We start from the raw sequence: 69,771 nt of genomic DNA on the forward strand, positions 1-69,771 counted from the left end.
TTTGGCCTGGTTGCAGTAAGAGATGTCGAACCAGGGTTACTGGGCTTACAGGGCTTACATTTAAAAAAAATAACAATTATTTTTATTCATGAAATCTATTCTAAAATTTAGGTTCAGGGGAGAAAGGGAAAACATTTTCTCTGCACCTCACAGCTTCAGCAAAGATATGCCCAGAAGTTTAAGTTAGTGATAAAAATGGATTAACAGAGAGTAGTGATAAGGAGATGAATTATATGAAAAAAAATAGTTTATTGCTTCCCACATTTTTTCTCCTATCAGAAATGTCATAGTGAGAAATTTCCCAAGCAATCTTTTCCCTCTTATCTCACATACCTATTTATTTTTTATTTTTTCTTTCCTAGTCGCACCTGTGTGACTTCAGTAGCCAAGAGACGTGCTTTGGCAAAGAGAAATGCTGTATTTCCATTATTCCAGTAGCATGATCAAAGCAAACTTGGCTTATTTATTTATTTATTTATTTATTTATTTATTTATTTTTAATAAAAGCCTACAGATCATTAGTTTACTAGCTGTTTACTCACTATATTCTACTGTAAATTTGGGAAATATCCTCACAACGTATATTTCTCCCATTCCTTTAATTTCTCCTAATTCACTTTCATTTTAAGGTAATCTTCAAGATGAGTAGATTCTTGTTTGATTTATGAAATTACCTTTTTCTCTTCAGCATCCAGTACTGTACTGTTTGTTAGTACATGAGTGACCTCCAGTGGCGTAACAGCAAAAAGAGCATCCTTTATAGAATACAGTCGAGGACAGCTAAGAACATCTGGAAGCCTCTCTGTGTTAGAAAGTGCTCCAGTGGTTTACTCCTTTTGGAAACCACTGGTGCTTTTGTAGGAGGAGACAATTCATTTTGCTTTAACTTACAGAGACACCCTAAGGATAGTTTGTAAATCAGTGAACAGTAGTTCCTTCATAACTGTCTTGGAAAGGGAGGAATCTCCCCAAAAAGCTGTTGCACTGAGGTGTGCAAGCCCCTCTCATCCATCCATCTCCCTCTTCACTTTCCAGTAATGAAGGAAGTCAATTTTAGATAGCATCAGAATAGTCATATTTGAAACCTCTTCCTGAATAATGAAAAAAAGTGCTAAATGCAAGGATATGACACTGGACTTAAGGCTTTGAAGTTTTCCCTTCAGCTTTTTGTCCTTAGATTACCATTGTAGTGTCTGAACAACTTTCTCCAAAGGTGGCACAAGGGTTCTTTAAAAATATTAGGCCATTTTAACCTATGCCTCTAATGTTGGTTTAGATGCCCAAATTTTGCCTTTAAATCAATGGCAAGTTAGCCAATGTGAGTTTTAGGTTAAAAGTCAGTAATGCTCTCGCAAATCCAAAACTGTTTATGAAAAAAATGGTGCTTAGAATATCTGTGCTCCACGTATCTTAGAAAAAAACATCAGAAAACCCTTTTGTATTTGCCTTTCAAAGCTACATCTTCCGTAGAGATGGGACTCTTTCCTCAGTGAGCAAAGGATGGTCAAGACAGTTCATTGCAACTAAAGGAGACACCTGGGGTTCTCAAGTTCTTTCTAAATCCATGCATACCTACTTCCACCCAAAAGTGCAAATATTTTAAAACCACACAGAGAGATGTCTGTTTTACATTTACAAATGATAAGGGGAAAAGAACCTGTTTGAGCTGTTGCGTTTTTCTTCTTTCATCCACATCATCCTCAGGGAATTTAAGCCATTTTCCAGAGCGCTATGCATGCAAGTTGTAGGAAACATCCCTGTTGCCTGATTTTATGAATCCTTGCTTTCTTTATGTCTGTGAGGCTGCAGGAAGAAAACCTTGCACTATATAGCTCTTTTCTCTCTTAAAAAGCCTTAACATGCAGTGGAACCCAAGTGCACATCTTTTCTCTTTTTCTAGTAGGTCTTTTTTTTCCCTTCCATTTTGAAGGCAAATATTTTTATTTATTTATTTATTTATTAACTGGCTGTGTACTTTTCAAACATGTTCGGCCTGGAGACTTTTACCAAATGAGAAATAATGTCAGAAATCAAACGTTAGGGATCTTTCTTATAAGCCCCCTTTTAAGTATTGAAAGGCTGCAACAACTTCCCTACGTATACATCCCAAAAGGCCCCGTACTCTTGAAAGGGTGTTTGGAAACCTGCCTTGTTCAGAGAGTAGGCTCAGCAAGGAGTTTATCTGTAACATGTTTCCCTAAGAGATGGAGAAGGACATGGCTAGTCTCTGTAAAGGAATGCAGTGCACACATTGCTCTTATATTCACCAAAGTGCTCTTATATTCACTAAGCACAGCCCAGTGCTTTGCAGGTAACAGCTAAGGATCACAAAGTTGTAGCCATGTTAGCACACTGCTGTGCCTGAGCTAATTAACACCATTATTAACTAAGGTCAAAAATATCAGCGTTGTTCTAAGCTGACAATGCCTCTCCATGTGTGGCATGGATATAAAGATCTCTGCACGAATCACTGCTGAGCCATGAGGGCAAGTGAAGACTGAAACTACAGCAAGGAACGAGGTGTTTTGCATTTCAGCACAGATGACTGCGGAGTCTAAAATTTTATTGTGTATATAAACTGGGAAGCAAAGCTGTAAAAGAGATTTGCAGGCCCATTCCTTATTCTCCCATCCGGCATACACAGTGTGGCTCCATTCACGAAGGAGAGCAATTGCTTGCAATTCATTTGCCAGCCCACACAATCACGGAGATTTTCACTGGCAGAGGTGTTTCCACAAATGACTCTTCAGAGGTTTCTAAAATAACAGCTACTCTCATACACTGAACAGTTTCTGCACCATCCTCATGTAAGGTAGTGTACCAAATGATGTTCAGCTGAACACCACAGCTTAGAGTAAATTGACAACTTCTGGCAAAAGTTCTGTGGGACTGTAAAACCCCATTTCTTAAATACATCCAGCTTGCTATTATTTTTTTTTTTTTGGAAAGACTGATGCTTGGGCAAGCTTATTATGAACAAGTTAGTACTTGATAATCATTTATATTGCATGTAGTTTCCATTCTGCATATTCTTTATTTGGCTTTCAAGCCCACCAGTGGCAAGAGAAACCTGACAGAACAGCTGGGAAATGATGTCTTAGCATCAAACAAATTTAAGTTCAAATGAGCTTTGAAAGACAGAAATAATGTCCTTGTATTTTAAATGTGTTCTGTCAAAACCGAATTAGTGAATTTGCATAAACAGATTTGCAGCAGAAATCCCTGCTGTGAATTAGAAAACATACGTATATTGGTAGCATCTCTATTTGCTTTTCCCCTCCAGCGGTATCTGAACACCAAAGTGCTACAGATTTAAGCCTGTGTTTTCCAAACACCTAATTACGCAAGTATAGTTCCATTAAGGAGGCACCTTCAGGAGGGTTGGGCTGGATGTTTTCAGCATCATGCTCTTGTTTTTATTCTCTGTGTCCTTAGAGGTAGGAGATGCTGTGTCCCAAGTTTCCCCACCAAAAGGAAAGCAAAGGAAGCTCGGGAAGATGCCATCTGGAGGTTTTGCACAGTTTTTCTCTGAAGGAGTAGGCAGAGGCCATGTCTGCACAGGTACACAGCACTACTGACTTCACGTTACGGGAGATTGCTAAGCACCAGGGTGTTATGATCTATTCATAGCTTTTAAGAGTCTTCAATTTGTCATCTTCACTGTTCTGCTCCTGCTTAGCTGGGGACACAGATTTGAGAGTTAGTGTTAAAAAGCAGACCAGCCAACCTGTTAAATGCAGACAATGATATTGATGGTTGATCCCCCTTCGGTCAAAACAGAGGCTTAAGTAAAGGGTCAGAATATTGAAAACAGATTGGCAGGATCACAAGCAGATATGAGAACATCTGTTTCAGCAGACATGACCTTACAGATGGGTTACTAGTTTGTAGTGTCCTAATTGCAGAAATGGATGAGAACAAGGGAATGGAAAATTTTTGCAGCCACAAGAAGCTGAAGCCACTTTTGAACATAGCAGGCCGCTGGGAATTTGCTTTCCAAATAGACTCTGTGGGAGCCTGGGATTAGGCAGAGGAGGAGGCTGCAAGACCCACCGGGAGGGTAAGGTGCAAGAAGTGGGGGAAACAGCAAAAGCTGTGAATCCAAGACTAATCACAAAGTTTCTCAAGCTTCACAGAGAAATTGTTTCGGCATTGTGATTATAGACAGGGAAATTGCTGAATGGTCCTAAACATGGTGTAAAAATCAAAAGGCCGGAGTGTTCTCTGAATCTTTCATAAGAAGTATCAGATTTCCCCAAAAAGCTGGACTGTAAAATGCAATGATTTACTAACTCCTTCTTATGCACCACAGTACAATCTTCTGCTTGTTTAAATATTTCATGCTGTTCTCAAATTCAAAGAAGCGTGAACATTTTAATTTTTAATCATCCATTAAAGAAAGCGCTATAGATTAAGACCCCATCAAGCAATAACCACTGTTCTGAGCCAGCAGATTTACACATTTGCCTTGTACTATTGTCAATGCTGGCACAAGGCTTTGGAAAAATCAGGAGCAAAAGAGTTACAGATTTGTTTTTTCTCTGACTTTTCAGAAGAACTGGACTCAAGTGTCTCTTCATGTTGTTCTGCTTAAAAGTAGTCACAAACTTGCTAAATGACAAATTTCTGTGTTATTGTCCTATCAAGGAGTATGGGAGGAGTGACAAACTGAGTGTTAAAAATCAGAAAATACGTCCCCCACATCCTTCAATCACACCTGAAGATCATATTAGGCAAGTAAGTTTGAGTTTTTGTTTTCCCACAAGGTGTCACCATAGATTAACTTCACTACAGGTCTTTATCGAAAGAATTTACATTTTCAGTTTTTAAGACATAAGTGAAACATTCAAATTCTCTAAGTAGTACTAAGAGTATCTATTAAAGTACATAACTTCGTAATGAAACAGAACCAACTAAAGAAAATTACACTGGAGTAAAATAATATCTAATTTTGAAGCTGCATACATGTCAAAAAAAATGAAAAGGAATTTCCCATTTCTTTTGCTTACTTCAGAAATAACTTCCAAGCTTCCAAGGACATTTTCTTCATTTTACCTGTGTTCAGCAATTTAATTCATATTATGTACACATCCCATCAGGAATTCTCTCTCCCTGCTAAGTTTTTGCAACTAAGAATCCTCATATGTTAAAGGTATAATTTCAGCTCTGATCCTACTGAGATACAGTTTTAATTGCTTGCTATTTCTGTTCAGCTAATTTGGATGGTAGAAAAAGAAGTTTTCACAAGTTAAAGAGTATTTTGTGACAAAGTATTTCTCCTCACCTGCTCAGCACTGCAGTGTGTGCATTAGAAACCACCACAAGGGAAATATTTAAGTACCCAAACCCTCTTTCCCACATATGCTGAGGTTTAATTCATTGCATTCATTGGAGTTGGATTCATTGGAATTGAAAATTCATTGGAGTGCATGTCTAGTGGGAAAAAAAATGACAAAAACATTGTGGGATTTTGGTTTAAGTGTCTTAGCAATCTTCTTAGCAAGCCTGTTTAGTTTGCAAAGGGTAGTGGTGGTGCTCTGGGGGCCCTTTGATTGCATACCAGGACTGGGTAAGGTGGTTGAATCCTTCCTCTTTATCCCCAACTGTAACTGTAAGAAAGGTCCTGTCAAGCAGCCTTCACATACTTATTTTGGATAGGAGCTTAATATCAAGAAGCCTAGAGTGCGAGGATAAACTATCTTTCAGGAACAATATTTCTGCAGGTGGGTAGGAGTAAAAACACAAAGTGATGTGTTTGCTTGTGATGCTGCACACAGAGGCTGCAGAGTAGGAAAGCTGTTCAAAGCAACAAGAAGACACTGGTTTTGCAGGTCACTGATCACAATGGAACCACACTGGAAATGCATCTGATGCTCTTGGATGAAGGGAGAGGTGTTCTGTGTTTTATTTTATCGTTTTGAAGGAAGACACAGATTCTTAACGAGAATGGCATCTGCAGTTCAGTTGAGGATTAATGTCTGAGGTATTACACACACACACACACACACACACACACACACACACAAAAAAAAAAAGCAAAAAAAAAAGCTTATTTCTAAGAAGAAAGGGAAAGTTTCTCATGCCATTGTGTACCCAGCAAGCAGGCACATCGTGTCCAAGGGTGCAGCTCTCACCCGCCTCTCTGATCTGCTGTTCCTGGCTCTGTCCCTGGGTGGGCAGCATGCCATCATGCCCTGCTCTCACCAGGTGTCATTTCAGCAGCAAGGCTTCTCCCTTGCCATGAGAACTGAGAGCTCCGCTGTCAGTCCTGCCTGTCCCTATCCTCACCCGGGCTCTTATTTGGCTCTGACCAGCAATGGTGGCCAGGCCACCAAGTGCAAGGCCTCTCCCCTTACACAATGCACAGGCACGTGTCCCATGGGAGAAGAAAGACACTGCCTGTGATCTACTTGCATTTCTTCTTCCGCAGGGAGGAGGGATTGTCCCAGGGTTAGAGCAGCTGGAAAGGCCAAAAGCAAACAGGTTTAAGCCTGAGATACAGGATACAGCCCTTCAGTTATCTCTTTGGGGACAAAAGCAAACTTGTCAGAGGTGAGGGATGACAGTAGCATGAACTATAAAATGTGCAGCCGCTCCCATCTGTTCAAACAGAGCCAGGTCCCCACCCAGAGGCTGTATTTCTAGCAAAAGCTTGACCCAGAAACCTACACTAATGCCCTCACACACCTGGTGCCACATGTGCCCCAGTCAGAGTTCCAGGACCCATCCCTCATGTTGGGGCTTCAGTCTGTGGCAGTAGCTCTGGTCTTGCACCTCCTCCAGTGGCATTTGTCCTATGACTTGCAACCACTTGGTGAAATCAGAGCAAGTCACACCAAAAGCAGCAATTAGTTACAGAGAGGAAGGCCCCAAGGGAGCACTGCAAGGTGGGAGCTGACGCCTCAGTTGAAATAGAGCTGGAAGCTCCAGGGAGCGACATGCCCAGGGCCAGGTCCTTGCTCTGTGCCACCCCCGCTCCCCTGTCATACCCCCAGCTGTTAGAAAAGCAGGAGTCCAAGCCTCCTTGCCAGATCTGGGAAGTGAAAACAGAACATTTCAGGTGCAGGACTGAGACAGGAGATAAAGGTGCTTGTTAGACACCCCACAGCCTACATGCCGGGTGGGCTTTGCTGCATGCCCTCAGGCTAAAGGCACACAGGCAAAGAGGTGTCAAGAAAGTGCAGGGAGAAAAAGAATGATAATTAGACTGGTTTTTTTTTGGTCATGCTAAGAGAGAAAGTGAAACCTCCATTTTTCTCCTCCCTTTGAAAGAAACATTTGTGCTTTCCCAGAGGTAGTTACCCAAAACGATCATGTAGAAAGGAAACCTGACTCTGTGGCAAGACATGTTCCTGTTTGTGCATAAATTTTTGGGGCTACACTTCCTTAAGCAAACCAACATCCAAGAGAAGAGCTACAGAGACCTGTCAGACGACCGGTTTGGCAGCTGTGTCACCATTTATATATTTTGGCACAGAACAGCACAAAGCAAAGCTCTTGTCCTGCAAGTGCCGTCTCAGGAAGCGTACAGAAGTTAGAGTTGCTCACGTCAAGGTTTTGTCACCAGTACAGTAATGCAGGGCATCCTTCTTTGCCCCAGCAACGGTAAAGCAATCAGTTCAGTTTTCTCCACAGGAAATCTTGTAGTCCCATTTGCAGTATGGATCACTGTGGAATCACTGAGTAGGGGAGCTGTTGTGGAAGAAAATGAACCTCCTTTGTAGAAGAGATAAATAAATTGTCACTATGGTATGTCCCCTCCTTCTGTGCTCTTGCAGAACTGGAGGAGTCAACAGGAAATGAAGCGGCTTTAGGTAGAGATGATCTCCTCTTTGGGTAGGAGATGGCTTTTATTTGGTCCCAATTTCTCTGCTTGTCTGAAAATATCCAAGTAACAAAAGCAATTCTTACTGGCTGTATTTTGGTCTCAGAAAATGCAACAATGTCTACTTTAGTGCCTTTACCAATAGATTTTATAACCAGGTAGTTCTGTATGTATTAAATGTTGCACATGGTACCTTCAAAAAAGGCTAAAAAGTAATTTCTTCACCACCAGAAGAATCATTGCTCTCTTGTATGCCAGTTCTGTGGTTCCTTTTCTCAGTCACAGAAGCAAAAGCAAAATTTAGGCACCAAACTCAGATATGTTTTCTGTGCTTTGACTACTTAGAGAGGGCAATTTCCACCCATTGTAACTTTTCTGGATGAACTGACAGACTGTGCTGAACCAGAAGCTGTCTCCACCTCATTTTTGACAGCTGCTACGACAGAGCTGGCTTTCTAGTCTTCCACGATACCATTTCTCCAGTTGAATGCTGCATTTGCTCCATGAGTTAATGTCTTCACTGGGGGGTTAACCATCTGCCATTTGTTCCCCTCTTTGAGCTCTTCACAGAAACACATGCCCAGTGAAGGGATCTAGGAAAGGACACAAGCAGGAGTTACCGGCATGGCCATTGCTTTGGCACGAAGAAGTCATTGTAGAAGAACAGAAGAGCAGATCCTGAGACCATTCTGGGAACAGAGAATGGGACATTTTGCTGCTTCTGAAGCAAACTGAAAACAGACTGAAGGCCTGTGGTGCAATAGCTGAGCCTGTGTCAACACCCTACACTCATGCTTGGATTTGAAGATCAAGATGTGTTCACTCCTTATGCTTTGACAGCGGGTGGTAAAAATATATCTAACAACTGAATTCTCCTGTTGGTAATACCAAGGCAGATGGTAAAGAAAATGGGGGTGTAAAAATCTGCCACTGGTGCTAATGCACAAATAAAACAAACAAAAAACCTCTGTGACAGAGTCTCAAGTCCAGGCCTCACTTGTGAAGCTGGCAGAAAACCCTCCTCCACTTCATTCTGTAGCTGAGCACTTAAGCTGTGAACTTGCAGTGACCCAAAAAACATACAGCTTAGAGTGAGTCACTGAATATAGCTGCAGTTCACACTCACAACACCACAGGGAGAAGAAAGGCTCTTAGCCCTGCTTCTATATCAAGGAGGCTTGTGCCAGAGGGAAAAGTTTCCACATGTGCCTCTCATGTGGAGGTGTTACCTGGCACTGACTTCCCATGGGAGTTGGATGAAAATCTCCTCTGAAGAGTTAGCCTCTAGGTACATGCTGTTCAACAGGACAAAGTGCTTCTCTTATCCATCAGTGCTATGCTAGAACTACATGAGATTCCCTTTGTACTGAGAAAGCTAATGTTACTGGTATTGGCATGCAGTTATACACATGCCTCGCTGCTTAAGAAATCTCCATATTAAAAGCACAGCAACACAAAGAGAAAGCTTCAAGCTGAATGAAAAGGCTTCTTACCTTTCGGACCACCTGGGCAAAGTCGCTGCTGTCCTTGGCAGGGAGCCCTATCAGAGGCCGGGTGAAAGATGCCAAGGAGGAGCCATGGCCCACGATGAGGATGACACCTGGTACACCACAGTAAGCAAAGAGAAGCAGAAAGGGGGTTGCAGCACTGTCAGGTTGCCATGCTGATGGTATAAGGTTGTTTAGGGGCTGTTTGACTTTCCAGACATCTTTGGCAATGTGGCAGGGTGAACTGTGCTGCTCAGAAAAAATCAAACTTGTTGTAAACCTGCCAGCTAGTGAGAAAACACGTTTCTTAACAGCTCTCCAGAAAAAATAGATTATCTTATGCTGAGCTGCAACCTGATGTAGAATGACCATGCGAAGTACAAACTCTTGCAATTTAGCAGTCTTCTGTTTAATTTTGCCTTTTTTTTTTTTTTTTTTTCCCTATCCCATAAATTGAATATATTTTGATTTAGTATAGATGAGGCCAAGAACTACAAGTCTGCCTTGAACTCTGTGCAATACAAACTACCCATGATAAATGTGTTTCTGTTGGCAAATCTCTGCCTGTTCCTGGTATTGAAAGTGTCTAATAGAATATACAAAGATCTGAAACCTTTACCTTTGTTGGGGCAAGCAGTGACGATCTGTTTTATAGCTGCAGAACTTCTGCTTACATAGTCTTCATAACTTTCTGATGGTACCAGAGAAGAGAGTGGCATGTTGCTTCTGACAATAAAATCACAAATATATGTTAATCTAGATGAATACTTGGGCACTGTTAGCACTATTGAATGAGTATACCAGAGAAGAAAGACTTTGTTAAAAGAATCTTGGATAATCCACTGACTTAGCTGGCATGCTGATATCTCAGCTTGCATTAGCTTCCCCCACAATAACTTACATTAAATCTTATGACTACACTTTGTAGTGCATAAAGCACCAGATGCAGGGAAAACTGTGCTTTAATTAAACCTGTAGTTTACAGTGAATGCTGTTAAAAATTTAATTCCTAAGAAAAGCTTGTGCTTTGAGCAGTTCTGTTGGTAATGACCACCGTCCTTGTGTGGCTGCAGGCACATGGAGTGTTCCAGCTCCAGCCATCCTGACCGGGTTCAAACCAAGACGCTGATGACATGAATGCTTTCAAGAGATAGTCCCTCAGTATAAACCTCCTTAGTAAGCAAATCAAATCAAATCAAATCAAATTCAACAATGGACAAGGCATGCCAATATCAGCTGGACAAATGCATAGGAAAGGCTCTCACTGCTAGATTTAAAAAAATAGTGTGTTTCCAAGGATGTAAACCAAAATGCACCATCCCTAAGCAAAACACCATGTCAGAAACCTGATAAACACCATGTATCCTGCCCAGACACATCACAAGGCTTCTCAGCAGCTTCCATGACCCCAGCTGCATCTGTCCTTGGGAGGCAGAGGAATAGCCTGCGGTGCCCTGATGCGTGGTGGCCAGTGGTGCCAAGGGTAGGCAGCTGGGAAGGCCAAATTACTGGTGGTGAGAGGCCCTGCTGGCCTCCCAGGGTGTTAATTTCTTTCTACAAACAACTGCCCCACCAATTTGATAGTCTCCTTATTCGGTGAATAGGCAGGAATGAGATTAGATTAACATATTGTCGTAGGGCTTGGTATCATAGTGTACTTTTACAGGTGAGTCCTCAGTACGTTCCGTCAGCACGAACTGCAGAACTAGAAAATAAGTGGTAAAACCAGGTGGCAGGCTCCTACTATATTGTTAATCATAACTAATATTAATTCTGGCCAGGTTAAGTCCACTGACAGGGAACAGCCCGGGACTGGACCCAACTGATTGCTGTCCCTTGCAGTGGGTGAGTATGGTAAAGCCACCCCCTGAAACCCAAGGATTTTGAACCCTGCACGTGACAGGAAGAAAGCAGAATAATGCGTGCAATTTTACAGCTCATCTGCTCTGTTTTTGCCTGGACCTGAGTGAGCTGCAAGGGGGCTGAAAGCTGCAGTTAGCGCTGCTTCAGAGCTTTCCTCTGCACTTTCTACTGCTCTACAGTTGCACCCTTTCCTCTGTGGAAGTTTGAGGCAAATTATTCTGTATTGAAATAAACAGGGAAAACAGTCTGTTGGTGGTAAAACACACCAGCATGTACAATGACCCAAGAAAATTAAGAATTTTATTCCATTATGCAATTTCAAATGAAGATGCTTGCTTAATTGCAAGATATACATTAAGAGCCTAGAAGTTTCCTTTCTTATACTTGTGAGAAACCCCAGACACAAACTTTTATTAGCTGAGCAATTTCCTGGAGCAGGCTGTGCGCTGCACGTACGGAGCAGCCTGAGTGAGAGCAGGGCGAGGAGCTGGGCTGAACTGGAGGCTGATCATTTCCTGCTCCACTGTGGTTTGTGAGCACTCAGAGGTGGCATCACCCCCCTCCCCCAGCTGTGGGGCCTCCCCCAAAATCCTTTCTGAGCAGTGTTTCTCTTTGAGCAAGTCAAAACATAACACCCCCTTCCCCAACAGAATGGGGCATGAACACTCCTTGTAGTGAAGTGCTGTTATCCTGCCTGCCCCCAAAACCAGGAGGACAGCTGGCTTGTGTTGGAGTCACCTCTCTCAACCCCGTGGTAGAATTAAAGGTGACATCAGAGAAGGGCTGATCCCATACACAAGCATCAGATGTGTGCCTGTGAGCCTGCTTGCTATATGTGTGCACATGCTACCTGCCTGTGTGACTCCACATTAGAGCAGCGAAGTTGACTCTTGCCACAAGACCCCAAACAGCATATCTTTCTTTGAGAACAGATCATGCAGGCTTGAAATTGATCAGCATGACCCATTTTTTGCAACGTTCATAATGGTTTACAATATATGAAGAGGTGAGGAGGTACTTCAGGAGAAAAAGAACCAGGTTTATCAGCTAGACACAGAGCAATTACCTGTAACTTGTATCTATTTTGTAGGAGGCCTCTGTCAGTTCTGTTAGAGTCATGAAGTTGGGAATTGCTTTGTTTGCTTCCCACTTGGTCCATTCAAATAGTCCTGGTTCCACCCTGATTTTGACTTTTTGGTCTAATTTAAGCCCTGAAAAATAAAAAAAGGAAGTGTTCCTTAAAAAGAGAAAGGCACACACAAAGTGTTACATTTGGGCAGCACATTCTGCCTTGTTTGCTGTAATATTTTCATTACTAAAATGAATTACTTATTGTTGAACAAAAGAGATCGTGTTGTTCAAGTGAAGTCAACATATTCTTGTCTGACAGATGCTAAGGCACCAAAAATTCTTACATTGTTGTTATTCCCTGAGCTCTATTGTAAGTATCTCCAAGGTACAGAAGAGAACAGAAGAAAAGATCTCAACAATGCTGCAATCTGAATAAACTTTATAAAAGATTTTTAAAACCTTTTTTATATAGCATTTTGCTCAGTGACCCTCTTTGCAGCAATAAATCATCCTACAGTGTCAAAAATTGAATTCTCATGTAAAAAGATACATTCTTTTATTCATCATTCTCAAGAGAATTTACTGAGTGGCATGAGATCTCAGAAGAAATGCACACTCTTACTAATATTGATGTATAGATGGTAAACTGTGAACCTTTAACAGACCTGTTGGAGGGGAGAGGTGAGGAAAAGGGAAAAGGAGAGAAGCAGAGGGGATGGGAGAGGAGGAAGGACAGAAGTTCTAAAATATGAAGTATCATAGAATCATTTAGGGTGGAAAAGACCTCTAAGATGGTCAAGTCCAGCCATTAACCTAGCACTGCCAAGTCTACACTAAACCATGTCCCTAAATAAGTAAAATCATTTGGCTCGAAAAGGCAAACTTTTTGAGGAGAATGCCATGTTCCTTGATTCAAACAGGTATCCTTCAGAGCACTGGGAACATTTGTGTTTTGGCTCAGGAAGTTTCCTGAAAGAGCTGCCAGTGGTAATTTGATTTGTGGCTCCTAGTGCTGACTTCAACCTGTTGTGAAATGCCTCCATTTCAAGTGACATCAGAGTCCATTTATGTGAAATGCCTCCATTTCACATAACATCAGTTTAAAGAGAGAGGGTTAGAGTTAATAGGATAGAGCTCTTCAGATCATACACCCAGCAAAAGATTTATTGCTGCCTATATTACCAGCCAGACAAAAACACCTTGTCTTCCCTGATTAAAAACGACAATAAATAAACACAGAGTTGTACATCTTCTTAATTGCTCATCTCAGAGACTTCAAAGAAGTTTGACAAAGACTTTCTCACAGTGGTGAAAGCACGCGATCAGTTTTTCTGCCTTACCCTGAAGCACAAGATGGGCTGTCTGTACACAGCGGAGGGCAGGTGACGAGTAGACGTAGCTGACTGCCACCTCCTGGTCCAGCAGAGCTTCCCCTGGTAGGAACAGCAATGTGAGGTGCTCTTTTACAAATCATCATGGATGAGAAACTGATGCAAAATGTTTTCTGCCAAAAAACAGCTGCGACCAAGCGTTGGAAGGGTAATTACAGCAGATGCACTCCAAACATGCAAGTAGCAGTTAGGTATTTGGCGGTCTCCTTATGCCTGAACCATCAGAGATAAGCACTTGCACCAGATTTCTATGTCAAAGTCAGGCATGCAAGCTCAGGGAGCAGAAACAACTTTGTCTGGTGAGTGAATCGAGTCAGACTAACCCATATCACCCATCCGGCAGTTATCTGTGATGAGGTGACCACAATCTGCTGACCATGAAGCTGCATCCTCCAGCCAGCCCCTTCACTTAGTGACAACTGAGTAAGGCGTTAGTCCCTTGCAGACTTGAAGCAGGACACAGCTAGTACTGCAGTTTCTTTCTTTTGAATTTATTTGCCAGTAACTAGCAGTCTGAATCTTCAAGATGAGCAACCAGCCTTGTTCTCTATTTTACTATTCAACAAGAACTTGCAGTGGTTGCCCATCAAGAAGATGGCAAAACTGAAGATGTTACCAAAAAGAGTGCTGCTAGGAAGTATTTCTGCTACAAAGCCAATGTGAGCTTTGGCAGATGATAAAAGCCTGCTTCCCAAAACCTTAGATTTACTTTAAGATATTATCCACCTTACCTATAAGTCTTGACTGGAAAATACCACAGCAAGATAAAGGAGGATCTTGCTCAAAATGCTTCATGCTGTCTTTCCGTTTTGGTAGGGTGGGAGGAAAGTTGAGGTCTGCTCTGTAGTATTTTCCTGAAACGAGGTGGAACATTTTGCTGTGGTATGAGGGAGGCAGCAGCCATACATACAGTCTGCATTTTGTTGTAATGGCTCCATTTCTTTTGAATTCTCAGCCCAGAGTTACACCTCTGCTGGCAAATAGAACAGGCCAGGGGCCCTTCTCTGCTCACGAGGGCAAAAGATGCAGCAGGGCACCTGCATGAAGAGCTAATCTCCCTTCCCTCTACCTCCTACACCCACACTGAACACTGAGGATAGGTCCTGGTCTTTGCTCTCTCCAAAACTTGCCGAGAAACTGGGGGTGAGGGGGAGCTGCCATCAACCAAGACCATGCTGAGGAGAGAGCTAATAGCCAAGTGGAGTGGGGGATCATGGGTCAGGGCCTGAATAATGCATACAGGATCAGTTCAGCAGTATGGACATAGCATCTCACTGATGAAAACCCACAGTGACTACCATTACCTTAAAGGGAACATGTTTTAAGGTCACAACACTGACTTGGGAAATCACCTGTCCTAACAAAAGAACACCTCTTATGCAAGCTCTGAAGGAGATAAAGAAGGGGGTAGAGATAAAAGAGGACAAAAAGTCATGAGAATTTGGCCTTGTGGGACTCAAATGAAACAAAAATCCCCTATCAATATTCTTTTGCCATTGCCAAAAACATTTCCATTGAAGAAAAATGAAACTAATGAATTGATTATGAAGCTGGAAGGTACTGGCCTCATTATCTAGTATGAATTTCACAAATATAAGAGATCTCCAGCATAATGAAGGAGACTGTCAACACAAAGCTTCCTTCTGAACACCCCCTCCTTCTTGTTCCCCTTCTTCCTCCCAATACACACTTCCCTACTCTAGGTTTGCTGTCTCCACCACAAATATTTTTTTGACAGAGACAGAGAGAGAGCCAGGAAATTCAACGTTTCATTTAGTTCTGTGTTTATGTGTCGTTTCCACCATGGTTTGCTCTTGCTCTTCCTCTGCAAGTCTGGCTAGGGATGTGCTGTATCAACAGATCATTGACACTGAGTTGAGCACAGAAATGTGAAGGGACCTGACAAACACCACCTGGGTCAGCTGAGTAACTAGTGGTAGAGATTTCATTTTCTGTGCATCTCCCACTGAGACATATGAATAGTACCACTATTGTATTTTTTTTTTTGGCCTGTGGTGTTTATCCAACATAAACTTGAAGGACAGTAGGACATTATGAAGTACTGGTTACGTGAAGGTCAAAGCTGTGTTGTGCCTGACTGTACAATGTTAGTCACTCTTTTGTGTCAGCATTTACATCTACACCTAGGAGACTGAAATTTTTTACCCATTGCTATGTAAATTTGGTTCAGATTTGCTAAGATCCTCACATTATCTTACTCACCATCTGCAGTTAAGCACTGTTGAAGCCAAGATTTCCCAAAGACCTGATCAACTCTTTCCCCGTGGCGCATCACCAGCACAGCTCTTCGCAGAGTAGCATTCTGAGAAAGCTGTATAAAAATTGTTTTCCATTACAACATTATATATATAACCTGCATGAAAAGTTTGGGTTCCTGGATGCTGCCCAACAGAGCAAGGAACAGCAGTGCTGTCCCAAGAGGTTTATAACAAGCACAGAAAGGGGAAAGAAAGGAATTGATAAAACATATTTTTTATGAAAATAGTAACCCTGACTGGCTCTCTGTTGAAGGCAAGTGAAGAATATCCCTGATCTTCATGTTAGGTTTTAACTCTGTTTACACTAGTGAAAGGTAGTGCTGCTAAATCTTTTAATTCCAGTGTGGTAAGGGGTTATAATTCTAGTTTATATCTTGTAGTTGGTATAAACAAAAGAGAGAAATTAGCTAAGTGGTTTAAGTGTTTCTTTTCCTACTGAAAATACTAGTTTCACACTTTTCTGACGGTGTGTGGTCAAGTTAGCAGTGAACCCAGATCTCCTGTAAGGCCACATTTTTCCTCAGTCCGCATGGAACTACAATTACATTCTAAATGTTTTGGGGTTAGTTTACAATGAACATAGATAGAGATGAAAAGATAAAGAGGAACTGCTCAAAGGCTTAAAATCCTTTTCAACAGCAACCCCTCGCAGCATTACTGCTGCAACGCTGAGGTTAGTGATGTGTATCTTCATTAGCATTGAAGGGAATTCTTATGAAGTGGTATGAGATATATGTATTTTGCTAAACACTACTGCATTTCTGCCATACGGCACTAATCAACCGCCATGAGGTCAGAGTTTAAAACTAAGGTTTTGTGGTCTTGCTTTTCTGTTTGGGGGGAGCTCAGAGGCTGGGGAAGCTCCTAGACTGAAGACGTGCACATCTGCAAAAAGTGTTCCTCAGGCCAAGCTGTGCCTCTGCCACAGATCTGAGATAGATAAGGGGGCCAAGAGCACTCAAGAGCTGGTGAGAGGATGTAACTCTTGCAGAAGTGTCTGTCTTACAGCTCTATGCACAGTTGTCCTGTGGGGCCCCAGGATGGAAGTTCCCTCAGGGTGCTCTCAAGTTTCTCTGACATTAATACAAAGGAACCCGGGCTTATCCCCCAGCATGGGGAGAAGACTCTCTGCAGGACCACCAAGACCAAAGGGGTCTCTGCAGCATGTCAGGAAAGGCCTGAGATGTAAAATACAGTTTTGACCACCTTGACAGTCAGAGCTAATAAGGCAGTATAGGAGCAAACATGCTGTAGGGAAAAGCCAGAGTCCCTCTCTATTTTACTCTTCCTACTAGAAGTTCTTTGGGAAACCTAGGAAAAATTGGTAAATTGGCTTTGAAACTCAACAAAAATGTAATCCCAGTGGTGCTAACCTGTCCAAGTAGCCGTTGTTTCTATAGGTCTGTGCAGTTATTTGCATTAGCTATGTACCTAAAACATTAAAGAAGATGAAACATTTACATGTGCTAAGATCCATGAGTACATAACCTCCCAACGTGTCATTTGTAGAATTTGGGCATAAAAGTAACAATGAACAATGACGCTGATACTGCTCTAGTTACTCTGCTATGAAACCATTTGAAAGACGGGAAGATGTGCCTGCACCTTACTTGTCAGTCTTGTCACCATACCTCTGCACAGCCTGTGCTGTGCATCTGTGCACAGAGAATTCGTGTGCTGGGCTACTATGGGAGCAACAGAGTTTTATGAAAGAAGGCAAGGGTAATACCACATTGTATATACTACAAAATGTATATGAGACATTATAATGTGCAGTGTGAGTGTATGCATATTTAATTTAATATTTAATTTTAAATATGCAATGTTATATATATATATATATATATATTACAACATGATATGAAAATATTAAGGAGAACCAGGAAGAAACTATTAAATTTTATAAATGGTTTTACTTAATAGCATATCTGCACAACTATGTGGGAAAGATAAGAAATAAAAAAAAAAACAACTACCTGAAGTGAAAGAATATTGGTTACACTCTTTGATGTAACAGGATTATGGACTTCTCCATTCAGCTTTACATTAGGTTCATTTGCTGATTGGGTGACAAATTTTGAACCTGGTATGAAAGCATATTCCCTGCAAAAAAGGCAAAAGCAACACACACAAATACACACATAAAAAAACATATGGGTGTACACAAAAAAAAAGAAGGGATTTTTAAGTCACAATTTTGTCCACAGGCATGACAGACACAATGCATATTCCACTCAATATTTTTCACAGACATGCATTCTAGTTTACCACTTTACTCTTGAGTTATGGTCTGTCTGGTAAAAATGAGGCTAAAATAAAATGAAGCGATGGCATGTATTGGGTGTAACCCTTCTAAGTGTGAGCTTCAAGCAGGAAACACTACCTGTTCGCCTCCTCTCTGCCTCTGAGAGCTCAGCAAGGACCGCACCTACACCTCCTGCTCCGAAAAGCTATCTCTAATCTACAAGTAGCATCAGCCACGCTGTCAGCTGCAGAGCAAAGTGCAGGAAGCCAGGCAGATGCCTGCTGATACAGGTTGAATTGACAAGGCAAGGGTGGGCGCATGGTGGTAGAGTAACATTCGCGTGGTTTCATTTCAAGTTAGCTTTGCAACCTCTTGAAAAGATGTGAAAGAAGAAAGAAAAAAAAAAAAAAGAAAAGAAAAGAAAGCTGGAAGCCATGCTGAAGGCCCAGTCTACTCTAAAGAATGTGGACTTTTAAAATTCCTTAGGATGTTCAGGTTATTCGAGAGCAGAGAGAGGCCATCCTTTGAGAAGATGGACTCTGGATTTCCATGGGTGCGTGTCCTTTTCCTTTCCACTCAGAAATCTCATCTTCCCAACCAGACCCTGAGGACCCCCTCTGTCCTCCACATCCCACCCCAACTCCAGCTCTCTCCTGGCAGCCCACAGCTGGCAGCAAGGAGGAGAACCAGTTGCATAAAACAAGAAGCACCCACAAAGCCCCAGCACGTGTGGAGAGGACTGTGACCAACCTGTGCTTAACCCACGTGTCTGACTCATTGGCTCTCTCTGTGTAGTTTTCGGGAAGAAAACCCCTGCAGCCGGTCCGGTGCGAGGTCCCAATGACCCAGCCTTCACTGACATCGGACTGCTGTGTTGGGTCGACGTAGATGAAGTCCCCGGCGTTTATCATGAGCTCGTCGATGTTCTGGGGCTTGTACTGGAAGAGGGCCCTCAGTGTCTGGGGAAGGACAGAGCTTGGTCAGGATGGAGCTGGCTGTTGCAGGGGGTGGCAGCAAATGGGGGACATGCGCTCAACCCTGCACTGGACACTGCCACCACCACCATTTCCTGTGCTGCAGCTTGCTCTTTCGTGGCAATTCAGCAGATACATAACAATGCATATGAAGTGCGTGTGAAAATAGGCACTTGGTATTCATAAAATTGCTTTTCCTGTAACTAGTACAAATTTATTTGAAAGCAAACATAACAAAATCTTTATCAGCTATTTTGGGGATTATTTGCAGCTCTCCTGAGTGTGACCAAAACCCAATATGAGACTTGAAATAAAACGAAACACTGATCTGATTGAAAAATACCAACGGCTTATCATTCCGTAGTTTAAATTTGGAAATGAAAACCAGAAAAATATTGACTATTTTTAACTGGGAGTCTGTTAAGCTGAAGATCATCAGGGACAACTGTGCCCTGCTCACTGGTGCATCATGGTTCAACAACCAAGAAAACTAATTCTGTCGAAAAAAATTTTACTGCAGAGCTGTGATCTGACAAGTCCTAGCAAATGTTCAAAGGTCATCACTTCCAGTATTTTGTTTTCTCCTAGCTAATTGTAAGATGAGTTCTTCTGATGGAGTTTGGAATTAGATCTTTTTGACGTGCAGGTCAAGCAGGTAACCATAAACTTATCTCCTACAGACTCAAGAGCACAGTTTTTCAGCCCAAAGAGGTACTTGAAACAACCATGCATTTTGAAGGACTGTACTGTGCATGCACTGATTTCTTCATGGAAAAAAAGAAAAAAAAAAGCAAAATAAGTGTAGGAAATATTCTAACCACAGACTCAGAAAATTAAATGAATCTGATGACAGTACCTGGTAATGCACAAAACGCATGTCTCTTGAATAGAGAGCTGCTACCCACTGGCAGGTCTCCCCCGGGTTAATGCATTTGGCTAGTTGCTCCAAAGTCTTCTGGTGGTGAGGACAGAACTTGTGAGCCAAGGTAAGGTGGAGCTGCTTTAGGCAGGGCTTCACATGGCAATCTAGGAATAAAGCAATCAGCTTCACATCACAACATAGAAGTGAAGGTCATTTAAAGCTCCTCTTCTTGTTTTATCCTACATGCTTTGCATGATACAAGAAATATCTTAGTGATTAGTAGTAGAGTAGACCATAGTTTTACTGAATCATTGTTTTGTTGCATGTCATGGCTTTAATAATACCAAAATAAATCAGAAATCTGGACTGGATTTGCCCCTTAGCTTCAGCAGTGAGAAAAAAGAAAAACAAAACAAAAAATGTTTGATTTCCTTTCCCAGTCTAAGATATATCAAACTCTCTTCTCCCAGACCTAGCTATTCTGGGGCAGCACCCCTTCAGTCTCCACTGAAGATGGTTTCTCGGTGTTGTTTGGAAAATATCTACAGTGCTCATTGCACCAGTGTCTGGAAGTATGTGTCTGCTCCTAGGGCTTTACTTCTTTTCTTTAGGTCTCCCTTCTTTAGTGCTGCAGGCCTGATTTTAAATATATTTTTCTATTTCCTTATTTAATTTGTTACCTTGACAACTGCTAGCGTACAAGGCACTTCACCAACTGGTGATATGAGTTTAAAATATTTGTTTGCCCTTGCTGTGCTTCGGATGAAAAAATCCGGGGGTGCGGGAGATCCCCAGCTGGCACATAACCACTGAAAGGAGATGGGTGACTCAGTTTCAGGAGGAGAAGGACTTATGCGAGCACTAGGGAAAACCCAGGCCTGCCAGGCTGCATTTCTTTGCTTTTTCGTTTCTGCCTTCCTTCTCAGCCTGGCTACAGGGAGTTGAACATCCCCAAGTCAGTCTGCTGTCTTCCCAAAGCTGCATGTCAGATGGAGAAGTAAGCATAATTAGGATTTGGCCTGTTTCCTCCAGACACATTTTTTCTCTTTTTCTTCTGTCCCCTCGCAATCATGACACTGGTCGGTGGTGAAGAAAAGGTGGGTATTGAAGGTCTGGAGATAGGGAGGATTAAATCCCTGCTTGTCTTGGATATCCCGATCAATGTCCTCTCCAGTTACACAGCCAAACACTTCAGCGTGTAGATCAAGAAAATAAAGGTAAACCAAAACAAAACCATGTAAAACCTTTCACTAGATTTCTTAAAGAAGAAGAAATTTATAAAAGCTTTTAGTATTTTTCTTTTTTCTTGCTCATTGAGTTCAGCTAAAACGAAACCTTCTAGTGAAAAGCATTGTATCTTCGGAGTCTACAACAATCTCCCCATGCCAAGTTATTTTTGACTCTGTAGGAGGAAACTTGCAGTAAAACATCTGCTAGGTTGCTGCGGAGACACAGGAGTTGGTTTCAGTGTCATGTCTAAGCATTTGTGTGATGAGCCACCCATTTTCCCTCCGATGTTGATCCTACCTGCCAGGGCTGAAGCCTCTGAAGAGAAGGCCACAGCAATCTCTTTGAGGATATTTGCATGGCTGTCGCTGATAAAGAAACCAAGGTAGCTGGTGGATGAATGTAGTGATAGGGAAATAGTTTGTGGAAATTTTTGTGAAAAGTTGTTGACGATTTGCTTTAAGATGTCGTACAGTAACTCCACTTTCTGGTCTTCGCACTGAAAGAAAACAGAGGAGGAGCATCCTTCACCCACCAGACCAACAGCTGCTCTGGTAGCCTGTCTCATACAGTAACACCAGAAAACAGGATAGGCATTTTTTCCCGAGAAAGACAACACACTTACAAACTTGCCTGAAATTTCTGGTATTAAAATCGTTAGTATCAGGCAGCTTGGGCAGCACAGTAACCTGGTGCTATAGTAGGAGATGATCTTTTACCTTTACTTGTATCTAGGCAGGGTAGAAAAGAGCCAAAAGATTTTACCAGCTGACATGTGTGCACTAACCAATCTGAAATGAGGCAAGGAACATGATTTCCCTTTTCAATTCTAAGAAGGAATTTGTATTACTACGGGAATTTGTATTACTACTATTACTGCAATTTGTATCCTACAGTCCTTAGCTGGAATCACTCTGGTTAAAACTTTAACATCTCAGATGCTGAGCAACAGACACGGGAAAGTTAATAAGGAATCTTTGTAATTGTGATCTTTAATGCTCTAATCACAGCAAATTAAAGGATTGTACAAAGCCACACTTCCACAAAAAGTGGCAATTAAGCAATTTAAGAAGTGGATAGACAAAAATGGAATTTTTGCCATCCAGCCAAAGGCACAGACATTAGTGATGTTTCCTTTCCACACTGTTTTACTCTCCATAGCAGCGTTACTTGCCCCATTCGGCTTTTGCACTGGGTCAAGCTGCTGAAGAGGATGAGCAGAAGAGAAGAAAGGAGCTACAAAACACCATGTCCTGCTGCTTAGACAGTCTTTCTCCCTCAAGCACTGGGCCACACACCCAGTGCTCAGTGAGGCTCAGGCAAGGTGAGGAGGGATGCACTGAGGGGGCACCTGCAGGCTGGGTTATGGGGGAAAGGGGTGGGTGGGAGCCTGCACCCAGGGCAAGTGCTGTGATCCTCCGAGGCTGACAAGTCCATGCAATGCAGGAGATGTGGGGCACTGGGAAACAGGAGGGGCAGGGCTGGGAGGAGGAGGTGGGAGCCAGGTCAGTGGGTCTCGCTTTCTACATGTGAAGCAGCCAGGCCAGCTCTTGCTGACAGCTGAGGACCAGAGAATAGCACTGGAGGGTGCATTTATCCCTAGAAATATGCTACCTGAAACAGGGCTGAGGTACACGAGGTGAGGGATGCATTTCAATCATATCTTCCAGGGCCAGGCCTTTAAACTTGACAGCTTTCATAAGCATGGCATTCATTATCAATTAATGGATTTTGTTGTGCATAATTGTGATTAATGGCCACAGAATACTATGCTATTTAATATTTTTCAACAAAATACTTGTATTTTTACTGTCTGTGCTTAGCAGCCTGGTTTAGTATGAAAATATAATTAACATAATTATTTTGTGCAGCTGCTCTATCTCATCTCTTTTTCAGTGCATCTCGGATGCAGCTGGTGTTCATGCTCAGCATCAACAACATGCAAAAACTGGATTCCAGGTAGCTCCAGAGTTTGTCCAGACCAGCGACTCCTTGCTGGTCATTGCTGATACTGGCACATTCACTCCCAGAGGTGAAGCAGCCTTGCTGAGATGTTTGCTGAAGGGTTACTCAGCATTCAGAAGACCATGTAGGAGGACAGGAGCATCCATAAGCAGAAAGTAACCAACCAGAAGTCCAGGTCAGGAGCCTAATTTCCGTGTAAAATTATTGAGAAAATGATTTAATTGCACTGCCAGACTATACTCCACCTCCTCTTGCTCCTTCTGAGCCTGTTCATCCTGCTTCTCTCTTTTTTACAAGCTTCAACAGCAAGTGTAAAAGCTGGCTCACCCCACCATAGCTATGGCCTACTGGCTGGAGCTTACTGGGGAGGCAGGAGTTTTCCTGAGATTGTCTAATATTAAAGTTGTCTACATCCAGTGATAACACTATCCCTGCTGCACAGTTGTCTGAACACAGATACCCTAGGCAGGAAGGTTTAACATCACAGATCATGGGATCACAGGAGCACAACATGACTGAGGCTGGCAGGGAGCTCTGGAGGCCACCTGCTCCAAGCCCTACCCAAGCAGGGCCACCCAGAGCAGGCTGCCCAGGGCCAAGCCCAGGCTTTTGAAGATCTCCAAGGAGGAGCTGCACATTTTTCATGCCTTACCGTGAAGAAGTCGCAGAGAGTGATGTGAGGGAAAATCTCATGGGCTCTGTTCTTCCCGCACTGGCGCTTGCTCTCCTTCCAAAACTCCTGCAGGCGGTTATAGAAGCAGCCGGTGGGACACAAGTAAAGAGCATACTCCTGAGGGATTGGGTCATCCAGAGAGGGATCATTGCAGTGAGAGTGCAACCTGAAATTAAAAGCATGACACACAGTGTAAACATATGCACTGCTTACTTTTCCTTCCTTGGTTGAAGACGTCCATAGTAGAAACTAGAAAAAGGAAATACAAAGTTGGTACTTTCTGACAAATGAAAAGCTAAAATGAAAGCTTCTTATAACATTCCTCTCGTATACTAACCAATGGAGCTGTATAGGCCTTTACTGTTTTTTGTGTTTTTTTTTTTTTTTTTTTTCAGCTTTGTGTGTGTGTGTGTGTGTGTGTACCCTGTATTTTATTAAGTGCCTTCAATTCTTTCAGTGTGTGAAAGCAAAAAGAAGAAAATATATATATATATATTTAGGTCTTTAGGATTATTTCTCCCCCTTTTTCACGATTGCAAACAGAGGACTGGAGGAGGGAAAAGAGGCAGTGGGTAGAAAGATGAGAAAATGAAAAATATTCAAAGATTAAAAAAATACTCAAAAAGATCTGTCATATTGGTTCAGACCTAATAACAGCAAACAAGACAAATCAGAAAATGCATAGGCAAAGATCAGAGGTTTGTATCCCAGGTGATGATATACTCCACCTTGTTCTGCACATGCTCTATGTTTAACTTCACAGCTTTGGGACTGGGGGCGATTTTCAGAAAGCCTGGCGGCATCCTTGACAAAACTTTGGGAAGAACATATTACTCTCAAATGTTTTATCTAGCTTTCAAAAACAAAGCAATCAAACCAACCAAACAACCTAAAAACAAACAAACAAACAAACAAACAAAAAACACCTCCCCCCAAAAAGGAAGACAAAACCCAGGAAAGACTAGCTTGTACTTGAGAATGGATTAAAACAAAAAAGTGAGTTACCAACATTCTGATAACAGAGTGACCACTCTGTAGGAGTCTTGGTACAGACAAATAAAAAAACTTGAAGGGGGGTTGTCAAGGCTAACAAGTGATTTTGGCTCTAATGACACCTCCCTTTGACCATCAGCCTTTCAGCTTATTTAGTAATGACACTTTCTCAAGGGAAGAATATGATCTGTTTGCCTTCAGTCATTGCCATTTAACCCCACGTTGGCACTACATGGCTTTGTAACTGCAGCCACTCTTTTACAGACATTTTCCTTGCTTTCTTCCTCCTTTCCTTAGGGATGAAGAGGACAGGTGACCCTGTGACTTCGTACCTGTTGCCCTAGGGTGCACACCAGGAGGTCCCTCAAGGAGTAAGTGCTGTGCCAGGATGGATATTTACCCTGCTACATCTCTGAGTGCCTTCCTTGGCATGCCCCAATGCATGCCCCGGCCAAGGAGCCTGTGGTCCCTTTCCAATGAGCAGAACTTGGCAGCCAAGTCCAAAATTAAGCAGGAGGTTAAACTGAGGACAAGTGTCTGTCAAGAGCAGCAGTGACAAAGTCACTGAAATGTCACTGTGGGAAAAATAGCTGCTTGTGCCCAAGACTGCCCTGTGCTACCCAGCTCCTGATTTACCTCAGGCTTTCTACAAAAAACCTTGCTTCCCAGAAGAAGCACAAATAAAATTATTTCTTTCTTTGCATGCATTAAAATGAAAAAACAAACAAAAAATGCCCACCTCATATGCAGGGTTTTTAACAGAGGCTAACTTTAAATTGAGTGACAGAATCAGCATGTGAACAAGTGTTTTTAGTCAGCTTTAATGTGAAAGCACACCTTAGAAATCACTGGTGCTTACCATTTTGCAGCTTCTTCTATTGTCTTTTGACCAGTAGCAGCCAAGGCTTTTTGTCTAGAAGAAAACAAAACAGATTCATCAGAATAACAAAATACATTAAGCTTTGTTTCCTATGACTTCTAGAAAATAAAGAAGAATGGACATGCAGTGGTCACTGGGTCTATTTTCCAGCACAGACAGGACCTATAATGACTAGGTAACTCCTGGCAAATGTTAATGTTCTTGAAGCCCTCCAGACAGTCTGTTCCACTGCAAGTATTTAATGCCTTGAAGAATGGTAACCTGTCCACACAATGCCCACAGGATGTATTCTGGAGATGTTTCCTCAGTAGTCCTACTCACTACATGGATTTCCCTAGTGTTGGGTAAGCCATCCCTCCACATACTGTAAGAGCAGTGTTTGCTCTGCTCATGGGATAATGTTTTTGTTAATGATAAGCCCAGATTCAAATGTCAGGCTCAGGTCCACACATACAACTAAAGCAAAACATGCTTACATTGGGGTTTGAAAATCTAGAGTGAGGACTTATGTAGCCCAGAAAAGAATGAGATCTGAGCCAACAGCTCAATCTAAGATAAGGGACAATGTCTCAGTTTTCTCTCATTTATGCAACTGTCATTCTCTGGGATCAAATTTGATTTACATTTCCTTTTCTCCTTAGATCTTTCAAAATGACAACTATATTCTTCATATGAACACATTTTTGTGCCTAATGGTAAGTTTCTGGAAGCCAAAGGATCCCCAGTGTTTAAGTAGCACCTGCACTTCTGCTATTCTTTTGACTCCCCTTTCCCCATCACATCAAACACAAATGTTTGGTGTTTTTGTTGTGCTCCACACACAGCCTTTCCTGCTCTGCTGGTGATGCCAGCCTTTGTCACCCACTTGCTACACCTCAGTGCAAGTGTTTTATCACTTCATGCCATGCTGCTCCTCCCATTCAGAAACGAGCACTTTTGAAAGAGCTTGGCTTTGCAAACAGAGCTTGACTTCAGCTTTTCTTTACCATAAGGCCTGCACAATCATAAAAGTAATAAGACAAATAGTGACCTGAGACCACAGCCTGTCATGATGCTCAGCAACATCTTGCTCCCTCATACTCCCCTCTGTGCCTATTCTTGCCTTGTATCCCATCATTTGAGTTGGTTGTAAGTACTTTGCAGCAGGGTTTATTCAGCCTTCACTATAAGCAGAACATTATGTTGTAACTAAACATCCTGTGCTTTCAAGGTGAACAATTGAAAGATAATGCTTAAGATAAATTCTGTATATTCCAAAGTCTTTCAGATAAACAGTAGGAATAAATCCTTGAAAATCTATATTAAAAATGGTATCTTTACAGGGACAATAAGCTGGCTCTTCCTTAAAGCAGAAAACTGCTGACATGGTTCAGTTCTGTCTAAGATGTCCATTTTTCTGATCTGAAGCTAGGCTTGATCCTAAAGTATTTTTATTTTTTTTTGTTCTTTCTGAAAATGTTTCTTTTGCATGTGGCTACATTATGAAAGATTTCATAATATTTCCAACAAACCCTATTTTTCTCGGGCCAGGACATCACAAAAGAAAAATTTTAACTACTTTCATTTATGGTTGAATCCAGGAACTAAAAAGACAGCTAAAAGCTTTTATAAAATGCCATCCAAATTTTGAATGTCTTAAAGTCAGTAAAGACAAATAAAAAAAGAAACAAAGTGCTTTTGAACATTTTGTCAATTTATGTTGACTTGCATTGTACTTTGTCCACAGTTTCTTGATTCTTGAAAGCACAAAGCCATGTCAATAATAGCAGAAAGTCTTTTGAAGAGGATTTGAAGAACACTACATACAGAAAAAAAAAAAAGGAAAAAAAAAAAAAAAAGAAAAAAAAAAAAGGAAAAAAAAAAGAAAAAAAAGGAAAAAAAAAAAGTGAAAACTAGCTATTACTTTGGGGTGACCAAACTTACTGTATCTACTGCAGAAATTATGAGCCAGATTTTCAGCTCCACAGCTAAAATTCCACTGGAAATAACCAGGAAAAAAGAACCCACAGCTTCCTTGTAAGCTGTGCCATTGTGTCTAAAGATGATCCACTAGAAAATCAACACAGCACTCACATATAAAGCCAGTTCCACTTTAATTTTCAATTAAGAGTCAAAATGGAGGCTACACAGATATTGGTCTTCTTTTTCAAATACTCGTATGAGGGTTCCTTTAACATTTAAATAAAAGGATTCATTTTCTGAACAGCTGGCGTTGATAAGTCTGAGGTACAATCAGCTGCAACCATGGTGTCCAGACTTGCCCTTCAGAAGTTTGCAAATCCCTCACGAAACATCCCTGTCTGACCAGTGCCATGTCTGGAGGACGACTGACCAACATCTTTCTTTTTCATTAACCTGGTTGTAAGTGCTGCCACCAGTTTATCTCCCCTCTATAGAGTTGCCAAGGATAGTGCCTGACATTTTCCAGATAGGACATGCATTTGGAAAGAGATCCTGATTGACGACAGAAAGAAAAAGTGACACTTACGTGGCATCTTGCCACACGAGCTTACTCTTTTAAAACAGTCTCCAGTGACACAACTCAGCAAGAGATTTTTGCCAGACCTGAAGCAAACTTTGGGTAGAAGTTACATCCACATATAGCTCCCTTGTAATGACAATGATATGTGGAAAAAATGAAAGGATACATCCCAGGAGTGCATATCGATTTAGTTCACTGCAAAGTCTCTCAACCTCAAGATGCGGAAGGGTGTGTGTCTTCTGATATGCGCAGTATTTTTAAAAATGGATCCAGAGAAGGGTGTTTTAGCAATAGGAAAAACACATGCTGCTCTACAAGGCATTCAAAGCCAGACAAGCCTGATCCCCATGTGGAGACATCACCCCTGAGAAGTGACAGGCTCTCTTGATGGAAAGCTGTCTGCTTTCAGGTTGTTAAGATAAACACTTTGTACTGTACAAAGGCAGCTGAAAGCAATACTCACGCGATGTGAGCTGGGAATCCTTTGGCCAGCAGAGACTCGAGGAGTACAGAGGGGCTTTTGCTCCTGTGCTTGTTGGCCACCTTTGCATACAGCTGCGTCTCGGCCACCGCCATCTCCGCTCTCCCTCTGACTGTGCTCGGTGCTGACAGATATTGGGAGGGGGGAGGAGGGAGCAAGAGAAGGAAGGAGCAAGAAAACGAGAGAGAGAGAGAGAGAAAGAGAAAGAGGCAGCTAAGAAAAAGATAAAAACCTCAAACCTCTTGTGATCTTTTCTGACAAAAGCTGACATCCTGTTTTCGTAGCATGTGCACCTATGAGTTTTTGTTTTAGGGTAGCTAAAAGAGCAGAAAGTATCTGCAGGCTGGTCCCGTCTGCCCTAGCAGAACATGACTAGCAGTCCAGGGGCAAACACCACAGACAGGGTGGACTGACTGAAGGTTTTGACACAGGATCTCTCAGCCCTTCATTTTAATTTATCTTCCTGAAGCCAAGAAACCCACCTGAGCTTCTACCGCAGAGGGAGGGAGGTGAGAGGGGATGTCCGGTGGCATGTAAGTTAGTTTGTAGGCTGAACTCATTCCTTTTGGGCTCAACATTCATGTTCACCAGCCTCTCCTGTACGTGGATCCCCTTGCGTTCTCAGCCAAAGGCCACAAGCTGGCCAACTGTGCAAAGCCAAACCCAGTGTCCCACCTAGATGCAGGGTCTGGTCCTGAGATGCAGCAGGCAGAAGCCTGTCCTTCCTGGTGGTGCCGATGCCACCACAGGAGCCCTCACGGAGTGGTGCTGGTGGATCCTTGGGTCTCACAGTGTGGTCAGAGCAGGTGAAATGGCCAGAGGCAGCTTTCCCTGGCTTGGGCTGTCCCTGCTGAGGGTACAGCCTCTTCCCAGGGCGGATGGGAATGAAGGAGTCACCACAGCTGCTGGGCTCACAGAACAAGCCCTCACACAGCCTTCTCTATACATCCTAATTTACTTTCTTACACAGCTACAGTGAAAGTGGCTTAAGAGATGCGGAGAGGCTTTTGATGCCATGGTCTGGGGGCGAATGGTTAATAGGAAGGTGATGCAGTGCCCTGTCCTTTGGGAGTGCCAGCTTCCATCATGCACAGCAAAGGGATTGACTGGCTTCCCTCACTGCAGACAAGTTCCAGGAGCTGGATGTTTTCATGGAAAACCTTCATTTATTCCCTGGCCTCTCAGGAGTACTGTTTGCTGTATACTACTGTGGACTTTTGCTTCATGTCTCCTCCCCCATCTTCCCTCCACCCTCCCCTCACTCACCTCTCTTTATTTAGTAAAATACCTCAAGCCATATTTGGACTTCTCTTGGGTATTTTGTGAATCTCAACATACATTTTCATTTTCTAAATCTTGGACTACAAGTTGATATAACAGTATCAGTACGGGCACACCGTTTTTAGGAATGAGTTACAGCTAGCAAAGTACTTCCAAAACATTTACGATATTTAATTAACCCCTCTTAAAATGCTCTCTTTGCCATGAGTGCACAAAAAAAAAAAAAAAAAAAAAAAAAAAAAAAAAAAAAAAAAAAGGGTAAAAGAAGTGAAAGAGGAGCAGCATCTGCCCAAGGACCTTGTTTGTGGATGAGAAGAAGCACCTGGTGCTTCTGCCTCCTGCCACTCAGGGCTGCGGGCAGACTCCTCAGCTGCACGATTTCTGATAAAAGATGATCAAGCCCAAGCTGGTGTGGTTTAATTTCTGTGGTGTTTCTTTGCTTCGGAGGTTACAGAAAGGTTTGCAAATACTGCAATATTACCTTACGCTCTTTCACTGATTAAAACACATGCTGAATTTTTATCACCCCCTTTCCATAGCCGTGCCATCCAGGGCTACCTGATACCCGTCCCCGGGTTGGGTTTCACAGGCTGCCTCCACAATGCTGCATCTGATCAGTGACTGAATGGGCAGCCTGGGGGAGACCTTTCCAGAGGAGACTGGCTTAGCAAGCGTGGGACTTCCTTTCGGCTTCTTTTGATAATGAAGAGAGAAAACAGTTTTGCTTTAAACTATGGCTTCTCAGGAAGAGGTGAGTGAAGCTTTGGGAGGGCGTGATGTCCTCTAAATAAGTGACACATCTGTGTTTTGCTCTCATGTAGTGTACTTCTCAATGTTGCTCTACTTCCAGATGAACAACTTATGCACCAGTGACAAGTTTTTTAAATATTTAAAAATCATGCACAGCAAGCTGTCCTTTTCTCTGCCTTAAAGCTAATGGTTTATATGTAAAACTTAATTTATGTCCATTGAAATATACACTGAAATTTATCAAATGAAAGTGTAGAAACCTTATTGCAGTGGTTTGCTGAAAGGTGAAAAGACATTCCAGGTGATTAAAGATTTGTGTCACCAACAAAACGCATATACTTTGCCTAAAATGTGTCACTGTAAACATTTTCTGGGACTGACTTTGCAAGCACCTATAGCACTTTTACAGCTTACCAACTCCACTGTCTTTAGCAAGCCTGGACCTATATCACACTATTGTGAGTTCAAAAACATTTGTCACTGATAGTGTTCAGAACTGGAGCCAGAAATTAGAACTTCAAAACTATTTACCGTAAGTTCTCATGTAGCCCATTTTAATCATTTTTTCAGTGTGTAGTAGGTGATCAAATGTTTTCTTGGGTAAAATTCAGTAGGCCCATGCATGAGGTTGCTGACAGGTGCTGTACAGGTGTCATGTGCTTTTCCATCTTTCTCTTGTTTCTGATTGTGATTAAGGAGCACCTCACAGGGAATATATTGAAATTTAAGGGAAGACATCTCCAGTATAAGTTATTTAAATTAGCTACAGTGCTTAGATGAACTTGAAAATAATTTAAATTCAGTGGTTTGCTGGTTAATTAATTATAAGAGCTTCTCTCATGGAGTACATAAAATTTTATGAAGTTATTTATTTTGGGCAAAAACAGCATTCTTGAAAGTGTCTCCCTGGATTCACTTTGTATTTTTACATTCAAAAAAAAATTAACAAAGAAAGCATGAAAAAAAACCTAAATGTTCCTTCTTATAATGAGGAGGCCATCAATTTTTTTAGGGTGATAGAAAAAAATGCTTAAAAATTGTCTTTTTTTTTCTTTTTTTCTCCTGTTGATCCAGGCACAAGAGACAAATCCCACTACTGGAAGTCTTGAAATCATCTCTGTTGCAGAAGATGAACCTCCAGTACCAGAAATTCACTTTTCCTTCAAAAGATTTTTCAGCATACAAGTGAGAGTTGACCCCAGTGCAGATGGATCTGGTAGGGACACGGCATAGCTTTGTGACCTTTGTAATCTGAACAGCTAATGTAGCCTTGCAAAACTACGCTTGCACACTCATTCAGAGATAGCAATTACTTAGAGGAAGAAACACAACCTCACTCCCCCAGCTGTGAGATTTGCCACCGTATTAGCAGGTGATGACATCTTGTGTCTGCTTGCATGCACAAGTGTTTTTCGCAGCCAGATTATTCAAACACTTCAGCCACATAGAAAATATTTGCCCACACTTTTCTGACATGATTTTCAGTGGATTATTTGAAATTTTATCAACTTGGAAATCAAGACCATTACAAAACCCGAATATACAATGTATTGGCCTGGGAGGAATAACACCAGTGTTTGCTACTTCCCATAGGTTTCACAGCAAAAATACCCAGTAACTTCAACAGAGGCAGGATGAACATCAAGGGTGAAGATGAAGCAATTTAATTTTACAGTACATAGCTAATACAATTATCTAAAATTTTTTGCATACTACGTACCAACTCCAGTGTCAAAAACAGCTATTCAGCTGCTGCTGGGAGGGGCTGGGTAGGCTGGGATTTACTTGCGATTCTATAACCACTGGGAGACACTCGTCATCCTTGACTGATTTTAAGTTTCTGCTTATCTCAGACTCAAAGCTTGAAGAATAAGTGGGTGAAGAGCTGCATGAAATAAAATTGAAGAAAAGGTTCTGCCATCTCTTTTGTGTACTTGTGTGTACAGATGAGAGAGTTGTGTGTGCTATTTTCCCATAGTTTGCACTTTGAATATCAGAATACATTACACACAAGTGAACCTTTCATTATTTTCATTGGAATCTGTTCTCTTCCTGATTCACAATGCTGCTAAGTTGAGGTCAATTATGGAGGTGAACAGCGAGCAGGACCTGCTCATGAGATGTATTCGGCAATTACTGTTGGTGTCTATTTTAACTTTAGATGTTGGTGTCTATTTTAACTTTTAACATATTTTTTCCTGAAAACTCAATCTCAGCCTTGAGCCATTACTTAGTTCTCTCCTTTTCTTTATAGAAAAACCTTGGCCATATCACCTTTTCCCACATTTTTCAAGCTATCTTATAATTTGGAGGTCCTATTTTTGCAACTATTTTTTTCCTACCATTTTCAATTAACCTTGCTTCAAAGTCCAAAAGCAACTTTCTTCCTTCCTGTCTTGAATACTATTTATTAGCTAGTCCTGTCTTCTTTCCAGTATGCCTGCTCATGTTTGAATCTTTAGGACTCTGGAGGAACAAAGTTGGTGCATGAGGTAGTACGGAGTGGTCAGAGCAGCATCTGAAAGGGGCTGTGGCTGGAGGGAGCACCAGGACCATGACTTGGTACAGGCAAGAATCAGATGTCACACACAGGAAAGGTCATAACAAGGAGAGTTCATCCTTTCATCCTCATCAAACCAGTTCATCCTTTGCTATTTCCACTTAAAGAGTTTATTAGCCCATTTGAGTGTTCTGAATTCTTCAGCAAGTATATCAGTACCATGCACACAGGTTTGATTACACAAACAAAGCAGGTCAGAATTTCATTTTTCTTCAGGGTTTCATGTTTTCAAGAGAGGTGTTTGCATACTTTTAAGGCTCTCAGTGTGATGTAACTCATGATAACCAAAACTGAGAGCTCACGCTCTTGGTGGCATTGAGGACAGACCAATCAAGCTCTGTACAAGTGTGATTCAAATCACAAAGGGCAAAGGGGCAGTTACAGCTTCATCTAGTTGAATGTTAGATAAATCTTCACTGCAAACTCAAGCTGTTTTAACATCACAGAATCTGTTGTCTCTGTTTGGTTTCTAGGAGATATCGAACCACCTTCAATGTGCCATGTTTTAATCTCCCCAAAATACCTTCCATATGTTTGTGTTACAACCCTTCTAGTAATCCTAGCAGTTGCCATTGGCCTGGGTGGTGAGTACAATTAGTTATTCATTAAGTTCTCGATTAACCATTCAAATTCTTAATTTTTCATGAGCCTTCTACTTAGAATTGAATTAAACTGCAACCGTGGCATGCTTACTGAAGTAAAAAATCTTGTTGTTTTGATGGCTTTAAATTTTATTTACATGTATGAGTAAAATAGATCTACCATTCATGAGAGGGTTGGTGTAATATTTAGGACATAAGGGAACCTGCTGCCCTAAGAAATCTTTCTTCAGTCAAATTTCACTGATTTGTCTTAGGTGGTGACCTAAGAATTGAGAAACCAATTTAATGTAATGTGCATAGTTTTGTCCTGTAAATCACTTTCTTTAAGTTTGGTTTCAAAGAATTACCAAACTTTCCCCTACAACAAACAACCTCAATGAAGGAAAGAGAACAGGATGAGCTCAGTTGTGGCTGGAAAGTGTGACCTGCCCAGGGGCTGGTGCCAAATATGTAGGTGGCAGAGCGGTGCCTTCACATCTGCAGCTGGGATGAGCGAGGGTCTTCTTGCTTTGCTGGTGAGGAGCCAAGGCACACAGAAACATACCATGGAGTGGAATGTAAACTGGGGTAAGGGAGCTGTGAAGGAGCCAGCATAGACAGCAAGGCCGATTCATCCAGCATTTCATCACTAATGGATGAGTTTAGCAGCACTGACAATGTTCAGGTTGTATTTCAGAAGTTCCTAGAGAACAGGAGCTGCCTTTTCCTCAGCAAGACAGAAATATTTACAGATAATGAAAGCCAGAAGTGCTAAATTAATATCCAAGTGTGTTTTCATCACCTTGTTTTCTTTCATTCTTGCTAGTCCAATACAACTGCATTGGGAAGTTTCGCTGCCGGTCATCCTTTAAGTGTATCCAGAAGTCAGCCAGGTGCAATGGTGTCTTCAACTGTAAAGAAGGAGAGGATGAGTACGGATGTGGTAATTCAGATTTGGTTATAAATCCCACCTACCTCCTCCTGTAGCGTTTGGCATATTATTTAGAGATATGTGTTGTAAAGAATTTCAGTGAGACAGAGGAAGATAGAGACTGATGGATTATCTAGATCAGGACTTAAGGGGAATGATCTCTTTGGGGTATTGATTCACAGCTTATGAGAAATCAGACTACTCTTAGGATAAATGTGATGGTTGCTGAACACTGCTACTGCCATGTTGAGCATACTTCTCAGTTAAAAGTCTCGATGTTGTTTGACCGCTAGCTCTTCCTCTGTTTGCAAGGCATACTTCACTGCATTACAGTGTGCGTATATGTATATACAGCACTCTCTGCGTTCACTGTTACACAGTTGTGCTGTGCCAGTTGTGAAGGTTGCAAAAGCCTGTTGTTGTCCTATGGGATGTGGAAACTGGCTTTTGTGTGCTGAGTACTGTACCATTTGCTGTTGCATGCGTGAATGTATTTCCCCACACCCGAATTTCTCTTTGTAATGGTTTATGGCATTGCAGGGCATTTAAAATGGTCCCTCCTTGTCCTGACTGTGGTGTTTCCAACAGCCAGAGAGAAAGGATCCCAATGTTTGGGAATAGCAGAACTGACTTTTACATCAGTGTACTTGTAATTGTGAGTCCTGCACCTGCTGTCGAGGAGGCAGCATGGCTTGAAGTGGTGTTATCTCCCCATCGTGGCTCAGCTCCTGCCACCAGGCTGGCACAAAGAGCCACCTGAAGGATACTTGCTGGCAGTGGGGCACAGACAGTCCCTGCGAGCTGGGTTCCCAGCCCGTGCATCTTTGCTCTCCCCAGCCCCTACCTGCCCATCAGCTCAGATGTTCCAGCCCCATTGCAGCAGTGGGAAGGGTGCAGAAACCTCCATGGGAGCCTAGGGGCTGTTGTTGTTTTAAAAAAAGAAAACATAGGAAAATTCCATCAAAGGATCCAAGTGATAAAAAGAACAAGTAGTAAAAACTGCATGAACCAAGAAATGTGGATGCCACAGTGGTGCATTGCATGGCTGTGTACACGTTGTGTACCCAGTGGTAATCCTCTGCAGCTCACTCAGGGTTTTCTTTCTCTGCATCTCAAAGTCAGGCTGAGTGGCAAGAGAGCGGTGCTACAGGTGTTCACCTCTGGATCCTGGCGAACTGTCTGCTCGGATGACTGGAAAGCAGAGTATGGAAATACTACCTGCAAACACCTGGGTTTCTCAAGGTATGAATGTAAAACAGAAGAAACTTTTCCTGACATTCTGAACAAACTCTGAGGTTTGCAGTCTTTCTAATGAAACCTTGTGTTGGTCTGGGCTATAAAAGAAAAAGTGACTTAACAATCCGCCTTTGTGAATAGTTGAGTATTCAACAACACAGTTGAGGAGGTTGGGTTAGTTGGTTATGTTTGAGGAGGTTTGGGTTGATATGGAAATAGTCCTTAATATTTGTGCATCAAAAATGACTTTTACTCCTCATTTACTCCTATAAATCCTAGATGACAGCTAACTACAATGATTTGGTTAAATCTTCCCTATGGGTTGCAGGTACCTGAATCCTACCCGTCTCTCCATTAACTACAACCTGTTGGAAAAGCACTGAACAATGTATGAGCATTTTCCATTTCTTTCACTTCCTCAACAGAAAAATTGCATTTAGAATTGGTGTCATTAAATCTGCTAGGAAATGTTTTCCACTTCCCTTACTGAGGCCCAAGCTAGGTCCACCTTGCACTAGGGAAGAAGCTGATGAGGCAGTTATCACAGAATCACTGAATAGTTTTCAATGGTCTGACCTGATTCCTGGAAAAAAGCACCATTTCTTTAAAAAATTTTCACACAACTGAGAAAGAGTTTGGAGCTGTGAGTTGCGTTATGGTGGTGTCACATTGATTTCTGCATATTATATTTGCAATATAAAGGTTCTTTGAATATGTTCTTTTTGCCTTTGTGATAAGGTACGTCTCAATTGCTCAGTGCAACAGACAAGAAAAAATCATCCTTCCTCCTGAAAAATATAACTCTAGGAAAAGGAGACAATATGCAGTGTTTCAGGAAATGTGCCAAGCAGTTACAACAAGAACTTTACCACAATATTAGAATTAAAATTTACCCTCTCTATCAGTTCAATGCCTCTCAGTATGTGTGACTTCCGCACCTGATTACGTCAATAGTACACACACGTTACAGAAAGGGCTTCTTGGAGAGGGTAGGATTGCTTTACCAAGTGTCAGAATCCGGTCACTGTGGTTGCTGAGCTGGATTTTCACTAGAAGAAGTGTTGAATTATTCAGAAGGATTACTGAAAGTCTGTCTGACGGAGCTGTGTTTATGGTTTATTTGCAGTTATGTGAGTTCAGGTTACCTGCCGGTGACTGCAGTCGAAAAACAGTTTCAAAGACATTTTGTATCCCTCAGCCACTGGTTATCAGCTGATCAAGTGACGTCCCTGCACAACGCAACAAACCTGAGGTACACTTCATCTTCTTGGTTGAATGGCAGAAAACCAGGCTGTTTCTGTAATGACAGGAAGAGAGTAATTAATAGAAAGGGAACTACTAATGGTTTGAGATTGTTGCCTATTTTTTCTGGCATGCAGTCCTTCATAAATGAAACTGCAACAGAGGCAGTTCAGGTTGGGGGTTAGGGAAAGGTTCTGCACCCAGAGGGTGGTCAGGCACTGGGACAGGCTCCTCAGGACAGTCAGTGGTCATGGCACTGAGCCTGATGGAAATCAAGAAGCGTTGGATAATTCTCTCAGACATAGCATCTGATTTTTGTATGGTCTTCTGTAGAGTCAGGAGTTGGGCTCAATGATCCTTGTGGGTCCCTTCCAACTCGGAATATTCTCTGATACTGTGGTGCTATGATTTGTGATGTCAGGAATCATAGACCATGGTTCAGTAGCAGTTTAGTTGGAATACTAATTAAAAATCCAATCCAAGGCCCATTACATTCAAACACAGGCTTTATAATGCTCTATTTGAAAAGCCTAGTTGTCCCATCATTCCTTTACAGCAAATGGATAGACACCAGGCACTTATCTTTCTCTACTGTAGAGCAGTTTCTTTCAGTTTACATATTCCTAGATACTTCCCAGTGGGCATATGAACCCTTTATGGTGCATTTCTTTATCTTGACAGCTGCTTGCTTTTCTTAGCTAGTTTTCTCTGAGAAGCAATCTATGGATCCAAGGAGACTACAGATCACATTCTGATGAGCCTCCCCTCACAGAAGGGTGAACCACTCTTCAGCAGGACAAAATATGATCTGCAGACTCCCAATGGTGTCTAAGCTCCTACCTTACTCCAGCTAAATGTCTTAAGTAGATTGGATGAGTATATGACTTTGTGTCTCTCTTAATATATGGGTTACATATATTTAAGTGCACACAACTGTATAGGAAAAAATGGTATTCTTAAACTGGAACTAATACTGCACTGTCTTTTCGTCTTAGAGAGGAATGTACTTCTGGCAATGTAATCATCTTAAAATGTTTGGGTAAGCATCAGCAAAAGTGAAAATAAGAAAATAAATCTGTCCTTCTTCATCTACTGCAGGGCAAGAGGTGGGAAGAATTGTATACAAAGGGGAATAACATCAGTTTTTCACACCCAGGAAAACATTGAATTTCTTACATAACATTTCAAAGAATTTCAGGAAGCTGAATAAGCTGGCAGGGCAGATTTGGAGTATTAGGCAGTAGGAGCATTTTGGTGAGAATCAGAATAGGAAGCAGACATTTAAGGATTGTGAGTTCGGTCAGTGGGCTGATACCACAATTCCAACTCTTTTCCAACCCCCCCTGCCCCAAACTGCAATACGAAAAGTCAAAAAACAGCAGCAAAAAAATCACCAAGGGAGATGGGAGGCTTCAGCCTGCTTATGTGGGTTCCTGGGCACCTATACATTTCGTGGGCAGAGCAGTGGGTTTCATGGCTCAGCCGAGCACTATGTCTGCAGGAGAGAAGATGTGAACTCCATAGTCCCATATCAGCTGCCAGGCACAGTGCTGCAGGATCAGGAGGGTGGAGATGAGACCTCTGGGGCAGCCCCAGACCGAGACGTGGGCCGTAGGGTAGGGGATGGGGATGGAAATGGGCCTGAGGATGGTCCTGCTGCAAAGACCACCTGGTCTTGAGAAAACTGGGAGGAGGAAGGCTCAAGGTGACAAAAAAATGTGTGTCTGTGTTTCCCCCATAAACCATAACCTTTGCTTTCTGGCAGCATGTGGGACACGAGCCAGCTATGGGCCACGAATTGTGGGAGGAAATGCATCCTCCCCCCGTCAGTGGCCCTGGCAGGTCAGCCTGCAGTTTCACGGGCACCACCTCTGCGGAGGGTCCGTCATCACCCCTCGCTGGATCGTCACGGCTGCCCACTGCGTCTATGAGTAAGTCCTGAATCGTGGTGTCCCACTGACCCTGCTTGCAGTATATCTTTGGGCACACTACAGAAAAGGGCTCAAGCACTGTGCTTTATTATCTTCATTTAAAAAAATGCAGGAGAGACTGGGTTATCCTTATTTCACAGGGTTACTCCTCAAGATTTAAACCATCTCTCCTTTTTCTTGCACGAATGCAAATCTTTATGAAAAAGAGTCTCACCAAAAAGTGATTTGAATCAAAGGGCCCAGTTTTCAAATATTCTGGGTACTCCCAGCTGCCTGGGAAACCAGCTTAAAAACCATAAATGCCAGACTTTAGGAATCTAGATCAGCAACTTTTCTATATTGCATGTGAATTAATAGCTTGGGAGGTTTGTACTTGACTGCTCTGGTACTCAGAAGATCCAAACTAAATCACAAGACTCTTTTCAATTTGACAGGATCAAACAGCTGTAGTTAAGAGTTATAGTGTGCTTAATGCCCTTTTCCACATATTCTTTGAAAGGCTACTTTGAGGTATAAATAGATGCTAAACAATTGTTTAGACCCTTTGCTGTGTAGTAATACACATGGTCTTATCTTATTTATAATGAGGGCTATTGTCTGGTTTTGCAGTCTTGTTTGCTGCCTGTGATGCAGGTGAGCTCTTCTAGTTCTTACAAGCCCCAGAGCACTGTCACCGAAACCATTTAGGCAACTAAAATGGGATTCATCTGACCAGTTCTAGGTGCCCTCAGCATGGATGCCCTCTTCCAAGCAAGTCCTCTGGGGTGCTTTTATATCCAGTGGAGAGTGGATACAGAACAGACAAATCCCACTCCTAGATTCTGTTTAGAGCCCTGTGCTGCCATTAAAACAATTACTTAGGTGTTAAGTATTTTAGGACTTTTGTCCCCAGCTTTGTCCCCCACAACCCAGTTGGCTGTGATGTGTTCAAAGGCTGATGGAGATGGGAGCTGGCAATACAGCCCATGTTCCTGGGGCCTTTTCCTGGCACCACCACTCACTTACAGATACCATAGGTGGGGTGAAGCCAAGAGGAGAGGAGCTACTCACATGCTGGCAGATGAACAATGGGGCTGCTCGTGAGCTGGGGACAGAGGCACCTTTGAGAAGGAAAGGCTCTGCCTTGAAAATACCTTGCCATGAGTGCCAATTCAGTTTGTCTAATGGGTGAGCAGAGGCATGCCAGGCCGTACCATCAGCAGCTGTGGGGTCACACAGAAAGACAGACGGTTTTCTTCAAGGTATACCAATGCAAAGCTCTCATGTATTTGTAAGAAGTTGCACAGACAACATGTCAGTAAACCACTGTGAAGCTAATATTAGTCACCTTTTCTGCGTTTTTGAAATTAGATGCAAAACATAGCCAATATTAGTAGATCAGTAAGCCAGTGCAGTGGACTGTAGTTATTTGCCTGCAGAGATTGATGTGGTTTGTAATCTCAGGAGACACGCAGAAAAAATGAGAGTTTTCTTGAAGGTTTCTCACCCTCTCTTACCTCTTTGTTTCAGCCTGTACTTGCCGAGCTCATGGAGCGTGCAAGTTGGTTTTGTGACTCAGCAGGACACCCAGGTTCACCCATATTCAGTGGAAAAAATTATCTACCATCGAAATTATAAACCCAAGACAATGGGAAATGATATAGCACTGATGAAACTGGCAGCACCGCTTGTTCTCAACGGTAACTTTTTCTGCGAGCTTCCACTTGACTTTCTCACCTCTCTAGCTAAGAGTGGGCAGGGTCTTTCCTAGAAGAGAAAAGGAAATTCCTTAGGTCTGACCCAGGCCAGCTGGGTGCATCCTCTAAATGCAATGAGAGAAGAGCAGCAAAGAGGTACTAAGAGTGCTGCTGTGGTGGCAAGGCAGGGATCCCTGTTGAAACGACATGGCCATGTCCCCAGTGCTCCCACGTCCCCAGCCATGGGACAAGTCTCATCTGCCCCAGCAGGTGCTAGCCTCACGTGGCAGCAGAAAGCCCTCTCTGACCCCAGCATCAGGAACTCCTCTGTGCTCCATTTCCAGGCACACAGAAGGAGAACGTGATCACAAGTGCTGCAGAAAATTTCCAATCCATTCTGGTATTGGCTTGCTGAAGGCATTTAATAATGGGCAAACATTAACTTTAGTCTTTCTAAATTATTTTGCCTATCTAAAACAAATGCCCCACCTCATTTTTTTTGGACGTCACGGAGATTTTTATGTTTTTGCTGTCCCTATTCCTGTGAGCACAGGGAGGTCCAGCGGTACCCAGAGCAGAAAATCAAACTTAAATTTCAAAGAGAAGTCAAAACAATTCATACATAATTATGTATTTAAATTAAAACCACTCAGCAGAGTGCCACCTATAGCTGACACAGCTCGTGAATGGAAATTATAAATAATAATATTGTGTGAATGTAAATGATCACCCACCAAGACCAAGGGGAGGCTGGCTCTCTCTGACACATCTAGATTGTCCATTCCTTAATCAATACTCTTGAAATCCTTCTAACATCCAGTTTAAATGAAAATTCAGCTTGGATTTATTCTATTTCAAATCTCAGCTACTGTTGTTTAATTTTGCTCAGGGTCAAGTTTGTGAGGCTGCCAAGAACAGCAAAGTCCCTGCACCTGAGCTGGGGGCTAGGGGCAGCCAGGGAGGCTCCACTGTGGGGGCTTGATGCTTGAAGCTGGGACCATTGCATTCTGGAGAACTGAAGTGCTAGGAATTACCCACTATAATGTCGTATCTTCCCTCCCTTTGGTGCTGTACCACCACACGAGGGACCTTTTGCTGCCATAGCAGCATGCCATGGGGGCTCCGTTGTGCCTGTCAACTGATTACAAGGTGTATTTCTTGTTTGCTCATTCATCATTTTACTGACATCCCAACACCTTCTTTATTACTTCCTGCTTGAAACAAATGAGGCCTGGCGTAGGTATTGTTTCAAACTTTGGCCACAAAGCAAAAAACTTACAGGACTGCCAAGCTATTTTATGTGGGGACTGGATGGTTTTCATAGTAAGTTCGTGGCAAGACAAACCCTGAAAGTTTTACTCAGTCGTGTAACTTTTAGTAAATTTAAAAGCTGTTCTCTCTTCTCTCCCTCTCTCTCTATTTTTAAATAGGTCACATAGAGCCAATTTGTCTGCCTAATTTTGGTGAACAGTTCCCAGAAGGGAAAATGTGTTGGGTGTCAGGATGGGGAGCAACTGTTGAAGGAGGTATTTTAAATGTCTGCTGTTAATTTCAGTACATTAAAACATCTCACATACAGTAAATAGAGGATTTGGCTGGAGCCTTGTTCAACATTCAATTTTGTGGAATATTGGGGGGGGGGGAGGGGGGAAGATGACATTCCTAAATTTTATGGTCATCCTAGAATGGGAATTCATTCTTTTACATGGGGGCAGATGAGGTAAAAGTGCTGTACAAACCCTTATCACAAGGAATGGATGGGCATGCTCTATGAAAAGGATGAAAACCACAAATAGACAGCAGCACCATCCAGAGTGTTGTACTGAGACCTCAATCAAACTAGCTGTGTTGTTTATAACTTCAAGCATTGAAAGCGGAGCATGAAGGCAAGAATCAAACATTCATTTTTTTTTTCCAGTGAAAGCACGTATGTATTTTCAGGCAGGTTGGATGATAAAGAAATTGGATTTGTGAATAATGTTACAACAAAAAGGGATTTTTTTTTATTTTTAGCATGACTCACGGGTCATGTTAGTCAATAATAAATATTGAACCACTTTCAGTTGAAAGTGCTTGAATTCTCAGGTCATTATTTTCTATTCATTCTTCATTTGTCTCATTTAAAATGTTCCCGTTGTTCAGAGAACAAGAACAATATTACCTGACCTACAGATAATAGCAAAAGGTGGGAGAAAACAGAAAGCAAGGTTTACAGCATAAAAAAAGTTCTAAATTGGAAGAAGTCATTCAGACTCCCGTGAATACTTACAAAATAAATCAGATATTTGCAGATGTCGAATTTATGCACTAGTAATAGAAGAGAGTGCCCAACTAGCTTTTAAGATCACTATTGTCATTGCTTATTTAGTTTGAGGCAGAAACATATGGCTTGCAGTTTTTTATTACATACTGTGATAATTTCCAGCTCTATGCAGTCGTTAGTTACTGGAATTTGTAAGTGATGACACATCTGGTTGCCTTACTTGTATGTTGTCATTTTAACTGCATTTCTTTCATCCTTGCTTGCCAGTTCTTCACATACTAAAACACCTTCTGTGTATAATTAGAGATTACTTTCAAAGATAGAGCTCTCGTTTGTTTGCTTTTGGTTTTGTTCTGTTTTTGAACAGGTGATACATCCGACACAATGAATTATGCAGGTGTTCCCTTGATTTCTAACGCAATTTGCAATCACAGGGATGTCTACGGTGGGATCATAACTCCGTCAATGCTTTGTGCCGGTTTCCTAAAGGGAGGGGTAGATACCTGCCAGGTATGAAAGTTTCCAAACTGCAAGTGTGCTCATTAACAGCAACGATGGAAAAACATGAGTGATAAGCTATCAGAAGGCACTCCCAGACTTTTCTTGGGCAAACATTTGTTCTTGTGCCATTTACTCCATTCACCATGAATATATAGCACTGACTGTGCACACATTCATATGCTACAATTCCCTTCTTATATTTCTTCTGTGGACCATATCGGCTACTTCTGAAGCCAAATTTACTTAAGATATTTTTTAATTCCTCATATGTGCTACAGTGTGGTACCATCCTTTCTTTGCCCTGGCTATGGCCTCTGCACTGCACTGAATTGCACTGGGAACAGCTCTGGAGAACTGTAAGGTGCAGAAACCCTGTGGTGAAAAGCAGCCAAAACATTTATCAGAAGAGAAGCAAAGTGTGCAACTTTAGAAAAAGTAGAGGCAGGGGGAAGAGGAAAGGGTTTGAGTAACTCAGAGGCTTGTCAATAATTCATGCCTACTCACAGTAATGCAGGATCACCAAGCTAATTGTGGATGAAGGGGAAGGTCTGTGGGGCACTTCATGTTCCCAGAGTTACCTAGTCGCAATTACATGAGGAATGAGATGAAACCAAGGCATGAGGTGCACTGGTTGTCTTTGAAACACCTGTTTGCACAACTTCCCCAGCAAGGTACCCAATACCAGAACATGGCTGTTGCCAGCAGACCTGCCCAAAGGCAGCATGCTCAGTGTATGGTCCTACTCTTTGGCTCTTTCTGAATTCCCCTTTTTAATTTCTGTTGTTGTGGTGGCTTGGATGCTGTTTCTGTTGTACTGTATCCTAGCTGGGGAAAGAAAAATAGGATCTAACAGTGTCCCTAAAAGGTCACCAATTTCTGCTGTAACATATGCTTATCCTAGGACCCAGAGCAGAATGGAAATAGGAAACTTTGAGTTACTGGACTATGCCTCTCCCCTCACCCTGCCAAACAGATATTCCCATCCTTTTCTGGGGCACTGACATTTGTTTTAATTCTTTGTCCTCCAGGGAGATAGTGGGGGCCCTTTAGCGTGCGAAGATATGAGCATCTGGAAGTTGGTGGGGACCACCAGCTTTGGAGTGGGCTGTGCAGAAGAGAACAAGCCAGGCGTCTACAGCCGAACCACCTCCTTCCTGGACTGGATACACGAGCAGATGGAGGTGTGGTTTTGCCCTGTCTCCATCTCTAGCTGTAGCTTTGCTCCATGTGTGCCATGCAGGGTTCAGCTCCTATTTGTCATAGCTGACCGGTGCTGTAGGGCCATGTGTGATCTGAGAGCAAATTTGTCCTGTGGAAGCTGAGGGGGAAGAAATAAACTGGAGAGTGGGGAAGGGTGTTGGCTGGAAGGAGAGGAAAGCAGAGGGAAGGAAGTGGGGGGACATTACAGCCACCTTCACCTGCCCCAGGTGATTCACAGCTTACAGGTATGCACCTATGCACAGGCTCTTAAATTTTATTCTACCTTCAAGACAAAACCATCCTAATCACCAATTAAAGTGTATGTCCCATCCTCCTCCACCCTGGTCCTCACAGGCAGAGGATCCAGCACTGCTATTCCAGCACCCAATTTGCTGGAATGAATGAGTGAATTAATGAATGAATGAATGAACAGCACTGGGGCTATGCCAGCAGCAGCAGCAGCACAGCCCTCAGCCCCAGCTGTGCTGCCATGCTGCCACATGCTGGAATCACTCCTGCCCTCATCTCGTATGTGAAATAGGTTAGACTTCCTCCTCAAACTGAAGTGCTAATGTCAAGCACTCACAGACAAGGAAATTCCCACCATGAGATTACATGCACAGTTAAAGTTCAGTCCTCTGTCTATATACTGTATGACACACACTGTTTTCACAGCCTATATTACACACAAAGGTTTATGCTATCACATGCACATCTGCCACACAACAAAGCTAGAGAAGACAAGATAATATGCCCAAAGCTTTAAGAGCTCTGATACTCTTTCTTTCTTTTTTATTTCTCATGCCTGTCCTGTCACCCCACCCCTGTTCCTCCCCATATCTTTGGCATTGTGTTCCCCCACATCAAACCATAGGTTGTAGAAATGGCTGATATTTTGCACATGCAAGAGAAGTGCAAGAATTTTGTATGAAAATGTCACATCTAATGAAGTAGTCAAGGGAAAAAAAATACAGCTGAATCTTTGTTTAGCTAGAGGTTAACGTTACAATTTTTCACAAAGACATCCTTCAGATTAAACATTTATTTATCCCCCATAAAAAGGACTTTCAGTTGTACCACAGAAGCACAGACACTTTTTAATACAATGAAAGAAACCAAAAGAAAGTAAAGGTAATATACCTTTGAAAACAGGACCAAGGGAATGGCAGTCCTGATCTGCTGTTAACTGCTATTGCTCACTGTGGGTTGGGATTCATTTGATCTCTTCAGAAGTTCTTCTCCTTTCTTCACTCTAAATTAGCTCTTGTAGTTAAGACTCAACAAGGAGAAAGTGATCCATTTTGATCTAAGGGATGCAAAACTGCAAGATAAGGAATTTAGTCATCAAACGGTTTCTTTCTGGAAATTGGCTTTATAATTACTCACTTTTCAGGGCCAGTCATCTAATGCAGAGCATGATCAAAGAGGAGGTATTTGTGTTTTCTGATCTTCTGTTCCCTGGCTTAAAAAATGAGTAAAACATTTATGTCTCACAGATTTTCAGGAGCATGATAATGTTTTGCTAATGGCTTTTTCCCTTAAGTGCAAAGGGAAGTTTTTCATTGCTTTCCTCTAGGTGGTGAAAATTAGTTGGTGTCATTTAACAAGATGTTTCTCCAATATTATGAGCAGAATTTCTCCTGTCTCCATTCTGATGATCAACCACTAGGGAAGGAAGCAAAAAAGTTTATAGTGCTAATGGGAGTGCCAGTGACCTACATACTTTACTGAGATATACTGTGAAAGGTTCCCAGCCCAGATGAAAAAAAGGAAAAAATGAGAGAGAGAGAAAGAGAGAGATCAAGAGAGCAAGAAGGAAGGAAGGAAGGAAGGAAGGAAGGAAGGAAGGAAGGAAGGAAGGAAGGAAGGAAGGAAGGAAGGAAGGAAGGAAGGAAGGAAGGAAGGAAGGAAGGAAGGAAGGAAGGAAGGAAGAAAAAGAAAGAGAGAGAGAGAAAGAGCAATGGAACAACTAAGAGGAAACAAAATATACTCCTTCAAAGCTTTCTTAGTTCCCTGTATGCACTTGTCCCACATGCAGTGTCTGGCACAGTCACTAATATATTCCTCCTTCCCCCATAGCCATATTTCTTTACGAATCATCTATTCCTGTCTCAGCCCATGTGATGCTGACAGTCAGTGAACCCAAGTGGTGACAGAAGCTGATGGCGTTCGCTCAGGTTCACAATGCTATATGACACAACAAGCATTGCCAGTCCTAAGGCAGAACTGGCTCCAGTAGCCCCCTCGTGCCTTTGGTGACTGTAGTACAGTAAAAAATGCCATTCCCTTCCAGGGTTCAACAGGCAGCAACGTGAATGTTTGAATAGCTGCATAATTTCTTTTGTTTTCTAGAGAGAAGAGCTGCAGACCTGAAGGGACTGGCAACTTGCTGGGATTCTGAACACCCACGTCAAGACGCAGCCCCACAGAAGGACCTACTGCACTCTTCTGGATGTCTGTTCTGAGCTGTGTACCTTCATGGGCTACTTTTTACCATTTCTTTTTGGTACTGGTAACTGTACTTAATGAAAACTGTTGCACATTCATCTTCTTTTCGATGAAAGAGGCAGTTTCATTCTGCACGATGGACACAAGCATTTACTGTCACCTCCTAATTTCACACAGAAGAAGTGCTAAGACTGATAACCCAGAATGCTGCAATTAAGTTTTGCAAGCACCATGGGTAAAAGACTACAGGAACTTCAGATCAGGTTGCTTGTTACTATTTTGGTACTTCCCTTCCAAGAACCAGACTACAAAAAGATTTTTTTTTTCCTGAAAGTATTCATGTATAAGGCCCATACTGTGTTGCACGGGGATTTTTTATAGACATAAAGCACACAGGAAGTGAGCAGCTGGAAATTTTGGCCCACACTTGGCAAGTACACTCAACTTCTGTTAGAAAAAAGAAAATCATTGGATTCTAGTATTTTATCATGTGAGCAAAATCCATAAAAATTGCATGCTCTTGCTGTAAATGGCTTGGAAATGAGCAATATATAGATGGTAACTGTACTGAAAAAATCTGAGATTACTGAACAGTCCTAAAAAGAAGTGAAACTTCTTTACTGTTTTTTCCAGGCTGTAAAGCCAGTCATTGCTCTATTTATGGTGTACCACACAGTACAATATCCACCGAATGCTCCCAAGCTCACATCATGGAGTACGGCTCACTAAGGCACTCATACTTAGTTGCCTTCCCTGTTTTCTCTCCCTTTTTCTGCAGACATAGATAGTGAGATCCCACACCCTTTGTACCCCCTAGTGACATCAGTGGTGCCGGTGAACTGATGGCAGCAACGCAAGTATTTAATTTGGGGACAAAATATCTGAAGTGCTGCTGTGGTTTCCTGCTTTACAAGCCATTTTAATGCAACAGCCTCTTGTTAGTTTGAAAAATGTCTTATCATTTTGCACTTGCTCTTTGTAAAAAAAACTGGGATGCAAGGTATCAATGTAGAATTGAGTGCTAGGGGCTGGATAGGCTGAATAACAGATAATGTTGTCAGAGCTTTTAAATACCAGCCAAAACTGATCTTATCATCTGATCAAATGCTGATGATATGCTTGAAATGTGGTTTTAGAGGCAGTTCTATTTGCCTTTAACTCCGTATCTGTATCACAAATGTCATCCATCACCGCTGCAAGAAAGCACTAGTGAAATCAGAACTGCGTGCTGACTGCAAAGCGTGGGGTGAAAATTGAGAGAGAACAACAAACCATCATGAATGGGCAACCTCTCTTGTTCTGTGGATGCTCACTTCAGTCTCACGGGTCACTGCACTGATACCTTTCACCATGGCAAAAGGAACTGCAGTGCAATGTGAATAACACTTCCAGAAACAGCATATTGGAAAGAAGAGGGAAGCATCATTGTAAAACTGATACGAAAGTTGGAACAAAATGGGAAATTTCAACTTGACAGAACTGTGACAGCATTAAAATGAAGTATGTTGAACCCTTGTGTAGCTAACAGCTTTTTTTTTTGGAAGAGTTTTAATGCTCACTGTTTGTAGACATAATGCTTTCACAGCCCCAGTATGGCTCATGTTTTGGTATTATCAGCAGTTGGAGATGAGGGGACTGCTCTCACATCACATTGTAGTAATTTCATGTTTCTGAAAACGTCCCTGAAAATTCCTTTTGAACTCCTTCTGTTTCCATAAAAAGACTGCACAGTAAGCATACATTGTAAGCCTCCTTTATATTTAAGAGAAGTCCAATGTAAAACACAGAAAGCTGGAGTCTTCTAGACAAGAAGCTATGTTATCCCCTAAGTCAATGACCATTACTGATGGGCAGACCTAGCCCATCAGTAGCTCTCAGAGCTGCAAATCTCTCTTCTGATTTGTTTTTCCCCTTGCTGTGGCATCTTAGGTAGAGGCAGAACGTGGGTCTCACTCTATAAAGCTGGATTTTCCTCCCCCTGTTTATGCTTTTAACAAGCATGCTGGAGGTTTAAAAATGAATTTAACTACAATACTAACATTTTCTTTGCACTAACCCAGGTGAAGATATGTGGGGTCTTAGGACATTTGCTGTGGGAACGGTTTTGTGCAGAGATGGCCATTGCCGTCTCTCTTCGATTCACAGAGAGGTAGGATCAATGAGGGAGTCTCTACAGGTAGTCAGTGTTACAGCTGGAATGAACTGGTAGACGGTAAAGGAACTTCAAAGAGGTGATATGAGGGCAGGTGACCATGCATGTCCTTTTCCTTGTATTTTCTTCTTCCTCTTCAATGAAAATAATTAGCTACTCTGCATGTGTATGCACAGAGGCCTGCCAAACTAGGTAGGGGTGAAGGCATTTAACTCACTCTGATTAGGAGTTTCATGGTGTACACCTTGGAAATATTTAAGATCTTTTTACTAAAGGACTGTATACATGTATCTGCTACATTATTAAAGAGGATGATGAAACAGCTTCTAGCTTGTGAGCTCCCATCACTGGTTAAAATAGATGCACTGGGAAAGGATTACATTACAGTCATAGTATCCCTTAGAAATACAACCTGCCTGTTGCATCACCTGTGGAGCAAACTTCCATCAGCAACAAGCATTAGACTCTCAGAAAATTCATCCAGTGTATAACTTCCAAGAAATTTCCAGCACATGAAAAATAGTATTTTTTTTTTGTCCATCACCTGTTCTTGTCATCATGAGAATTGTCTGGAAATTGAGATAAAGCTGATAAGATTGGATTTTTATTCAATATACACTTTTTTTTTTTTTTTTTTTTTTTTTTTTTTTTTTTTTTTTTTCCCCAGATGCTCTGATAACATCATACAAATAAAATCTCTTGGCCAGTTTGGAATTTTTTTCTTTTTTGATTTTTTATTTTTCACTTGAGATGCCTAAGTAAAAAGGCAATTAGGGTAAAAATACAGAGATTAATTAAGAACAAATGTATGAGTAAGCAAAAGTGTGTTCTGAGACTTTACATGCTTTCACATGCTAGCACATCCTCCACCAGGAAGCAAGCACTGCACAGAGAAGGACGTATGCAGCAGAGCTGGGCTTGTAGGGGCTTTCTCATTGTGGAGATTCTTATAAGGCTGTAAATGCAAATACACAAATTGCACACTACACTTACAAAAAGAACAGATCTGGATCATCCAATTTTTGGTGGTCTTTAGCATCCACCATCTAGGTGCTGCACTGTAAAACCTGCTGTTGTGGTGACAGGCTTAGGTCGATCACTGAAGGGTGAAGGATACGTTCTCCAGTATCTCCGTGAACGTAGTGCATTTCAAGATACACAGCTGGAATTTCTTTTATTCAACAAACAGCCCCGTGAGAAGCAGTATCACACCTGTAGGGTGCAGAAAGCTGTGATTACATAGAGCACAGTAAGAAACAAGCTTACTTCAGCTGTTTAACTTTAGGGAAGGTAGAAGGAAGTGTTTCTTATCTCAGATGAAAGAGCACATTTGATCATTGCCTTTAATCTCTGTTTTTACTTATTTTACAGGAGTGGAGGCTTCTGAGTTCATTTTCTTGCTTTTGCCTCTTGCTTTCTTACTGGTGCAGCTCCTGTCCCAGTGCAAGACAGCAAGATTGTGTTCCCAGCATTGACATTGGTTACCCAGGCAGGATTTTGAATGCTTTGCTTCAAAATTTGTCATGGGAGAAGTAAAAACACAGCTCTGGGTATTGCAGAAAACAGTCATACCATTTTTTGCTGGTTAAAAGAAAATTGACTCTGAACCTCATTCATTTTTCTAAAGAGCACTTTGGTAGTTGCCAGTCTGAGCAATATGAATATATAAAGCACAGTGGACATGTGGAAAACAATTAATGACAAAACCTGCTTTAATTCCTTAGCAGAGGCCTAAATGAATGGAAATTAGCTGCAGCAAGTGGGATCCTACCCTGCACACCTACCATTTGAGGACTGTTTCCTGCTGAAGCTGGTGCAGGAGAGGTTAGTGGGATGCTGGGGCAGGCTGTGGATCTCCTGAGAAAGGATGTGCTTGAGTGGGTCCTGCTGAATGAAATTGAAGTGGCTGCCCAGGGCAACTGTGGGGATGAGGCCTTCTTTTCTGAGGTGTACATTTTAAAATAGATAGGGTCCCCCAATAAAATGTGGCCTATTTTAAAATAGATACGGTTATTCTGCAAATAACCAGTTTCCACCCATCTTTGCAGACCACCTCTCACTGCCCCTTTACATCAGGTGTTCCCCCAGAACAAGCTGTCCTCCTAGGGCACCAGAGCAGTAAGGGCCTTGGCAAGGAGCTGCATCACTTGAAGCTATGAGATGGCTTCAGCGCCCTGTGGCTTGGCCTTGGTCCTGCATGCAGGGTGGGACCTGGGCACTGCTGGCCCTGCTGTCAGCTGCTTTAGCCACCAACACCACTGGGACGGTTTTGCAGCACTGGCAGTTTGGCCACCCAGCCTTGGCACTGCATCATCCATCAATGTCTCTGGTGATATACAGGTCACAGGCAGATCATGGCAGCTCTACCACTGCTGTGTGGTGGCATTGCTGTTGTTTGCAGGGCTTTGTAAGCTTTGTAAGCTGAGTACGCTATGATCAGCCCTTTACCCTGAAAGCACACGTTTTGCATAGAGGGTCGAGTGGAAGGGGCCCTAGCTCCTTTTTATACAACTATGTCACGCTGTGTCATGCTGTCACTTCTTTGAGCACCCACATCCTCAGCAGCATCGCCTCCATCAGCAACCGATGCAATATGCTCAGGACGATTTTAAGCCCACAGCAGATGGCAGTATACATCAAAATTTTGCCTATGGCCTCCATTTAAAAAATAAAAAACAAATAAATGCCAAACTGTCTGGTGCTTTGACCACCAGAAATGGTTAATGAGAAGAGATGGATGGTCCCAGCTGGGGAGAGGTGATGGGGGAGATGCCACTGCCTTGGCAGAGGAGGGGACCCCCAGACATCAGCAGGGTGGGCAGCGCATCCCACCTTGCTTGGGTCTCCTCTGGTCGTGCGAAGCTGTGTGGCCATGCTGGGACACCCAGGAGACCTAGGCTTTCTCTTGCTTTGGCGTACAGGATATATTTTAAATATTGAAGGACTACAGCAAAATAGCTGTAAGGTGTCACTGTGAAGTTGCTATTAATCCAGAGAGATCTGTAGAGCAGCTTATCATCCACATCTAAAACTACCTGGCTAGACTATTCCCAGCTGAGTCTGAAGCTGTAATTGAACAATAACAACGAAAATGTCCCCTTTCCCTACAAAATGTTTTGTGTCACTCACCAACAGCAGAAAGAAAAAGGTTTATTTACAATTTTAGCAACTTTCCCTTTTACTAGCATCAGGCTGGGGCAGTATCACAGCTTACAGGCCTCAGACTAAATCACAACTGCCACAAAATGTATTTCAGTACAGGCACCCACTGCTGGGCACTTACAGCCATGTGCTGTGAGATAGCTTGATTTTAAGAAACCCTTGAAGCTGATGGAAAAATGGAAGCTAAACTTCTCCAGAAAACATCTTACTTCACCTCACTGTGGGCATTTTCTTCACCCTCACAGACTGAATATTTTGGCACAATTACTTAATTCTGCCTGTGGAAACCATATAAAGCTAAATATGGCCTTATAATAGTAATAAGCCACCAAAAGCAAATTTATGCTTGCCTTTTCTGCTTACCACCTCAGCTCACCCACCCCAGAAGGCCAATGCATGCCAGCCATAGTGCCCATGCCATACAACACACTGCAGTGTAAGGTAGCTCCTTCTCAAGGGTCTGTCTAGTTATGAACCCAAACCCTGCCCAATTACCTTTACCAGTTAATATGTGCAACTTGCATCCCTTTTGAAGCTTTCTGCTTGTCAAGCCTCAGTTGTAAACTGCTGGGCTGTGCTATACTGACAGACCTTTATGGTCAGCAATACTTTCCATACCTGGCTTTCCTGTCGAAAATCTAAAATCAATTAAGTTTGTTATTTTTTTCCACACAGGCTGCATGGAGGGAAAGCAGGTGGCCTATTTATAATCTGTTTTCTTCACTTCATCCTCCTGCTTCTCCACCGAGAGGCTGGAGCCAGGATTTCCATCCTTGCCCCTCAGTGGTGCTGAGTCCCCACCTCCACCCCCACCACCGTAATCCCTGCTTTTTATAGCACCTCCACCTCAATGCCCCTAGATCCTCTCTACCTCTGAGGACCTCCCTCTCACCTCATAAGCCTTTTGCTTTCTCCACCCCCCCGCAGATCCCAGTCCCCTGCCGTATGGAGCGGGGCCATGTGCGGCCCCAGAGCTGGCCATGACACCAAGCTCACATTCTTCCTGGGGCCACCACATCCCCAATGGCCAACCTCGTCCTTCAGCCTCAGGGAGCCGAGCTGCCAAGTGTCTTTCTTCATGGATGAAGAGAATAAAGCCTCAAAAAGGCAGATGGGCTTAAAAATTACCCCAGTGGGACTTGAAGCTGCTCATCCCTGCCTGAGACATAGGTGAGCTGGAGGGGGGAGCAAGAGTGGCTTCTCACAGCAGCCCTCTGAGCTCTCGCAGCATCGCATCATGGGACACAGGGACACCGCTGTAAGACTTGTCCTTACAGAGACCTGCATGTCACAGGGGATTTGCCACTCACCAGAATGACATAAATCCCACCAACACACTTGGAAATGTGCAGCACAGGGACAGAGCCGAGGACTTCCCAGGAGAAGGTCAGAGCCTACAAGGGGGCAGAGCAGAGCCCCCAGCCCACAACACTGGCTTCAGCATGCCCAGCCCCTGCCTCCTCTCTCCTTGATCTCCTTCCTGCTGCAGGACTGCAGAGACGATATCTGAGCAGCGTGAAGGAGAGACGTGTAGCCCCACTTGTGCCAGTTTTCCCCAGTCCTACAGAGAGTCCATATGTGTTATCAGCAGGGCAGTGAGATGTGGGATGGGGCATCCCCAGGGAGCAGAGAGGCTGCACGACTTCTCCCCTGCCATTTACCTGGGAGCACATATCTACCCCACATCATTAAAATAAATGGGGGAACAACACACCCCTGTGTATATCCATTTGCAATTGGTTCTGTGCACATGTCCCTTGCTAAATAAGAGACCCTAGTTCTTCCCCTCCCACCCTGAAATTGCAGCACTGCAGCATTTTGCTTCTGGAGTGTTTATCATTGCATTATCTGAAGGCTCCCCATTACCTGTGTGATTTAAGAAGTCAATAAAACTATTGCTGTACAAACACATAAATGCACTGATTTGGTGATTCACCAGATTGGAAACAGCTTATTCAGCAATGGACAGGACACACCCCGTGATAAAAGAGAGCCAGGTGAGAGCTGGGGTGAATGCCCGATGGTCAAACTTGGCAGCCAGGCAGACCCCCCACTACTCTGGGTATCTTCTCCAGCCTTTACCTGCCTGTTCATGGGACACCAGGTGTGCCAAAAACATGTTCATCGAGGGTGATTAAAGAAATAAAACAACCAAAAAGCTCCTCCTTAGGCAAATGTAAATCAGAGAATTTAGACGAACACAACTAATGGAAAATAAAACCCTGGCAGTGCTTTTGCCTGCAGGCACACACTCTGCCTGAAGGTTAAAGACAAAGAAGAGCAATGCAAGCGGACTCATCCCAGGTCTGGGTGGTCTTTTGGGACACAGTCTGGATGATAAGGGAATGTGATGCTGTCTCTGAGGCAAACGTGCCCCAGCACACACACAGCGACTGCTTACGTAGCAGGGAATGGCAGTGAAGAGGCGTTTTTTGGTAAAGTCAACTTTCGTGTTCCCCACTGGGTGAGCTGGTTTTAGGAATGAATAGCTCAAAACATGCATTTCTTTGAACCTGATCAGAAATGACCACAGTTTTTTCTTTCTTGGGTTAGCAGTAAGCAGATTTAATTTAACTAGTCAGCAGCTCAAAGGAAGCAGCATCATTCTGCAGGCACAAGTGGGGTGTGAAGCTGTTTGCTGCTTTCAGTCATGCACGGGTGCCTCTCCGCTATGTACGTGACACCAGGAGAAATGAAGTGGCAATGGGAACATCCTTAGATATTCCCATTACAAAAGAGCTAGCCGATTTTCATTCTCCAAGTTAAATGAACTCCAAAAATAAGCCAATATTCAGAAGTAAAGGAGATTTTTGAGATGTTTAGTTAATCTAGTGCTAATAATATAAGAAAGATTTATTTAAATAAGTTTCTACGGCATCATCCTGTATAATCCCTGTTGTGCATAGCTCAGAAATGTTCTTTGTGCAGGTGTCTGCAGCTCACCTGGCAGAGGAGCGGGGTCACTCTGAGAGTCTCCCAGGTACTGCAGTACAATGTGCATGGACAGCACGATGCAAAACGAGAAAGAAAGGATTCCTGATAGGGGTTTGGCACCCAGGCAGGACATGACAAGCTGCCTGGATTCTGCACTTGAAGGCAAAGAGCCCTACTTTTGCCTGAATGGGCTGAAGGAAGGTTTCCCCACCCTGCAAGCCCATCTTCACTGGCACACTGGAGCTGAGGCTTTTTGCGTGAGCTCCCCCTTGCCTTCCACACAGACCTTCCCCATCACATGGCCCCTGCTTTCAGTGACACCACTGTTTAAATATATTTAAACAGTGAAGATTAGTGTACTGTACTTCTGAAGGCAGGCCAAGACCACAGCCTTCATCACTAAGCAGCCCTTTGCTTAACGGATTAAATAGACCCGTGCTGGGCCTATTTATAGTATAAGGCAACATGCCCCTGAGTTCACAGGTACATCTGGTATGAGACTGGCAGGTTTGTGACCCTGGAGTGGCTGCACCAGTCAGATAGGAAAAAATATGAATTTATGGTTATTTTTATATGTCTATATTATACAACATATATTTGTATGTGTATGCATATGCTTGTGACATGTATATACATATATATATTTTTTTACCTTATAATTTGCTTTAAATAGACTCTAACTAATGTGATGTGCGCCCAAGAGTAAGGCCATGGATTTTGAGACATCACACATCTGTTGTGTATGTACATTTTTGTGTACATGCATTGCTTTGCCTACATGCAGCATGCAGGACCTGCCAAGGAGACAGCTGGTGGCATGGTGCCACCCCAGCACCTCTTCTCCCTGGGTTGTGGCATGGAAGAAGCCACATGGGAACATCTTACAAATACTTCCCTGTCTTCCTTTATTTTATCCAGTTCCCCCACCATGCAAAATCACCTTTTCTGCATATTTTCATGTGAGCATATTCAGAGTTCATGTCAGAGGTTTGTTTACATGAGCAATAGCAGAGGGAAAATGAACAAAATGGTCACTTTGAGCTCCATTTATCAGGACAGCAGGATGTCGCAGCAGAGGATGAGCTCTCTGCAATCTTACTTTTCAACTTTTCTTTTTTTCTTGTGACTCCATTCAAAGCATTGTCTTTAAAATAGATTTCCTGCAGAAGCTTGTCTCTACTTAGACACCCTGACTAATAGCAGTGACACAAAGCCTGGTTAGCTTCACTCCAGCATCCTCTTCTCCTACTGTCACTATCAGCGCAGCAACTTTCAGCAATGCAGTTTTTCCTCCATGCTGCTATCAGTCTGTTGGGCTTGGCTGAGCTGCTATGTCTCCTGTCCCCAGCTGGGTGGGTGTGCAAACCACCCTGGGTTGGCTCTGTGGAGGCAAAGAAGCATCCCCCAAGCAAGTTATTTAGTCAACTTTAACAAGAAAATAAATAAATAAAATAAAATATTGGGTGTTTAAGGGCTTGCCCCTACTCCTTTTAATGACCTAAACAACTGGAAATGATCAGCAAGCCTCTTGAATTCCCAGAGACTAAATCATCATCAGAACAAATAAAGCAATGTTGTGATGATGTGCAAGAGGAAAGGCTCTGTTACAAGTTTCAATTCAACCATCACTGATTTTAAGCTTTGAGCAAAATAAATTATTTGCTAAAATGATCCCTGAAATAGTTTTTTATATTTCTGAATGTCAAGCTTCTATTTCACATATATACCTTTTAGTTCAAGAACTACTACTGCATGTTTCAGTTGCTCTAGGACCTGAAGGACTTGCAGGGAACTTGTGTTCTTGATGCAGGCAGCTGCATCATGTCTTAGACCTCTCTGGACATAATAAACATTTGGACCACTAGCACCTGTGGACAACTGTAAGTAGGGACCTAAACAGCTCTGAGTATCTCTGGATATATTATAGGTACCTATCAGACATAGTTGTACTGTGCACCTATGTGTGAAAGTGCCAGTAGCATTGGTTTTGGCTGAATCTTACACTGTGAGACATTCCACACAACCCGAGAGCAGCATCCAGAACTTCCCATCCAGCAGGGCAGAGGTCTCCCATAGGTCCTACCACCTCTGTGCAGGTACCTGGGATGTCCCAGGTGAGCGTATGTGGCACCAGCACAACTCACCAAGCAGACAAATCCATCCCCGTGTGCCAATGGTGAACTCTGAGCTCACACAAGATTTCTGAGCTCACACAAGATTGCTGAGGAGTGAGAAAAAGTGCTAGAGGAACTCAGGTGTATCTGTGTATTGCACCAAGCCAAAGGGAAACAATTATATCTTGAATCCGTTAGGTACATGAATGAACTAGAAACCTTAGAACCACAGAAGCATAGAAACAACTGTTTTATTTCTCTTGTCATCCACTGGAAGGCTGCAGCATGGCTATGGTGTGCCCTAAGCCACAAGCAAGCGCTGTCAAAGTCATTTCCCCAGTGCAGCCTACAGTGCAGGGTTTCTGATTAAAGGACACTCTCCCATTGGGGTCTGCACCTCCTGAGGTCCAAACAGGAGGGTCCTGGCACAGAAGGGTCAAGGGATTTCTCTTCCTTAAAGGAGGCAGATCCCCTCTGGGTGCGTGAAGATGGCTGGGGAGAGCTGGGCTGGTGCCAGCGGGGCCGAGAGCAGCTGAGGGCAAGAAGGGCCCCAGCTGCTAGCACCTGCAAGCAGAGGACAGCCACCACCACTACCATCCCTACTCTTCCTCCTCCCTCTGCAGCACCCAGTCCACATGCCAGAAGAGGGAGCGCAAGGCTCACTCACAAAGCGGGGTGCAGTGCTTTGGAAGATCTCAGCATTCCCAAGGTTCACAAGCAGTCAATTTACAGAGAAAAAAAATGAAGAAGTTTACCTCCAGTAATTATTCCCTTTATATTTCCTGTCCCCTATTGCTGAAGAACAAAAAGCAGGAAGCCAGCACTGTTTTAGATACACCAGAGGGCTGGCAGGGCAGGGGAGGCTCTGGGGCAGCAGCAGCACGCCAGGTCTGAGGCAGAAAAACACCACAGACCCCTCTGTCTCCATCTTCTACATTTCAGGGGGGCTTGCTCCTATGCTGCCACTCTGGATGATTAACCATACCGTACAGCTTGTGGAAGAGGATTTCAAAAGCAGTTTTGCCAACTTCGTTTCACTGGGGGCTTGCTGTGTGTGCCCTCTGAGCAACCTGGGCTGGGTGGCTGGGCACGGCCTTGGGGGAAGGCTGCCATCATAAGCCCAGGCCACATGGCTGACCCTGCTCGTGTGGCCTTGCCTCTTCAGAGCAAGCACCGGCCCACCATGGACATGAGAGGTCTAGGACACCCTGGCCCCTCTTCTTCCCTATGTGCAACGAGGACTGCAGCAATCAGGGCACAAAAAGGGCATGTACAAACTGGGGACTTTTGGTGGGACTGCTAGGGCCACGCATGACTCTGCTTGGGCAGTCATCCAGGGTGCATCACATTAAAAACCACCAGCCCATGTTGGAGCAAGCCAACAATGTCAGCATAAGCATTCTGCTGGGCTGTTCTTCTCTGGTGGCAAAGTGGAGTCACAACAGGCCCTCTGAAGCCATCTCTGTGCCACACTAAGCTCGGATCAGAAGTTTGTAGCTTGTAGTGCAACTGGGAACTCAAAACCATTAAAACAAGTACTCCTTGCAGACTTTATATTTTTAATTGTCTAAAGAAGCAAATGGATACTAAGAGAAAATTATTTCAAAAAAACCTTTCTCCTCCTTCCAGTCACTGGCTGTGTCAAGGGAGAGTGGGTTCAAGACAGGAACAGCCTCACTGTTTATGTAGCAAAGCTCTTCTGCTTCGTGGAGATCTATACGCCCAGAGCCACTTTGATTTAACCAACTAAGAAGAGAAAGAAAAAAAACAAAGGAAAGAAAATATTTCATTCTTCTGGCTGATGAAGACAAAAATTTCACTTAAACTGGTTAAAATGTCTTTCTAAGGAAGAACTATCAAATATTTTTCAATCTATTCATTTTACTCTTTCCATCTCTGGCCTCAAGTTTCCAGTCACCACTTCAACTGATGATAAAATTTATCTACGTTTTTTTCCCCAATGACATTCTTCATGAAGAAAACAAAGCAATCATTTTATTATATCTAATAGCATGTTCACATGCTAACAAATAAAAGTAAGAGGTACTACAAAGGTCAACTGAAATGCTTGATATTGTTAAGCAATTTGATAGAGATGGCTCATCACCACACAAGACAGCATGGGATGTTTTCAGAAAGGCACATAAGTACCCATCTGTACAGGGGAAAATTACAGGTGACTTATGTCTGTGTAATCCAGTAGAATACGTGCAAAAGAAAGTTAAGCAGATAAAGGGAAACTCATAAAATGCAATCAAAAAGTGTAAGAGCAACGCTGTTGTGTGACCAACTAACTAGGTTAGCCAGCATTTTTCAGGCAACTGCCTTACCTGCTTTTATCAAAGGAGGAAAGCACCAGGGCAATCCCAGGTGTTGAGGACAAAAACATCCACAGCTCCTGCATTCCCTCTTGGTGATGCTGGGACACCGCCTCTTGCAGCACCTGTGCTGGGACCTGCTGAAGGTGAAGTCTCACAGGTGCGCCACAGAGCTCATTTAAAGCTGCTGAGGCTCACCTTCCCCACTCCTGCTGTGTCTCTTTCGGAAGAGAGCTCAGGAAAGGAACAAGCCTCAGTTCTAAGGCTGACCTCTGCAACACCCCTCAGCCACCTCCTGGTGGCATCTCCCATGTGAAATCTCTCTTTGGAAGTTATTTTTCAGGAGCACTTTTGCTGAGGGTCTCATCGGGGTCTCTGCTTCACACCATTCCCAGGTCTGCTTTTCCCAAGGGCCAGCAGTAGAAGATCTCTCAGGCTAATGTAATACCTAAGAACTTACCAAATTTGTCCTGAAAGTAGCAATCAGTTTGTTGCTTACACGGTTACAATGGACAGGTTTAGTTACAGAATGTGAAAAAGAAACAAAGAAAAGAAAAAAAAAAAAAAAAAAAAACCTCTGAAAATTTCTGACCAGCCTGTTGGCACCCATAACTGGGCAGGGAATTATCTAATCTAAGTTTGTATAATGCTACACTTAGGAATGGCAAACATAGCATTTACTAAATTACAGTTATTCTGAATAGATCCCAATGCAATCATCAAGGGTTATAGAGGTAGCAAGAAATAATTTGAGTTAAAATATTGGCAGAACTTTTTCTCACTACTAATGTAACTTCACTAAAGAAAAGTGTTACAGCAGAGTAGAGGGACTGAGCCAGGAATTAACCTCCAGTCCAGGCCGGACTCTGCAGAGGCTGAGGGGGAAAAACCCCAACCCCAAAACTTTCAGGTTTGGGCACCTGGCCGGGGCTTCCAGCTTCTGAGGCCTCTCTCTGACTCATGTAGCTCCCCCTCTGTTTCTCCTCTTGCAGGTGGCCTCATTAACGCAAGCAGTTAAATCTGCATTACGTGAATGTGGCTGATTCTGTTGCCTAATGAGAAGGACATTTGGCAGGAATGTGAGGGCAGCTGACTTGTTGCTCAGAAATCAGGCCCTTTCGTATAGGGGCCTCATGTTTCCCACATTTCTAAAGTACTCTTTTGTTATTGAGGAGATGACTAAAGAGGTTACAAACCTCTCCAAACAAAATCCAGCCAGCTCGAGACTATAGTGTAGAAACAGCATCTGTAGAATGCACAAGGCAACAGTGGGTTCCAGCAACCCTAAACTCGTCATTCAGTTTATACGTAATTAAATCTCAGCGACCTTCCCGGCAGCAATGCAATTGCATTTTTGCCATTGCAACACCCTTGGCTGCAAAGTGCTGGGGCTGTGGGGCTGGGAGCACAGCCAGCTCAGGGTGCAACACAGCAGGGCTCTAGGGACACGCAAGGGGGGCGTTTGCCACCAAGGAGGTGAAATGAGAAGTGCCATGGAGTGAACCTTAAGTGTGTTGGGTTTGCAGACTATTAAACCTCACCAACAGTTCTTTAGTGTGGATGTGGTTAATGTGCCTTTACCCGTGAGCAAGGTGCCACATCCTCCATGCAGCTTAGAGCTGTCATGCAGACACCACAGGTCCTGGGGACTGGCAGGAGAAAGAGTTGGGGACATCTGGGGATGTGTGCACAGCTGGTCCCAGTAGCATCGTCCACACCACCTACAACTGTGTCCTCCTGCAGCCCGGGTAGCAGGTCACCCCCAGCATCTACACCACACAGTGTAGCCACAGGAAAGCAACAGCCCTTGAACACCCCCAAAGTCTCCCGTGGTGCTAGAGCCGAGCTGGCCTGCTGTGCGTGCTGTAAAGGAAGGGCTCCCTGCTGGGTGGCTGGCTGACTGTGTCACCAGTGGTAGCAGTGTCCAGGATGGTCTGGTGCCATTTCTCTTCACCCTTCAGGAGGGATCTGTGGCCTTACTGGGCAGTGATGCCTGGTGGGATGGTTTGCTGCACTTTTGAGTGTTGGACAGACACTCTGGCACTGTTTGTTGGGGCAGGTTGAAAGTAGCAACATGCACATGCACACAACACTTTTCACCCTGGGAAAATGATTTCTAAGCACTGGCTGGTGATCCCAGAGCTCACATAGTGGCAGCTATTTTGTTCTGTTTTGCAGGCAATATCCACATAAGCCACATTCTATGGTTCTATGATTCTGTGTAAAAGCTGAGGCCATTTCACAACCGCAGATGAATCCCCTACCTTGAGAAAGGGTAAAAGTGCACGGGACATCTCTGATTCTTCCACTGAAAGCTCTCCCAGAGCAGCATTCATTTGTGCTGACACCAGCACATCCCAGCCCTCTCCCTTCCTTGCCCTTCCCTCACACCAGCGTCCAGCTGTGTGAAAATGAGCCCAGTGTACTGCGTATTTCCTTTTTCTCTCTCTATTCTTATTTGTAGTCCCTTCATCATTACTTCCCACAGGACTATCAATAGCATATTTGTCTGACACAGACAGCTTCACTGCTATAAATTCTCCACAGCCCATTGAATAGAGACTTTTTAATTAGGTTTTAGAAAATTTCCATTAGCAGAGAGACATTGAGAATTCAGGTCTCGCTTCTGAAAAGCAAAGTATGATAGAGATGGAAGCTGCTTGATTTACTGAAATACCAATATTTTCATCCCTGTATTTATGGGCATGAATCAAATGCTGTTTTGTTGCTGCGGCCAGAAGTGTGTTTGACAATTTGCTTGATTGTACTACACATGAGAGATTTAAACCAGTGATCCAGCATGAGAGTCCTCCTGGGTTACAGTATTGTCTGCACAACATATACAGAAAATGTGAACAATATCTGTTATCATCCAGATTTGATTGCTTTCATATTTGCAACAAAAGGGGCTATATGTTCTCACCATTGAAGTTGAAGTTGTGTTTTCTCTCTTTCATTCTTTTTTTTTTTTTTTATTCTTACTTTAGCTCCCATTTTGCCCTGCCAGAACTGAGATAGGGCCTTATATGAAAGAGGAAAAGATCAAGCTGAAGCCACCTCTACAAGAAGTGTGAAAGAGTGAAGGTGCATTGCCTTCACTGAGGCTGAGCACTGCTGCTTCTGCACCGGAGGACAATTCAGGGACTGTCTGTACCTCCATGTGTTGACTCCCATAGCCCACTTTTTCTCTCCTACAGTAAAACTGGCAGCACCAGGACTGAATTAAAATCATGTGCATTCTTTGATACACACCACTCAGATTTTGAGGAAAATAAAACGCCACACAGCTTGGCCTGACTGCATTTCCCCAAACTCTTTCTGTAGACCATATGTGGGAAACAACTCTTCTGGAGTTCAGCAAGGGAAACATCAGTTAGAGCTCTGACTTGCCCTTTGAGGGACCCTTCTTCCATTTCTGTAACAGGATGATTCTGATTCTGGTCACCTTACCTGGGCACTGAGGCCTGTGCTGTAGTAAGTGTCCCTTCCTGAATTTCTACTGTTTCAGTATCCAGAAGTGTTCCTAATGATTCCCCAATCCAGCTATGGAGGGTTATAGTCAACATACTTGCAAAATACTACACTGACTACAGTGATAGTAGCTACAATTTATTTCAGTTAGGACATGACTTGAGGATGGAGGAAACTCTAAGAGTATTTCAACCAATAACAAATGTACAGGTGTTGAGAAAAATGAGATCGCTCTGATCATAAAGAAAAAACTTTGTAGACAGCTGGATATGGTATCTCACTCAAATAAAAAACAATCTTTCCAGCTTCATAATGCATGGTCCAATTCTAAACAGGTTTCTTACATGATCTGACTTGGTGCTCATTTTCATAAGACTTCAGGAGCTGCACTCCTGAGCACAGAAATCAACACAAGCTTAGTCATTGAATCCATCAGGAGAGGGACCAAACTAACATCACACATTTTTCAATTAATTATGAAGTATACTCTCTCTCAGGAGTTCACTGCCTTCTCACATGATGTTGAAGCCCCATACTAGTGTAGATACAGTAACCAAAGATCCAAAGACCCTTCTTCTCCATCACTGCTTGTCATCTTCAGTCTTACGCACAGAGAATGAGAACTGTTTGCATCATGAGGGCTCATGTCATAGCCTTGTCATGTCCTAGAACAGTGGTGTCCAGCAGACCTGACTTATCATCCATCTTTCCAAGCCAAGGGGCTACCCAACACAGACCTCATGCTGCTGAGAGCTGGAGCCTGCACCATGTGTAGAAGGAAATGGCTCACAATGGAGCCCTATATGCCAACCTCCATGGTCACAACAAAAGGACAAGCATTTATGTCCAGCATACTCCCAGCCACTGGGTATTTGGGACTCCGAGGATTCATTCAGGTGTCACTTCATCTGCCATGGTGTTCTTCATCACTGCTGGAGCCCACCAAGATGCTCCTCTAGACCTGAGAGGAAGACTTTCATTGCTTCTCTAATGAGAGAGCAGATGGGAACCTGCAGCAACATATTACAAAAATACAGTAAAGAAAAAAGTTCTTATTAAGTTTGGTGGTTTTGCATTTATTTATTTATTTATCTAGCTTTGAGGGGAGGAAAATCTTTTTTCTTTTCCTTTCCTTTTTTTTTTTTTTTTTTTTTTCTTTTCTGACTTTTCCAAATCTTCACAGTTTACTTCATATGCTCACTCTCTTTAAAGCACTTAGAAGGAAAGTTTAAAAGAATTTTTATAGCTAGCTTTCTTCTTTCATTTGAATTTAAAAAATAATACTTATTTCTTTCATTATTTTGCTAACACTTTTGAAGAATTTTACTATATATAGAGAGAGTTTTCCCCTGAAGTGGTTCTCCCATCTATCCTCACATTCTCTTGCTAGCTTTAGAGTTTAATATTTCTCCCTCTATTTTTAACAATATGTAATTGGTACAGAAGAAACACTTTGCCCATTCACTGTTATCAATTAAAACAACAATAACTGAAAATTGCTAAAAGCAACAACTAGTCTCTCTGCCACCACAGTGGGGTCCTGTCGCTGTCCCCAGAGAGCAGAGCTCAGCGCCTGCCCCTCCGCTCCCCTCGTGAGGGAGCTGCAGGCCGCCATGAGGCCTCCCCTCAGCCTGCTCTGCTCGGGGCTGAGCAAACCAAGGGGCCTCAGCCGCTCCTCATACATCGTGCCCTCCAGACCCTTCACCATCTTTATAGATGATATATTTATGTTACCAGCTGCCATGATATTGATGCATGAATTATGCTAAAATTATGCAGTTTAGCCCATATTTATCAGCTGCCCCATGCAATTGCCCTCAGCACATTGGAGTTCAGAGCCACCAACCAGCCTTGGTGCCTCCCCATTCCCCATGAGAGGTGCCTGCTGGCTCATACCCCTCACTGGCTGCGATGTATTTCTCTGCACCTGCCAGCATCCCTCCCTCCCACCAGTAACTATGGGAGGAAACCAAGCCAGAAAAAACACCACCACCCCCTTCATGAGTGCTAGTTTTGGGCCTTTCTTCCAGTAATCACAACCAATATGCGGGGGTGGGTTTGCTTTGGGTTTGGGTGAGTTTCAGAAGCATCTGTGAAACTCCACCCATCACGGCATTTTCCATTCTCCAAACTAGGACATTTTTAACAGATTCAAAATTAAAACCAAACTAGATTCTCTTGATTAAAACCAAACTAGATTCTCTTGATTTTGAGCTCTAAACTTTCACCAGATGATTAAACTCATCAGTCCAGGAGAGTTCAAAAAGATGATCCTGAAAAATACCAAAAATCAGAAGAAGTAATGATAAAATCATGCAATTGGCCAGACTAAGCCAGGCTAAATCATCTTCTAGCCCCACACCTGTGCCAGGCATGGCCAGTCACAGGTGCTTACAGAAAAGCTTTAAGACGGAGTACAGAGCAATCCTTCTCCTGGTAGGTTCTCCCAGAACAATAGCCAGAGATTTAGTCTTCTGAAAGAGAGTTTATACCTCGACCACCATAAACAGAAAATGCCAATGGCTCTCTCCTCAGGGTACTCTTCTAGCCCTTTCATACCTCTAACCTTCTGCTTCTGGAGCAATGAATTCCAGTGTAGTCATACACTGCCTTCTTCTCATGTACACCTGCTGCCTCATCATTTCATTGACTGCCTTTCTTGTTTCAGTATTCTGAGAAGTGACGAGTAATATTAGCTGAAGTCCAGCCAGCCAGCATCCTGTCCTTAAAAGTAGCCAGAGTAGGTGCCATGGAAAGAGTTAAAGAGCAAGTCAAATGGGCAGTGACACTTTCCCAGATTACTCTTCCAAACTCCAGTGATTTGCAGCTTAGTCATTTTCTGAGATAGACCTGTTGCTCCAAATCCAATTCTCTTCTGTGAGTTCATCCAATTGCTTTCCAGACTCACATGAAGTTTTAGTATCCACAACATCCTGCAGGAGGGAGCTCCACAGCTGAACTACATCATACCCACACGCTCAGTGAAACACCATCTTCCTTCACTTGCTTTGAATGTGTCACTCAGGTGGTTAAACTTTTATATTAGGTGAGACAATGAGATAATGGTATTTTCTTCTGCTTCTTGTGACTTTTATACACCTTGTAGCCTGGAGATACCCAGTGTACATGGTCATCCCTGGTGCAAATGCTGTCCCACAGTGCCAGCTTTCCCTTCATCCGTGTCACAGGACCTTTTACAGGCTGGAGATGGAGGATAGGGCAAGGAGAAAGCAGATGTACTGCTTTACAAGATCGGTTATAAGAGGGTTTATAAGATGGAATATCAGTTTTCACCATGCTCTGTGCTATCCCTTCACTAATAACTGTTCACCTGTCATTTGATTTTCTCATGGTTGCTAAGCAGTAAGCTGGTGTTTTCATAAAACTCTCTCGTACTCTAAATGCTAATATCATGCACTGCACTCACTCATACCCAGATGATAACAACCAGCTCAGGCCTCATCATTTTGCTTGAAAAGGTAGGGTTGCTCCTTTCCCTGGCATGCACTGGGAAATCTTCACCTGCCATCTTATTCTGCAGTCATTCAGTTCCGCAAAATCCATCTGCACAACCAGTTCATATCTTTACCACCATGGAAGCACTGTGTTGTCAACAAATTTTACTCTCTCATCTTTTTTTCCAGATGATTTACAAGTTTGTTACACTGCAAAGATCTCAGCATAGCTCTGCAGGAGACTCCTCCTGATTTTTCTCGGCAGTGAAAACCATCCACTGACTTCCACCCCTTGCTTGTTACCTTCTTCTTTAGCCAGGAGAAAACTTCTCCTTCTGGCCTGTGACAGCATAGTTTCTAAGATCCTTACATTCTTCAAAATTTGTTTTCATAGCTCATTGCTCCCATGAGCCAGGGGGCTTCTCTCAGCATCTCTTCTAATAACACTTCCTCCTTTTTAACCTGGGGGCAACCAGTACTTCACAAGGGGATGCAGGTGTGGGCACAGTGGGGATGGCAGTGGTGTCAAAACTTGTTGTACTCAGTCCCTTTCCTAACAACATCTAAAACTTAATTGGCCTGCTTGATGCTTTGAATATTCAATTGGTGTATCCAAAGTGATGCAAAGATCTCTTTCTGAGTGACAAGAGCTAATTTACAGCCCATCTTTGTGTTTACATATAATTAGGTTATTTTTCCTCCATGCACTTTACTTTACACTTACCCACTCTGCCTTTCATTTGACATTTATCACTCAGTCACTCGGTCTTGTAAGAAATTTCTGCAACTCTTTAGTTACCTGCACTTCTGAAAAAATATGAAAAATAATTCTGAATCATCTGCATATTCATCACCACATTATTCACCAACATTTCCACATCATTTCTGAGTGCGTTGAACAACAAGAAACCTCTTCTCCCCCTTGTGATAACTGACCTTTTTCTCCTATCTTAGAAGAAGTTATTTGTTTACCTCTTTCTGATGTTACTTCCCTGTAGTCAGTCTTCTTCTGTTTTCTTTATCTGGCTTTGAAACAAACAGCCTTTTTTCTTCCAGTAGCTCCCTTTGTTCCATCACTTAACTATTCTGGGCCTACATGTAGGCATGAGGATATCCTTTTCATATATATATTTTTGGTGATAAGTACTTCTGTGTGTCTCATATTGTGTCTCTAAACAGCACCCCGCTGTTTGTGAGCATTTCACCCATCTTACTCACCCTTTAAGTTCCTTTTAATAAATTTCCCTGGCTTATATATTTCCATTATTAGAAGGTAATCGATCAAGATTCAGGCCTTTTTATTCTTCGAGGCATGTTAAAATGCAATACATCATGATCATTACCATAAAGAGTCCTATCAACAGCTACATCTTGAACCAGATCTTCCAGATTTCTCAGGCCCATTTCAGAAGTTTCTTCCCCTCTCTGGGTCATGGCAGTGAGGCTGTAGAAAAGAAATGAAGAAACGTGTCTTTCCCCATTGCTGGTTGCAGCCACTCTGTCCTTTTCTCCACAGGCTGGTCCTCACCTCATCTCAGGAGCAGTAAGTGTTTGCTGATGTTTTGATGCTCCCTCCAGAAAGTGAATGCAAGAAATATGTGAAAATTCAAAGCATTAGGAAAAATAATATGCTCAAATCTATATTTCTAATTTGGCATTGAGCTTTGCAGTTGCAAACAAATCTATTTGCAGTGTATTGGATGTTGAAATTCAGACTTTTAGATCTGACTAAACTCTGAGTTACATATTTGATTAAGGTCACATAATTATTTTTTTCTGTTTACATTGTGTATGGATGCTGACCACAAAAATGTGACAAAAGCCCTTCTCCAGCACTGCCTCTCATTTGTAAAACGATGTATTCTTCTTAACAATTCCCCTGAAATGTTTTTTACATACCAAGTTAAAGTTGGTTTGGACACCTAAGTTAATATATCTCATGGAGGTGTATTTATCTAAGCGATATGACTGAATGGCTCTCAATGCTTACTTTGAACCATTCGTTCCCAGGGTTAAGATGTAAGGTTTTCTCTATTTATTTTCTGAACCCGCAGTGTTATTTGGTAGATAGGCAAATAACAACCTGGACTGAGGGCTTTTGTGTGATCATTCCTCTTGCTAAAATATGTGGGAGGCTGACGGCCCTCTCCCTCATTTGTTCCAGAAATGCCAGGGTTTTCTCACTGCTCCCAGCATATGCATCAAAACAGCACAGAGGCCCGTCAGAGACCCTATTGTATCCCTTATCCTTACTGTTTCCTTTTATTTTATTATTTTATTTTATTTTATTTTATTTTATTTTATTTTATTTTATTTTATTTTATTTTATTTTATTTTATTTTATTTTATTTTATTTTATTTTTATTATTTTTCCTCTCCCCTTTACAGCTCAAGGCTTCTTCCTCCTTCTGTAGTTCTTTCTCCTGACCTGTGCAATTCAGGCTTTGGTCCCACTGAGGGTGAGCTTAGCAGACACAAAGCAGAGTGTAGTCATGTTCTCCTCCTGCAGGAATGTTTACCCAAATTTGGGTGTATGTGAGGGTCATGCAGCTCCTCTCTGTTTCCGTTTGCTCCTGACTTGGTGCCTTGCTCTGCTTTCCTTAGGGAAAAACACCTAGCCCTGCTCTGATGTCTGACATTTTTAAGCAACAGATGCGGGTTTCTCTGTGGCATGGCTTGCAAAATAAGTTGGACAGCGGTTGTGCAACTGGAGAGCAGCAAAGTCTTCAGCTGGACTCCAGGGGCTTGTATGTGTAAATATATGTTTAGATTTTTCCGAAGTCTCACCTGTACCTCCGCAGCTAGGTTTGGCTAGTTTGTTTTCCCAGCAGTGGCTTTTCTCAGCTCCCCTGTGAAGCCTGGCGTGG

General features: G+C 42.8%; 2 protein-coding genes and 1 long non-coding RNA gene across 5 annotated transcripts; 1 reads left to right on the plus strand and 2 right to left on the minus strand.

Annotated features, from left to right (window-relative positions):
* Positions 1 to 7,439: 7,439 nt before the first annotated feature.
* Positions 7,440 to 29,377, minus strand: UBASH3A (ubiquitin associated and SH3 domain containing A). The gene is made up of 15 exons (XM_084530596.1): positions 29,181 to 29,377; positions 28,681 to 28,822; positions 25,715 to 25,768; positions 23,842 to 24,028; positions 21,525 to 21,723; positions 19,992 to 20,161; positions 18,912 to 19,120; positions 17,893 to 18,019; positions 15,861 to 15,969; positions 14,369 to 14,491; positions 13,587 to 13,679; positions 12,242 to 12,386; positions 9,932 to 10,038; positions 9,319 to 9,425; positions 7,440 to 8,418 (listed from the first exon to the last, which is right to left on the minus strand). The coding sequence occupies exons 1-15, from the start codon at positions 29,278 to 29,280 to the stop codon at positions 8,281 to 8,283; spliced, it is 2,010 nt and encodes a 669-aa protein (XP_084386722.1). The 5' UTR covers positions 29,281 to 29,377; the 3' UTR covers positions 7,440 to 8,280.
* A 978-nt stretch (positions 29,378 to 30,355) lies between these two features.
* TMPRSS3 (transmembrane serine protease 3) lies at positions 30,356 to 47,341 on the plus strand. 3 transcript variants are annotated; one of them, XM_084530640.1, is made up of 14 exons: positions 30,356 to 30,437; positions 30,519 to 30,730; positions 31,804 to 31,945; positions 33,763 to 33,873; positions 34,697 to 34,813; positions 35,920 to 36,043; positions 37,164 to 37,289; positions 38,275 to 38,318; positions 39,045 to 39,210; positions 40,720 to 40,889; positions 42,317 to 42,412; positions 43,517 to 43,659; positions 44,679 to 44,831; positions 47,203 to 47,341. In XM_084530640.1, the coding sequence occupies exons 2-14, from the start codon at positions 30,713 to 30,715 to the stop codon at positions 47,221 to 47,223; spliced, it is 1,431 nt and encodes a 476-aa protein (XP_084386766.1). In that variant the 5' UTR covers positions 30,356 to 30,437; positions 30,519 to 30,712; the 3' UTR covers positions 47,224 to 47,341. The 3 variants fall into 3 exon arrangements, with proteins under 3 accessions (XP_084386766.1, XP_084386765.1, XP_084386764.1); XM_084530639.1 differs by lacking the exon at positions 47,203 to 47,341 and having other exon boundaries at positions 44,679 to 45,397; XM_084530638.1 differs by lacking the exon at positions 47,203 to 47,341 and having other exon boundaries at positions 30,395 to 30,730; positions 44,679 to 45,397.
* A 16,225-nt stretch (positions 47,342 to 63,566) lies between these two features.
* On the minus strand, positions 63,567 to 68,398 carry LOC311424705. The gene is made up of 3 exons (XR_014686166.1): positions 68,248 to 68,398; positions 67,629 to 67,711; positions 63,567 to 64,459 (listed from the first exon to the last, which is right to left on the minus strand). It is a non-coding gene; the product is annotated as an uncharacterized lncRNA (long non-coding RNA).
* Between the last annotated feature and the right edge of the window lie 1,373 nt (positions 68,399 to 69,771).

This window comes from Aythya ferina (assembly GCF_964211825.1).
Source record: "Aythya ferina genome assembly, chromosome: 1".
NCBI lineage: Eukaryota > Metazoa > Chordata > Aves > Anseriformes > Anatidae > Aythya > Aythya ferina.

Excerpts from the sequence above, each read along its gene's own strand:
- TMPRSS3 (XM_084530639.1), top strand. Across the intron at positions 42,413-43,516 it reads GGGAGCAACTGTTGAAGGAG|GTGATACATCCGACACAATG; the intron begins GTATTTTAAATG and ends GTTTTTGAACAG. Across the intron at positions 43,660-44,678 it reads GAGGGGTAGATACCTGCCAG|GGAGATAGTGGGGGCCCTTT; the intron begins GTATGAAAGTTT and ends TTTGTCCTCCAG.
- UBASH3A (XM_084530596.1), bottom strand. The coding sequence starts at position 29,280 with ATGAATGTTGAGCCCAAAAGGAATGAGTTCAGCCTACAAACTAACTTA. Across the intron at positions 13,680-14,368 it reads TTTCCAGTCAAGACTTATAG|GGGAAGCTCTGCTGGACCAG; the intron begins GTAAGGTGGATA and ends TGTTCCTACCAG. Across the intron at positions 10,039-12,241 it reads AAAATAGATACAAGTTACAG|AAGCAACATGCCACTCTCTT; the intron begins GTAATTGCTCTG and ends TTTTATTGTCAG.